This window comes from Pleuronectes platessa, chromosome 18 (assembly GCF_947347685.1).
Source record: "Pleuronectes platessa chromosome 18, fPlePla1.1, whole genome shotgun sequence".
NCBI lineage: Eukaryota > Metazoa > Chordata > Actinopteri > Pleuronectiformes > Pleuronectidae > Pleuronectes > Pleuronectes platessa.
Window position 1 is genome coordinate 13,683,312 of NC_070643.1, and position 72,089 is coordinate 13,755,400.

Consider the following 72,089-nt stretch of genomic DNA (forward strand, 5'->3'; position numbering starts at 1 on the left):
GAGGTTAGCAAGGTTGAAAACAAACTATTTGAATCCCAATGCGGCTCAAAGTCTAGAGGCTACTGAAGGCCACATTGAAGGTGAAGGGTTTCCCAGCTTTTGATTACTTGCATGAGGGGATGTTGTGAATCAATAAATTAATCTGTATACATTTGTGTTGAATAATCTTTGGTGATGATTGGATGTTAAAGGACTGGAGAAATGTTTTCATTTTAAAGAAGTTACAGTAAAAAGCTGCAAGTATCTATGTCCTCAAAAGGAGAGAAACCGGTTGTGCACCGGTTCCAGCGCTACCTGTGGCTTAGAGTCTAACTTTGAAGGAAGCAGGGCGGCGCTCTGTGTGCTCTGACATTAGAAGTCTTGACGTCGAGACCAGCAGGCTTTTTCTGCAAAGTCCTTGAACTGCAAATTTGATTCTTCCATGCTGTGCCATGCAGTCGGGGCCGTGTCATAACTGATCCGAGGGAAAGACAAGAACGAATGGAAATGAACCAATGAGGAGGCACAGCTTGTGGCGCTTCGGTCCGGTTGAAGTTGGCTCCTTCAGGATTATTATGTAGGATATAAAGGCCTCGCGGTGCTTAGCCTGGTGACCAACGTGGCATTGCCAGTTACTGATGAGAGCCTCTGATGATGGCACCAGACAGTACATCGCCACGGGGGCGATTTACAGGCTGTAGGCCGTCATGGGTGGAATGGTGATGGAGTGTTGCGGGTGCGTGTTTGCACAGAGAACAAACAAACCCTCGGGCAGGGTCAAGGTATGCTGGAATGAAATTAAGGTCTGAAGCAATTGCTTTAAAATTGCCACAGGGTGCCGTCTGATGCTTTATAAACAACGATAGCAGCAATATGTAAATAAGCCAAGGATGCGCTTCAAACTACTGCTTCCCTGTGTGTCAAAACTTTTCACTGTGTGCACTTGAGTTGTGCAACAATGATGAATAAACCTCCAGGGGCTGCTGACAACATAATACACCCAAAACACTTTCCACGAGCCAGCGTCTCTTTAAAATCAATCATCTGCCACAAATCACCCCCTCATGCTTTTCCCATCAACCTCGTGTCCAACTATTTGTCAGTCACTCATGCAGAGAACTCCCCGCCGCACAACACAACGGGCAGATACGAGCAGGAGACAGGGGGGGGGGGGGGGGGGGGGGGGCGTACGCAGGGGAGCTTGTGTGAGTAGTTTAACAGAGCCGGAGGAACAATGGCGTGGTGTCCAGGACGCTGCTCTCTGCCCTCTGCACCTTCACTGCCAAATTGAAATAGGAGTGAGAGACAATGAGAGGTTGGAGGTGTGCGCGGTTGTGTGTGTGTGTGTGTGTGTGTGTGTGTGTGTGTGTGTGTGTGTGTGTGTGTCTGTGTGTGTGTGTGTGTGTGTGTGTGTGTGTGTGTGTGTGTGTGTGTGTGTGTGTGTGTGGTGAAATGTGGCTGGAGCCCGCATCTGTGTGTGGGCAGGAGAGAAAGCAAATCTAAGTGTGTTCTGTCCTGTGAATGATGATCATGTTTTTTGTATTTGCGTGTGCTATTCCACTTATGTGCAAGAGAGTCTGTGTAACTATGCCAACATACATGTTCGTCTGCCCACGCATTTGTGTATGTTTGCAAGCGTGTGTGTGCGTGTGTGTGTATGTGTGTGCAAGCGAGCGGCCAGCAGTGTGTAGGCTCTCTGCACCAGCTGTGTGGGCCATGTGGAGGAGGATGTACCAAGAGGTCAGGAGCTGGCAGCTGGCGGGGAGGGAGGGAGTCCAGCACTGTGTCTAGAGGCTCAGGCATTAGGAGCTACTTGCTCACGCTGGCCAGTGTGTGTGTGTGTGTGTGTGTGTGTGTGTGTGTGTGTGTGTGTGTGTGTGTGTGTGTGTGTGTGTCAGAGACTACAAGAAAGCAGGAGGGAGCATGATCGTGTTGCGCAAGTGTCCTCGTCTATTAAACCAGATAAGCACATTAACACTTTAACAACGATGAAAACACACACTCCCACCTCATAAGAGTTCCTCTCCGTTAAGACCCGTCCCCCTGGCGTCGGTGCGCACACTCAGCCTCCCCACGCCGTGTTGAGTTTGAGGCTGAGCAGTCATTAACACCTCCACCCAGCGTCTGCTTTTCCTCTGACATCACTGATGGTTTTGACCCCTGGAGCGGAAAGGTCGCAGACGAGTCACATGTTTGGTTTCCAGGGGCCACGGAGCATCAACACAACATGTCTCACAGAGGACATGGCAGACCAATGCCTCCATATCCAAATATCGATGAGCTGTGACAGGATCCTGCTGTTTATTTCACCGAAGAAGGTCGAGTTAAAGAATAATCTAATGCATGAATAAATACAAGACATAAAATATCTTTTATTAAATAGTAATTCATTTTGATGTCATCACTATTAGATTTGATCAGATAGGATGATAGTGATGATGATGATGATGATGATGATGATGATTTTTATCATCATTGGTCTTGTTTAGTAAAATATTATTGTTATTTTTACGGGTAAGAAATAAAAACTGCACCTGTGAAAAAGAGACCCAGGTTGTGATGGAAAGAAATCAAACTGGTCCTTGAACGACCTGAAGTCACCAAATCATTTCACAAGCCAGCTGCTCTCAATGCACCGACTAAATATGAAACAATGTGTGAAAGTTTAAAAGATGATAAACACTTTATTTGCTGAACTATGTACTGTGTCTCTATAACAGAGGTTGTATCAGTACCAGGGATTGTTTCTCGGTGTTTCAATGTTCCTTCCCGCACCTACTAAATCTGTTATTAGCCAATAGTGAAACAAAGTCTAACAATGACTGAAAGACAGCAACTATAACCCTTAAGTGTCATTCAATATTTCTGGATTTTCTTTTAAACCACACAAACCAAAGGCCATTCCAATCAAACCACCTCTAATGATAACTGTCAGTGACTCCCTGAGGTGGATGTAATGTGTCTTGCTCCCTGATAAAGCTCCTGTGCGCTGGCAGCTCCAGAAATATGCTGTAACATCTGTGAAGCTATTCGGGGTCCTAACGTTTCACTCTGCTCCCAGCTAAAGCAAACAAGGGGAAACATATTGGGAAGGAATTAAGGGCAGATTTGAGACAGGCTGTATTGTTAAGCCTCCACCGACGACTTGTCTGTTTCAGTCAGCGTCTACAGACGGCCTGACCTGGCAACCACTTTATGGACCTGGCAACCTAAGCCAAGGTTTCTGAGGTACTGATTTGCAAAGTCTGGAGGTTTGAAATGTGCGACTATTAGCGGAGACTTCGCGGACGTGCACGAGTTTGAGACTTTTATTAACGGAGAGTTAGAAATGAAGGAAATTGAAAGACTCCAGCCTAAAGAGGAAAATTGTAGTCTGCTAAAACTTGGCTGATATCTGATGTGTACAACAGGGCACCTCACACGGTCAATCCCATCCCATGTCGGATCTATAGGGTTGTCACAACTTTGCCTCGTATCCCTGCAAACACACACACACACACGCACAAACACTCAGACACACACTCATACACAGACACACACAATTCCACACAGACCATCAGACAGACAGACACCCACTCATTTGTTCATTTTCTAGCTGAAAAGCTGAACAGATGATGGCTTCTCCTTTCGGCGCAGTGCCGGTCGTGGTGGCAGTAGCGGCTGGCGGCCCCGCGCTCATCATTCCACAAAACCCCAGCCAGATGTCCCCGAGCCTGGGAGGCAGGTGGGCCAGGGCCCCCCTCTGCCGCACCGCGACGGTGCTGGCAGCTCTTCAAACCTGCTGGGTATAACCTTTAATTCACATGCTTTTTCTGGCACGGCGGGCCGAGGGGCTGCCATCTGCCCAGCCTGTTGTGGTGTACAGAGAGTGAGAGGGAATGAGAGTGGGAGAGCGGGTGGAGATGTGTATGCTCTTGTGTGTGTCTGTGTGAGTGGTGGGGTGGCACGCTGAACAGCCACATTACCAGGAGGCCACCTCAAAGAATATTGTTCTGGTGGTCCGTCGGTTTAGCAGACGACCTACTTGCTCCGCGCATGAACAGACACACACGTCTTCAAACACACACATGCACACACAGTTTTTTCTATTGAAAAAACTGAGATTGGCAAAAAACATCTGCTGTTGGTGTCTGGTGTTCGGAAAGGTCTCCTGGGAGTTGATTATATATACTGTATATATTATATCTAAGTTTTAACACTTAACCCATAGAGCAATGGTAAAGGTGACAAATTGTAATTCAAACAAACCATATTATTTTTAGTATATTTGTTTCAATTTGTACATGTTGGGTGAAATAAGTGTAGTTGTGTTTTTTGTAAATGATTCCAATATAAATCACACATTGTGGTATTGGAGTTTCAGTCTAGGTCACATGACAAAGCCAACGATTCTTATGGTGGATCATCCAGAACCGTGCAGTTCACCAACCAGGCAGGTACATGTATCCCATCGCCCCACATCCGACCATAAAAAAAAAAACTGAAACTAAATGATCCCAGGGATCCGCTCTAAGGTCATCAGGCAGTGAGACAGCGAACATCAAGCAAAAGCTTCACAACTGTTGACAACCTGCCCCAAACACAGGCAGCAGAGAAAGCAGATGTGGGGAATCAACATCAATGGTCAGTGTCCCCGTGGTGAGACTCCAAAGGTCATGGCCCCCAGCCCCCCCGGGTGCCCACTGGGTCCCATTTGCTCCTGAGGGTGACGAACAACACTGTCTTAGATGGATACGGCACTGGCGAGATAAGATATGATCATGATGTTTCATCTTGTCTGTTCCCACATTAAAATTTAAATGTATTATGTGATAAAGAATGCAGCATCAGGAAACAAAATGGAATCGGAAAATATTCTTTAAAAGGAAGAAAAATAACAACCAGGATAAAATAAGAGAAAAAATGTTGAACAGAATGATTCCCTGAGTGAGTGAGTTTTAATTAAGAGCTAAAAACAGATTTTAAATTAGACTTTGACAAAGACCTTTGAGATTGACGCCCCCAAAAATACCACACACACACACACACACACACACACACACACACACACACACACACACACACACACACACACACACACACACACACACACACACACAGAGTCAATCTGTAGCACATACAGGTAGACCTATTGTTTAGCATCTAGTTAATATGGTTTCAAGATCATGCAGTTGAACTGAATTCTCAACAGTATCCAGACTAAAGGGGAGGAATTTCAAATATGTCCCGATAACGATTTAGCACATCAGTGCATCAAACATCAACACCTGAATGAAAACAAATGAGCGTCCAGCCCGTGCAGATGTGCAGCAGATGCAGGAGTCTCCACTTGAGTCAAACCTAAATTAGATTGTTTTACAGTTTCCCCTTTCATCTGTTAGTGAGCGGAACCTTCATTGGCTTCCAGTGCGCTCCATCACGGAGGAAGGGCAGCAGTGTGGGGTTCGGAACAGATGTCATTAATAATCCCCGGCATAATGAAACGCAGCTGATCCCTAAGTCATGATACAGTCAACAAACATGGCAACGCTCACCCTGGAGGTGAACGGCAGAACGGGGCTATGCGGGGAAACAGAAAATCATATTACCATGTTTGGAATTATTGCCAGACTGAATTAACTGATAAGATCGAGGGGAAGAGAGGAGAGACAAATTGAAAGTGTCTTATCTCTCGATGTGGGAGGAATCTAGAAGAATTGTTCTTGCACGATGTTGCCATTTTTTCTTTGTGTACATCCTCGTTGATGAAACGTTTTCAAACAATGTGAAGAGGTGGGATGTCGGCAGACTGAGAGATAATGGAGCTTTGTACAGTTGAAGCTTATTACTAAATTGTTTTAGAGTAAAGGTATTAATGACATTCACAAAAATATATTAAACGATTTAAATCACCTTAAAAATGTGTGGAACCTTTCCATATTTCTGTAATTTACTTGAGGTGTAACAAAATAAAAAACTGTCTTAAAAACACAATTAAAAAGATAATTAAAAATGACTACAGTAATACAAATAATACTTTTCTATAAATAATAATAATCAATTGTTGAATGATGACTGATGAATTGGCGTGAGCATCATAGCACACTTCCAACTCAGCTCGGTGGCGTGTTGCTGCTTGAGTATGTAAATCCAAGTCTGGGTCTGATCAGACAGTTTAAAGTCAGTCGTGTCCCATCCTCACTTTTTCCAGCTTCAGAAGAAATGGAAGATACAAAAAAAAAGAGAGTGTGTCAGAAGATCACAGAGAGAGAAAAGAGAGACAAAAGTAGACAGAGGGAAAACAGAGTGAGTAAGATCCAAGGAATTAAATAAAGAGAAGGAATGATAAAAGCAGAGAGAGAGAGAAGAGGAGGAAGAGTCAGACTGGGAGAGGAGATACATCACACATCACACATCACACGCAAGAGACAATGAATAGAAAGAAGATGCCAGAAATAGAAAGAAGGAGGTGAAAGTAGGGAAAATGAAGAGAGAGAGAGAGAGAGAGAGAGAGGGGGGGGGGGGGGGGGGGGTGCTGCGGAGAGGCAGCCATGGGCCTGCTGTGCGGTGCATGGCGGAGGCTCATCATTCAGCTAATTATGATCAGGCTTTTCCCTGCAGGCACAGCAGCGCTGGAAATGGAAAGTCTTTGTTCTCACACACCCCAATGGAGGCGATGGGGCATGGCGCCATGCAGATGAGATGTGTGTACACACACACACACACACACACACACGTACACACGTATGCAGACACACGCACACAGACACAAGCGAGTGTGAGGCCTCATTAACACTAGGTGCACACACTGCGCTTACTCCCACACACACACATTCTTGTGTACTGAAGACACACAAACACACACTCACAAAATCACCATTATCACCACACTTCTCTCTTAATGCATGTTTGCCAGCCGTTTATATATTCAGCCTTAAAAAACAACACACACCTCTCCCTCGCACCCACGCATAATCACACGGTGCCCTACACAAACACACATAGACACACACACACACACACACACACACACACACACACACACACACACACAAAAGTGAACTGCGCATCTCTACACAAACAAGCACACACACACAAGAAGTCAAAAAGAAAAATGATCAGACTCAGGTCTTCAACCAAAATAGATATGATCATTATTATGATATTATCAATTAAGTTTGCTCCCACTGAGCCAACTCATACATAAATATCATAGAACAGACATCTCCCTGAGGACCAGTGGGGTACTTGTTAGAAAAGTGAAGAAAACAAAAGATTTAATATCTTACATGGACTAATTGATTTCAAGATTCATTCAGCTTCACTGAACAGGCCTCGTTTCTCAAAGTTTGAGCAATTAAGATAAATGCGAAAACATAATATTCCTAAGTTGTTGAGGTCGATATCGAGCCACGTCATCCCTAATGGCAACGAGTACCTGTCAGGACCACACTGGGAAGTTCATGGCCACTGAGCAGAACTTATTAATTGAAATTTATGGGTATTTCAAACACTTTGTGACAAAAAAGGGAAAATGATTGCTCTATTAAAAAATAAAGCAAAAGTGAGAAAAAAAAAACGTCTGTGGACCGAAGGCACACTCCTTAATTACAAGCTTGAGGGTCTCATCAAATCTGGGGACAAATCCATTCAAGCAATATCTGAAAAGAGAAAGTTGTCATACTACGGGAATATCCTGTATTTTCAACCCAGTCTCATCAGAAAATGTTCAATGGCAACGTTGGTCCACTTGGACCGACGTTACCATCTCACAATCTGGCCTCTCAGATTGTGAGATGGTAACATTTAGTCCTCCCATTGTTTTGCATTGGCGTGTTCTCACGTCACGTGACTCTCAAGCTCCCGTCTGCGGAGAGGAAAAAATGGCGGAGATTCCTTGTTTTTTCAGATAAAAATATAATTTTGTAACTTAGTTTGGGCATAAAAATACATTCTGACACCATTTCTAGCGAGAAATGTGGTCTTTGCTTCCACAGTCTTCAGCCAGTTCGTGCTTATGATAAATATTTTAATAGTTATCACGCATGTTTTTATCGTTGCTATGATGGTTGCCATGGCACCACGGGCGCAGCGTGGTGTTTAAATCACAGTCCCTGCGTGGTGTCCTTCAGTGATCGTGAATGTTATTCATGTTATATAATAGTAATATTTTAGGCTAGATTACATCTCTAATGAGAAGGATCATGCGAGTCTGTTTATACCGAGGCCGGCCCGAGTGCGCGACCGGCCCGAGTCCGCGAGCCGAGCGGCCCGAGCGGCGCGAGCCGAGCGGCCCGAGTGCGCGAGCGGACATGACGTGTGGCTGTCGTAAAAACCCTATTTGTAAACAACCAGCCCTTTAACTCGGGGCTGCGTCATAAACACGGCGCGCTTGGAAGACCACGATGTCATCTTCCTTCTGTCAGGTAAGTAGTTTATTGTTTTTAAAGATCGTTACGATCTAGGTTTACAGTCCGAGTGCGGAGAGAGTCCGTCAATCCACACTATGGACGCTGTTCATCAGCTAATACGCCATTGTTAGCCACATGCTTCAGCCCACGGTAGCCTGTGCTACCTGGGAGGTGAATACATGGTTGTTGAAAGCAGTTCAAGACGCTTAGCTCATCATTGAGGGACGCTACAATATAAATATAAACATGAATTTGATTTATGAATGCTTTAGATTAATAAGGAGTGTATTTGTCTACCATTACTCCACAATATCAGGTCAATTTGGTTTAATGTATAGTATGCACTATGACAATAATGTTTCCATGTTATGGAGTTGCGATTCATTTTATAAAACAATTGCTATGTTCTGTTTTTTAATCAAGGAGGATCCAAGTGAAGCTACAGGAGTTTCATTAACGTCAACAACTTGGACCAAACAGTTTGTTTTGCTTGATGAAGAGCAGGAAGGGCAGCCTGGAGAGAAAGAGAAGCCGGGTTGAGCCCACTACCATCATCCACGTACCACGAGGAAGATGAGGGAGAGAAATGATCCTACCATTAAAGAGGTACTTTTAAGTTACATACCAGAAAAAACATTTTATATAATTTGCCAAATATACATTTTTATTAAATCCCCAAAGTACACTTGCTGAAATACAAGTTAATATCACACTGAAAGAATTTTGATCAATCATGCTTCCCTGCTGTGATTGTTTAACTAGGAAAACAACTTTTTCCACAGGAAGGCAAGTAAATTTAAGGAATACATGTGCAAAGTTTTCCTCTGTTATGTATAATGATGACCCCCATCAAACATAATGTTAGCAATATTTACACCTTTTAATTTATACTGTTTATTTCTGTCTACATGTGTGAATTTGCCTTCATTAGTTTCAGAAAAGAGCGATGATGTATCGGTCAGTGGGCGGCAGCACGAGACTCCGCAAACTAGTCTGTAAGCAAAGCAGACGAAGGCATCGAGGTTGCGGCCTGCCATCATTGTTATTTTGCTTAAGGGACTGAATATGTTTCATGTAGAAATATTAGCATTTCCCTTATATCTACCAAAACTGCTTGTTTCCCAGACTGCAGTTTTGTTTTGATCCGATGTGGTGTGCAAATACAACCGTATCTGCAATGGGTTGTGGGGCATTAACATTTGTAACTCTAATTTTGTTTTGACAGACTGTGAAAAGAACGTTGAGAACATCACCACTCTACAGGAAGACACAGTCCAGTAATGGGTGTCAGAAGTTCAGTAGTGAACGACAGGTACTGTGGAAAAATATGTGTCATTGTTGTACAATGTCCTTTGACTCTGTTTAAACAAGGTCAACACAAAAAGGTTTGATTGTAAACTGATATCGGTATGAATTCATGTTATTCTCCTCGTCAAAAGAAACAAACAATCCAAATTACCTGCAGAAAGCCCTTGATGGACGCTTCAGCTGCATCGTCAGACTGGTGAGACAGCAAGATGCCAACTTTAATGCCAATTTATTTGTGTAACATTCTGTGACCAAATGTATAGATAACTTTTTGTAGATTGTAAAAATAGATAACCCATTTATTACAAAAAAACTACACTAGAATTATCGCACTGCGTTGTATGACTCCGCTAACCAGAGCAGTGTCCGTCTACATATTTCTACATATTTTCTCTCATATAAATGACACTGTATCTCTTGACAACTGAAACCATAAGATGAGGTCAGTGTGGCCTTGACCTTTTTACTTTAAGACAAATACAAAGTTAGACAATCCGAAAACATGCAGTTATGCCTCCGGCGACTCGCTATTGCAGAGGCATTAAAACCGTAGTGTAGTAGATTGGATTTTATTGGTGTTACATTGGACATCTTGTATGGGTACACCAAAAAATATATTTGGTTTCACATTCTAGATGGCAATAAGCAGAGTCATCAACTCAGGAAAAATATTTCTGTAGAAAAGAAAGCCTTGTATGTGTGTATGTATACATACACACAAACGCACAATTGAGACGTTTTTGTCTTTTATCATATATTCTCAGGCAGTACTGATGCATTTACTGAGACGGGACGTGAGGGCCTACTCTGCGTGCTCAGAGTTCAAGCCCAGCAGGCTGCAGCGGGCCTGACATATTCTGGAACAGCAGCACAGTCTTTGGATGACTCCTCTGAAGATGAAAACATGGCGAGGTACTTCTCCACTGATGAAGAACTGTGAGGGCTGTGATTAGCTACACTCTCTTGCTACAAGGCTACTCATGCTACTCCCTGGCAGCCTTAGGAAGGCATTAGCTTGCTGTGTGGTAGCTGTTAGCTTCAGCATTTTTAGTTTTTAGTGGCCTGTCTGACGTTTATGTTAAAAAAAAATCAGAGGGAACCATCTTCATAATTTAACACTATGGTTTGTTTGTGTCCTTCAGTTCTTCTCAAGAGAAGCAGTACAGGTGTGCCTCAGCTCCACGGTCCCTCCTGCAGCCTCCGCTCCTGATGCTAACCTCATGTCTCCATCACACCAAGCAGCAGACCTGGATTGACAGACCTTTCTCCAGAGCTGCCCCCTCCCTCTGAAACCCCCCTCTCCAAAACACTATTTGTGTAGTTTTTAAAGTATTTTTTGCATGAGAATTGTTGATCATAACATTTCCAGCAGATGCCTTAATATAATGTTTGTGCACAATAAATGACATTGATCATAACATAATGGTATTTCCTTGCACTTCTACACCATGATATTGTCAGATAAGATGCTGATTACATTAAAGCAGTGAATGCTCTGCTTTAAGCAACATAAACACACAATGATTCAATGGATCTGAAGTAGGAGTGGCACATTACATTCTGTAGAGAATGCCTCAGTTATGGAAGTCAGAAAATAACTTTCTTTATCTGAGGTTCCAGTCATTTATAGTCACAGCAAAGCACACAGGTCTGGTTGTCTAAGTGGCGCCCATATCATATTGTTTAAGATGTGTAACATCAAGTTTGTGTTTCAGTGCAAAATTAGTCATTAGTCAAGAGTTCACCTTCTTCTTTACACTAAAATTAGGTGACCCAGATGTTTCACAATGCAATCTGATAAGGTCTTATGAGAAACATTCTTAACATTAAAGAAATCAACACAGAGGATAGCAATATCTGTTTGACTTTAATCCGTAGCTGATAATCAGCGGCCTGACTTATTCAAACACATTAATACTACAATGAATAAGGAAGGGGTTTTCCATCAGAAATCATTTCTGGGACATTAATTTAAAAGATCTCCAGTATAAGCAAATGTATTCTAAAATTGGTTTATATCCAAGTGTGAGGCTGTCCTGGCACATGGAAATAAGATATATATATATTGTTTGTATTAGCTTTCCCTCAGTTTAGTACTTGCACTTCTTGAAAAGCTCTATATAAATAAGATGTATTAATGTTTATACATTGCCCTCTAGTATATGTTTTCCTAAAAGTCACTGTAGATACAGAAATAACAGTATGGTTCAGGTGACAGTAAGTGGAAGCTGAAGGTAATTTCCATGTGCTCAAGAGAAACATAACGTGACAATATAGTTGATTTCTGATAGAAGGCCCTGCCTCATTCATTGTAGTATTAATGTGTTTGAATAAGTCAGGCTGCCGATTACCAGCTACTGATTAAAGTCAAACAGATATTGCTATCCTCTGTGTTGATTTCTTTAATGTTAAGAATGTTTCTCATAAGACCTTATCAGATTGCATTGTGAAACATCTGGGTCACCTAATTTTAGTGTAAACAAGATGGTGAACTCTTGACTAATGACTAATTTTGCACTGAAACACAAACTTGATGTTACACATCTTAAACAATGATATGGGCGCCACTTAGACAACCAGACCTGTGTGCTTTGCTGTGACTATAAATGGCTGGAACCTCAGATAAAGAAAGTTATTTTCTGACTTCCATAACTGAGGCATTCTCTACAGAATGTAATGTGCCCATTCTACTTCAGATCCATTGAATCATTGTGTGTTTATGTTGCTTAAAGCAGAGCATTCACTGCTTTAATGTAATCAGCATCTTATCTGACAATATCATGGTGTAGAAGTGCAAGGAAATACCATTATGTTATGATCAATGTCATTTATTGTGCACAAACATTATATTAAGGCATCTGCTGGAAATGTTATGATCAACAATTCTCATGCAAAAAATACTTTAAAAACTACACAAATAGTGTTTTGGAGAGGGGGGTTTCAGAGGGAGGGGGCAGCTCTGGAGAAAGGTCTGTCAATCCAGGTCTGCTGCTTGGTGTGATGGAGACATGAGGTTAGCATCAGGAGCGGAGGCTGCAGGAGGGACCGTGGAGCTGAGGCACACCTGTACTGCTTCTCTTGAGAAGAACTGAAGGACACAAACAAACCATAGTGTTAAATTATGAAGATGGTTCCCTCTGATTTTTTTTTAACATAAACGTCAGACAGGCCACTAAAAACTAAAAATGCTGAAGCTAACAGCTACCACACAGCAAGCTAATGCCTTCCTAAGGCTGCCAGGGAGTAGCATGAGTAGCATTGTAGCAAGAGAGTGTAGCTAATCACAGCCCTCACAGTTCTTCATCAGTGGAGAAGTACCTCGCCATGTTTTCATCTTCAGAGGAGTCATCCAAAGACTGTGCTGCTGTTCCAGAATATGTCAGGCCCGCTGCAGCCTGCTGGGCTTGAACTCTGAGCACGCAGAGTAGGCCCTCACGTCCCCTCTCAGTAAATGCATCAGTACTGCCTGAGAATATATGATAAAAGACAAAAACGTCTCAATTGTGCGTTTGTGTGTATGTATACATACACACATACAAGGCTTTCTTTTCTACAGAAATATTTTTCCTGAGTTGATGACTCTGCTTATTGCCATCTAGAATGTGAAACCAAATATATTTTTTGGTGTACCCATACAAGATGTCCAATGTAACACCAATAAAATCCAATCTACTACACTACGGTTTTAATGCCTCTGCAATAGCGAGTCGCCGGAGGCATAACTGCATGTTTTCGGATTGTCTAACTTTGTATTTGTCTTAAAGTAAAAAGGTCAAGGCCACACTGACCTCATCTTATGGTTTCAGTTGTCAAGAGATACAGTGTCATTTATATGAGAGAAAATATGTAGAAATATGTAGACGGACACTGCTCTGGTTAGCGGAGTCATACAACGCAGTGCGATAATTCTAGTGTAGTTTTTTTGTAATAAATGGGTTATCTATTTTTACAATCTACAAAAAGTTATCTATACATTTGGTCATAGAATGTTACACAAATAAATTGGCATTAAAGTTGGCATCTTGCTGTCTCACCAGTCTGACGATGCAGCTGAAGCGTCCATCAAGGGCTTTCTGCAGGTAATTTGGATTGTTTGTTTCTTTTGACGAGGAGAATAACATGAATTCATACCGATATCAGTTTACAATCAAACCTTTTTGTGTTGACCTTGTTTAAACAGAGTCAAAGGACATTGTACAACAATGACACATATTTTTCCACAGTACCTGTCGTTCACTACTGAACTTCTGACACCCATTACTGGACTGTGTCTTCCTGTAGAGTGGTGATGTTCTCAACGTTCTTTTCACAGTCTGTCAAAACAAAATTAGAGTTACAAATGTTAATGCCCCACAACCCATTGCAGATACGGTTGTATTTGCACACCACATCGGATCAAAACAAAACTGCAGTCTGTGAAACAAGCAGTTTTGGTAGATATAAGGGAAATGCTAATATTTCTACATGAAACATATTCAGTCCCTTAAGCAAAATAACAATGATGGCAGGCCGCAACCTCGATGCCTTCGTCTGCTTTGCTTACAGACTAGTTTGCGGAGTCTCGTGCTGCCGCCCACTGACCGATACATCATCGCTCTTTTCTGAAACTAATGAAGGCAAATTCACACATGTAGACAGAAATAAACAGTATAAATTAAAAGGTGTAAATATTGCTAACATTATGTTTGATGGGGGTCATCATTATACATAACAGAGGAAAACTTTGCACATGTATTCCTTAAATTTACTTGCCTTCCTGTGGAAAAAGTTGTTTTCCTAGTTAAACAATCACAGCAGGGAAGCATGATTGATCAAAATTCTTTCAGTGTGATATTAACTTGTATTTCAGCAAGTGTACTTTGGGGATTTAATAAAAATGTATATTTGGCAAATTATATAAAATGTTTTTTCTGGTATGTAACTTAAAAGTACCTCTTTAATGGTAGGATCATTTCTCTCCCTCATCTTCCTCGTGGTACGTGGATGATGGTAGTGGGCTCAACCCGGCTTCTCTTTCTCTCCAGGCTGCCCTTCCTGCTCTTCATCAAGCAAAACAAACTGTTTGGTCCAAGTTGTTGACGTTAATGAAACTCCTGTAGCTTCACTTGGATCCTCCTTGATTAAAAAACAGAACATAGCAATTGTTTTATAAAATGAATCGCAACTCCATAACATGGAAACATTATTGTCATAGTGCATACTATACATTAAACCAAATTGACCTGATATTGTGGAGTAATGGTAGACAAATACACTCCTTATTAATCTAAAGCATTCATAAATCAAATTCATGTTTATATTTATATTGTAGCGTCCCTCAATGATGAGCTAAGCGTCTTGAACTGCTTTCAACAACCATGTATTCACCTCCCAGGTAGCACAGGCTACCGTGGGCTGAAGCATGTGGCTAACAATGGCGCATTAGCTGATGAACAGCGTCCATAGTGTGGATTGACGGACTCTCTCCGCACTCGGACTGTAAACCTAGATCGTAACGATCTTTAAAAACAATAAACTACTTACCTGACAGAAGGAAGATGACATCGTGGTCTTCCAAGCGCGCCGTGTTTATGACGCAGCCCCGAGTTAAAGGGCTGGTTGTTTACAAATAGGGTTTTTACGACAGCCACACGTCATGTCCGCTCGCGCACTCGGGCCGCTCGGCTCGCGCCGCTCGGGCCGCTCGGCTCGCGGACTCGGGCCGGTCGCGCACTCGGGCCGGCCTCGGTATAAACAAACTCGCATGATCCTTCTCATTAGAGATGTAATCTAGCCTCAAATATTACTATTATATAACATGAATAACATTCACGATCACTGAAGGACACCACGCAGGGACTGTGATTTAAACACCAAGCTGCGCCCGTGGTGCCATGGCAACCATCATAGCAACGATAAAAACATGCGTGATAACTATTAAAATATTTATCATAAGCACGAACTGGCTGAAGACTGTGGAAGCAAAGACCACATTTCTCGCTAGAAATGGTGTCAGAATGTATTTTTATGCCCAAACTAAGTTACAAAATTATATTTTTATCTGAAAAAACAAGGAATCTCCGCCATTTTTTCCTCTCCGCAGACGGGAGCTTGAGAGTCACGTGACGTGAGAACACGCCAATGCAAAACAATGGGAGGACTAAATGTTACCATCTCACAATCTGAGAGGCCAGATTGTGAGATGGTAACGTCGGTCCAAGTGGACCAACGTTGCCATTGAACATTTTCTGATGAGACTGGGTTGGTATTTTTAATCCAGAACCTACTCGAGCAGGGGAGACTGATGGTAGAATGTAAGAAACACAGAAAGCAGGAATAAGCAACATAAAACATTATTACCATTTGGCCTGGATGACTGTGTTCATTTTACAGACTGGTTGATAGTTTCCTTGTCATTAGAAACTCCTGCATGCTGAACAAACCTCTGAGGTTGTGTTCGGCTGCTCGTGGTGAGAAGGACGGATCAAGGACCCTTTCAGACAGGAAGCACAGGTGTCAGTCTGAGATGGGGAGTGAGTCAGTGTCGACTGCTGAATAAAACACAAAGCTAAAGTGAAGCAAAGAAACATTTAGAAACACATAATGTGAGAGGACAGATATTGAGGAGAATTCAGTGGTGACTAACAGACATTTCCAGATCCTTTGGTATTGATTGTATAATGTTCGGTAAACTGAAGTTACCGAACACTGCAGTGACAGCAGAGAGATTTAACAGGAAAATAAATGTTAGTATTTGAGTTATTTGAACGTATGTATATACTATATACTGTGTATACTTTTTAGATTTCTTCTCACTCACCACACTCTGGCACCATCACACATTTTGTCTTCCACTTTTGTCTTTCTGCTGCAAAAATAATTAATGTTGTAACTGTTCTGGTTTATTTTCTAGATCAATTAAAACAGGATCACCCGAACAACAATCTCATGTGACCAGTTAGGGGGACATCTGCTAACTATTGACACTTGAATCTTAGTGCACCCTTTGAATTATAGAGTATATGAAAAACAGATAAATTATACTCAGAGATAATACTAAGTTATACATGCTTTTCATAAATTTACATACAAATGCAGAGATAAACGCAACACTTCTACTTTAATGAAATAAAGCAGAGTAAGTAATAATTGCTCCATATCTCCAGTCTTTATCTACAATGATTATTAGGACCCCACTTTTCCCAGGATTGTGATATTGTGTAGCACAATTCCGGCAGTAACCATGTCTTCTACTGTTTGTGGGTCACTCTCAGGTGATGCACACATTTAGTAAACAGCTCTGCATCTTCCTCGCCAGCAAATCCCCGGTCCCCCAACAACACTCAACAGAATCCACTTACTGTGCAGCAGGAACTATTTATTCTTTTCCGCTGACAAGTAAATTGTTATAGCTTGGAAAAAAAGATGCAATATTTTACACTGCCACTAATTAAGTGCGTTTTGTGTCTAGTACCTGTCACAGGGAAAATGAAGAGGTCAGACAAATTCTGCGGTGATGGACCGAGCCGGTGTGGCCACCGTGCCTCCTTAGTGCTGATGAAGCAACATGCATCACATTTGGTCTGAAAGGGAAAGATGACTGTGGGAAACGACGCAACAATATAGGCCAGGAGAGAAGGGAGCAGCTTGAGGCGAGATGTGATTAACTACATGGTGAACTATGGAGAGCAATAACTGGGTCTACGCTATTCATACACAGGCAGAAGGAGGACACGTGCTTTTTAAGAATGAAACCTTATTAAACTACAGCCAATAGACGCAGTATCCCAATTCTTAAAACTGTATCTGCATCCTGCTACTGTGAGAGGATGTAGGACATCAATGGTACTGTAAAGAGTGAATAAATGCTTTGGGTAGACATGTTTGAAAAGACCTTTGGAAAGATGCTTGATATATTCTTCATTGTGGCAAACTGAATACAAGCATGTGCCACTTGCAAATACTGGGAGGGAATTGCGTAAAAATAAATTGTCATACTTCCATGTAAAGCCCTGTGCCAGTCCATTGTTGCTTTGTGACGTCAAGCACTGCAGACCCCTTGGCACCCAGAGGGGATCTCTTGGCATGGCTTTGCACCGCTCTCCCTCTCCCTTCTCTTGTTCACAGCACAAACACATCTGCCTTTCACGCGTAAGTGGCTCCTCAGAGTTGTGCAACAGTAAATTATATCCCCCCCCCCCCCCCCCCCAACCCCCCAACCCCCCCTGTGCTCCCAGAAAGAAGTGTGTGTTGCAAAATGATGTCTCCAAATGCTGGAAGGACTTGGCAAAAACACACAGGTTGTTTTAATGAGCGAGTCGTCAGCGGGCGTCTGGTGTGTGTTTCCAATCGAGCCTGCGGATATGCGGGGATACAACCAAGACACCAGTAGGAGTGACTTGACTGGGATTTTATTTAAATGGTTTGATAAACATCACTCAATCAACCAAGCTACCTAGGTACATACTAATCGACCAAAGACTTATACCTACCTACCTTCTGACTGACCGACCAATCAACTGATTGACTAATCGATCGGTGCACCTATCTACTGCCTGACCTACCGATTGACTGACTGACCTACCAAGCAACTGACCAATCGATGGATCGACGTACAAACCTACCGATCGACCGACCAACCAACCGGTTGACTGGCTGACTTACCGACGGATTGAACAATGCTTTTGAAAAAGAAAAGAAGAAATCACTAAACTACCAACCTATCTAGGTACCTACCAATAGAGCAACCGACTGACTTACCTATACCTACAGACTAACCAACCCACTAATCCTTCTACCTACCAACCAATAGATATCTAGCCACTATTTCCTAAATCATTACTGATGCATTGTGGGGCAGCCTGTGACCTTTGTGAAACTTCTTGCTGCCCAGAGTCTCATTAGAGCCGAATCGATACGCCACAGAGTCTGAGAGGAATCTTGATAGAGGGACATTATCGGCCATTACCAGGCAAATGCCTATTGTGTAATTATTACGTGCCGGATGTGGTGCAAGGCCATTATATAAATGCCCCCTTCATACTGTGCATGCATATTGATGCGACTATATCTTATTAATTGACTGCAACTCAAGCTGTGGATGAAACCAAATGATCCTTCTGGTCACTGAAAGCAATCAGATAAATGTATGTTCTCTCCTTTCTAAGTTTGATTGCAGCTCATAACAGGAATGTAATGTGCACGTGTCTCTCGTCTGTCTGTCTCACCAACCGAGCTGAGCACTTTGTTGGTCTGTGTCTCGTGTGTATGACAAACACTTTAAGGGCCATTATTCTAACCTGGTTGCCAATGCCTACATGGTATCATATCTCTCTCGTCCTTCCTTCCTTCCAATTATCCATCCATCCAACCATTCATCCATCCAGCTGACATTAGACGAGTGACGTACACTGTGGACAGGTCACTGGTGTCTTGCAGGGCCCTTATATAGAGACAAACAACTACACACCTACAGACAATTTAAGAGTACCCTGAGAAATCCCCTAAAACCACGAGAATAATATGCAAAGTCCATAAACTGGAAATAGCACCGGGGACATTCTGGCTATGAGGCGAATTGCTCACAGTTCCAGTATCTTCATGGTCCAAAGACGGGCAGGTTAGGTCAATCTGTTACTGTAAACTGCCAGTAGGTGTGAATATGAGTGTGAAGGGATGTTTGTCTCAGACCTTAGACCTAAACAATTCACTATCTATATATGTTATAAACTAATGTAACTGCCTTGTCACATTGCAAACACAACTATTTTAAGTCAGTTACTCAATACAATAGCTGGACCAAAAAGCTTTAGAATTATATGTATTACATCCCTGACAAAGAGCTGCCATGTTGGAGGTTATATAACACTGGATGCAAATTATGTTTCTCTCCTTTATAAACTGATTTCCACCTCCTCCCTCTCCGTAAATAGCCTCAGTGCCTGGCAGAGACGGCCAGGTGCATGCTGAGAGCAGTGGACAGCCTAACAGTAACAACCCGACTAACCAGATAGTCAGTCAAGAAGTCGACCTCGAATCCAACCGGCCAGTTAGTAAGCCAGTGCAGCTCTCCTCCACGCTGCCAGCTCTCTGTTTCCTCCCAGTAGCTAAAATGTGGGATTGTTTACAGCTCTTTTTATAGTCCAGTGAATAAGCCCTTATTTTCTCCCAATCTACCCCTGCTGGGAGAGCCAGCCCAGACAGTGGGAAGTGGCCCTGGGAAGTCGTAATTATATTTGGCAGCGTGCAAAGCCACACACACCCACATGCACGCACATATACGCGCGCACACGCTCACACACGTGTTTAAACGGCCTCACTCGCTCTTATGCAAGGGTGCATGTGAAGGGAAGTGTGTTTACAGGTGGCCACACAGTGCGAAGGGCTTGTGTGCAGTTAATACACATCAGCACATATGGAGGACACGCACATGCATTTTTACTCTTTAAAAAAACAACACACACACACACACCGAATGCACAATGCCATACCCGCCCTCTCAGAGAGCCCAGCATGCATATCCATAGAGGACCTGAGACTCCTCCGCACACTAACAGCTTTTGCTTGAACTCGCCTCCCTCTCTGCCTGAAACATATGTTTAACAAGCACTCTGGTCCATTTGGCTGACTCCCTCCAAGACGTGAGGGGACAGCAGCGGTTCACGTGATGCATAACGATGGCGTATCTGTCGCCTGATTGGACGCGTTGTCTTTGCCTCAGCCAAACCGCCACGCAAATTACGGTGACAGCTTTGAAGGCACCGATTTTGTGAAGCTGGTTCAGTTGAATACATCAGTTCTCTTAAAATGGTACAGTATGTGTTGTCCACTTCTCTGCTTTAAGACAATGATATATTATAGCTGCAAGAGATTAACATAGTGGAAATAAACAAATGTAAAAACAAATGATAAAGCTTCATATATATATTATTGTCACAACCATAAATCTTTGCAATAGTAAGTATTCAGTATCTACGCAAAATGTTCTTATTTTTTTCTTATTCCATTATTGTGTTTTATTATTTATAATTTAGTTTAAAATTACAGGGACAATGCAATTTGTAATACCATATACATTTTTATAAATTATGACTGTATTTATAAAATTGTTACTATTTCCACCTTTATTGTTTCTTATTATTCTTATTACTTATATAACCGTCCTTTTTGGTTAATGGAGCATACCTGTCAAAGTGTTTTACCTGTTTGTATTGTACAAATATGAGAATAAACATAGAAAATCTTTCATGTTTTTTAAGCCTCTCAACTTCAATGTGGATTCTACTTCATTTAAAAATATATTTGCTTCTGAATCTTTTTTTTTTCTTTTTTAATGAGGATAAACATTGATCTACAAATTCCTCTGGGTGATTACATGTGCATTTGTATACAAGTGTTTATGGCGTCTGCTCTCCAGCAGATTCTATGTTTCTTTGGCTGCAGATTAAGCTGATTTGTAAGAAGTAATCTGTGTGTCAGGCTCCCAAGTGAGGGTCACAGTGAAATAATGGAACAGTGGGTGTAATCGTTCTGCCTTTTCCTTCAGCAGCAGTTCCAGGGGTCCTTGTAAGTGCTCTTTGTATCTCTGCAACATGTGTGAATACGCCATGATCCATTCCTTTTCAAAAATGCAATTCAGCCTTTGAGATGAATAGGCCATCAATTGCGGCACAGAAAATTTCCAGCACATGGCTCCAATTGAAAATTATACCAGACAGCAATAGGGTAGAAATTGCCTATATTCTTCTTTTCCATTTTACTATCTCTAGTTTGCATTTTGCTTTTTTAACAAAGAGCCTATGGTTATTGCTCTATTTAGTCGATGCTCTATCGGCACAATAGCCGTGGTCGAGGGAGGAATTGGATCATAGCTCTGCAAAGAAACCAATGGAACACCAGAGGAACCCCATATCTCCCTGGGTGGTGCACAGATTTAGTTACTATAGAATTTTTTTTCATCTGAAAATCGGATTGTACATGAAAAAACATGTTGATTTATTTGTTTTTAAAACTGTCAATGATTCAACCGCAGGTCGTGATGCATGATGCAAGAAACAAAAAAAACCTGATCTCTCACCAAGAAAAAAAAGGCTCAATCCTCAATGTTTTTCGATTTTCTTAATTCCATCAGTCAAAGCAAAAACATTTGTCATTTAAAAATCAACAATAATATAAAAATAGAAAAAACAGTCTCAGATCAAATTAGCACAAAATGTGTGCAGTTAATTTCGAGCAGGCAAGGTGACAGCACAAAGATGGCAAGATGAAAAATGTGTTAAATTAGTTGCAAATGCTAATTAAAATATTCCTCCATTTGTTCTGATAATATTTGCTTTCGGTTTGGCATCTCATTATCATTAATGGTAAAAAGACATGAAAGGAGCAAAATAAACATGGAAAATAACAGACATGAAAGCTTACTAGAACATTAAGAGGTTATAGTCTGTTGTGAAGACAGAAAAATGGCTAGAAGCAAAGACAGTGAAATAAAAAGAGAGAGGGACAAATAGCAGACAGACAACAAAAGCTTTTATAACCAAAATAAACCCCCAAAAAGCAAAAGTGGCAAAAAAGAAAGGAGACATTTGAAAGGGAGACAGATGAGGCAGCAGGGAGGGACAGGGTGCGTGGGAGACAGAGGAGGGGGACCTGGATGAGTTCACCCCAGTTTACGGGTGAGTCAGGGGGCAAATATGCAGGGGATGTGCCCTGATTCACCCTGGTACCGGCCTGAGATGAGGCCTGGGATCCGTCTGGCTCACCCCCTTTTCACTCTGATCAGTGATGGAGGGTGGTGGGGGGGGGGGCAGTGTCAGGGCTGCGTGTGGGTGTGTCCTCCTAGGTAGTTAGTGTTCGGCCTGAGAGCTAAAGTGGGAAGGTGGAATAGTACGCTGGGAAATATATACATTACATTTATGTGTGTGTGTGTGTGTGTGTGTGTGTGTGTGTGTGTGTGTAAGGTTAGAGAAGGAGCTAAAGCAGCAACAGACCGACAGACAAAAGAAAACACAAGCTCCTGCAATAAATCATAGGTAACAGAAGTTTACACACACAGACACACACAGACACACACATACATACACAGACACACACACACACACACACACATACATACACAGACACACACACACACACATACACACACACACACACACACGCGCACACACAGAGGCAACATGTATTTATACAACTAGTCGGCATCTGTAAATGATTTGCAGAGACCTTTAGACTCCTTGTTTCTCTCCAGTCAAGGTGATGGAATGATGAGGACATCGTGTGAGGAAGGCCAATTCTGTCATTGTTGCCGTTCTGGCTCTACAGCTTATATTTAACTTCATGTTGAATCTTAAGAAAACACTGAGCGGCGTTAGACCGAACATGGTGATTTATCAGACTGTGAGCAGCTTTGTTTATTTTCTGGGAGGCAAGTGGAGAGGTGACAATGAAGCCAAGCTGTGAGCCGGGTTGAAGAAAAACATTTTGAATGCTCTGCTTCTGGCTTCAGGCTGCTCAGCTGCGATGAAAACTAGTCGGGATAAATAATAAACAGTGTGTTTGAATATTAGCTCCAATTTATTGAATTACAGCCTGTTGTTCGTTTTGATGTGCTGGACGTTTGCAAATATCTCCCAAGGATTTAAAATAAACAAGCTCAAACCAGAAATATGCACCTTTGCAAAGAAAACAACAAATAAACTGGAGGTATTTGGATTGTAAATGTCAACCTATATTCTAAATATAGGCTTTAATCAGGTAAAATTAGAGACATGATACATTGAAGGGATAATTCACAGAATATTGAAAATTCACTCATTATCTACTCACCACTGTGCCGACGGTAAACAGTGGTGCAGCCGAATTCAATACAATTAAATTATAACACGACATCTTCTATTTAAATTTTTCGCTGAAATAGCCCTTTCAGGCCATTTTTCAACAATCACTTCACAAAATAAAATACAGCAGGAAAAAAACGGCAAAGCAGCAACATTTTCATTGAAGGAGGCAATAACGCCATGTTTGTCTTGGTCATTCCTGTTTGCTTTGTCATCTGGAACTGGTTTTCAGTATTTTCTAGGGTTTTACGACAGCGAAAAGAGATAAAGTATCTGCAATACTTTGTTGAGGGAAGTTTCGTGTCTTACACCAGATGATTTCCACAGCACAGGGGAAACTGTTCCTGGAAAAACCGCAAAAAAATCTGTCTTCAGTCTTAAAACCCGGGGCAAATGTGATTTGCAGTGAACTGTATCTTTCCTCTCTTGTCGGTCAGAAAATAAACATTTATTATCAGATCTGGAAAGATTTAATATTTATTCAAGCACAGTGTTTGATGCAGAATGTCGTGTTGGGATTCAGAAACATTCGAGGTCTGTACACACTTGTGGTGGATTTTTTTGTCCATGTGATTCATTTGCTTCTCAATATATATTTATTTCAACAGTTGTTTTTGTAATGAAATACTTGGAAAACAAGGAGGAAGAATATTACGCAATGAAAATGAATAATAAGTAGTTTTTTTTAAAACTCTTGCAACTGTCGCTAATGTACATTTTTAATAAGAAATATTTGCAGGTGAGTATTAAGTATTATCGTTCCCCCGGTGTGTGAAGGTCATGTTAAAGTAGGGCTGCTTATGATGGTGTTACCGAATACACAGGACATTTTATAAGAAAATAAATTCTCCCTCTCTGTCTCTCTCTGTCTCTTTCTCTCTCTTTCACATAAAGACATGTATCTGTCTGTCATAGTCTCACCATTAGCATCACTGGTTAAAATCCCACCATGTCAGTGGGCGTGTGTTTTCACTGTCCTCTGCAGACAGACCAGCACATGCTCTCAGATATGACCGTGCCTCCAGATGCTGTCCTCATTCATCAGACACACTTTGCAGATTTCCTCATTAATATCATCAAGTTCTCTTTCGGCGTTCAGATTCATTCTGACATGTTGACAAATAGGTGCTTTTACTTTCCGCTGTGACTCCGAGTCCTCCACCTGGTCGGTCATCTCTCGTCTCGACACGGGATGAGACTCCTTCACTCTGTAGCACCCGACTTATATTCATGACTAATGAATGCCTTCAGGGCGGCGCTACTGTTCAATCAGGACAAGAACAATGAGGTACTCCCACTCTTTTATCCCTGCAACCATCAGGTTACTAAATGATGACAAAAGTAAGGAGTAGGTGGAGAGCACACCAGTGTTGCTGGGTGTTTCCGGGGGCAGGGTGGTTGTTACTGATGGGCTGAAATGAATTGTGAGTTAAATGTGTGTGTTGGACTGCCTTTGATATATGTTTTTGTCTACCTCCTATTGCTATTTATTGTATTTATTAAGTAATCTATTATGTGAGACTGGAAACTGTGAACGAAATTGCCCATTTTGGGATAAATAAAGTTTTCTAATCTAATCTAATCTGACTTGTACTACGAGGCGTCTTTTATCATAAACAAAATATATAATAGTATAATATTAAAATTAAATAGACGAAGGGGCAAACCAGCAAGTGATGCAGTTAGCGTGTGACTGAACAGTCCTGATGCAAAGATGGACAATGTGGAGACAAACACAACTCGACAGAGAGAGAGAGAGAGAGAGAGAGAGAGAGAGAGAGAGACTGTTGCTAATGAGAAGGCCACAGGTGTGTATTTTGTAATCCAATCATTAAAAGAAGGTGTGTTACTGACACACACATGTGCACACACACAAACACACACACTCACACACTCTAGCAGTGTCCTCTGATGTGTATTAAATTCAATGGCACGTACCCACTGTGTTATAAGAGTTGTCCTTCACAAAGGTATTGGTATTAGGCTTGTCTGTGTAAATGCCACTTTAGCCCTAAGGCCTGACAGCTTGCTGTCTCCCTTCCTCACTCACAATGGGTGTGTGTGCGTGTGAGTGTGTGTGTGTGTGTGTGTGTTAGAGGAGGATATTTAGAAGTCAAATGCAAATATCACAGGAACTTTTCTTTCCCCTTTGCAGAGTGAACACCTGTGTAAACTGCCATGTCACTCACTGTGCCACTGTGTTTGTGTAGACAGCCGCCTGTCAGCTGATTCTGTGATAACTTCAAGCTCTTTATACACAACAACTTCAAGGCACACATTGATAAGCTTTGTACAGTTTAACTCTACTAGGGCCTACTTATCCCACAAGTAAGAATTCTGAATTTATGATATTTGATCATAGGTAATAGTACATGTTCTGGCTAAATGTGGCGCTGAGGGATCAATACTTTCCGAGGGGAATATTAAAGTCAGCAGATTTTGTGGTGATCCATTGAACACAAAATGATGGACTTATCAACCAAAGGACTCCACTGCAGCCCCTGCAGCCACAATCTACTTCAAAGTAAAAATGACAGTCAAAGTGCAACAGTCCCCTTAAATTAAACCAAGCTGCACCAAAGTGCACAGACTCATAAATGCCAGCTCTCCTAAAATGTAAGTTTTTTTTTTTCTATCAAGATCAATGAGAACGGTGAGAATGTTAAACACCAAAATCTAATGGAATCTTTCTTTACAAATGAATCTACAGTATTCACAAGCTGCAAGTGGCACAAAACTCAAAGTCTGTGCAGGCGCTCTAAATCCGACCATGAAGACATGTTAGCACTTGGTCGGTTGCTCACTCCTGTGTGTCAGAGGCTTTCTGGCACTAATCATCCAGAGTGACAGAGGTGCTGGGATGAGAGAGAAAAACGAGCAGCAAGAGAAAAGTTCTCTCTGAATGACTCTCTTTCTTCCCCTAATGTCCCTCTGCCTGAATGATATGTGCCCTGACCTCCGCTGACCTGCGGCTTGAGGGGACAAGGAAGACAGCGAGTGGACAGTGGTGCGCAAATAGAGAGGGCAGTGTGTGCACTTGTGGGACGCAGACAGAGAAGACGAGGCGGGAGAAAAGAAAGTGTGTGCCTGCCCTCCTTGGCCCCGGGGGTACGAGTCCTGCGGCTCGGGCTCCTTTAAATCAAAGACATTGATGACCCACTCAACCACTTTGAAAAGGGTCCAAGGAGCTGCTCTGTCCTTCCAGAGCCGCGTCTCAAGATGTAAACACCCTCCGGGGACCCAGGGAGATCAATGCCACCGAGAGTCTTCACTCAGGTACGGATTAGAGAGGACAGTAATGAGAAGGGAGGCTTGGATAGAGTCATTAACAGAAATGGACCAGTACTCGCTGAGAGACGCCAACGTACAGCTGACTGTGCACTGAAATCCTGAGCCCGCGTTCCGGCTCGTTACCCCCCCCCCCCCCCCCCCCCCCCCGTCATGTGATACCTGTTCAGGTTTGTTTCACCCGCTAAGAGGGAACAAGTGAACGAGACGGAGGGGTGAAACGGAAGGATTGATCGCCACCGTCGTCTCAGCCCATGTATCATCCGCCATTGTTGCTGTTGCCAAAACACAATGACTGCCGCTTTCAGCCCCCGTTGAAATGTCACTGCTAATGATGCAGGTTATGCTTCTAATGTAACTAATGTGTTGCTCCTGTGGGGTTTGGTTTCCTGCCCGGGTCAACCAGGCGCCCGTAAAGCGTGAAGATGGGAGGATGGCTAATTGTTCAGCACCTGCTGTTGGGGGGGGGAGAAGTAGAGAAGAAAAAGAAAGCTTGAACTGAGATTGAAATGAATTTTAACGTAAATTCCAGCTTCCAGTTGCACCAAGCGGCAAAAAATGTCAAATTAACCAAATGAAAAGCCTCATAGGAGTGTGAGGGGATGAACGAGGATGTGGCCAAAGCTTCCCTTCAAATTAATATTTAGAGTTACAGTTTTGCGTCGGCTAGATGTGTAAACAATTGTCTGGTTGCTAACAGATTAGACAAATCAACTATAAGATGTGATAACAAGTCACTTTTATCTTAATAGCTTGTTGTGCTGCCCCCAGTGGCCGACGCATAGTTCCATCTGAGGTCAAAAGGATGCAATTCAAAATGTGAGACCCTGCAGGCTGTCTTCACTTGTTTGGTGAATCTCAAATAAACTTTACTCCTCATCGTCGATACTGTATTTGTCAAGAGCTCACACACTTTACCTCTGCTAAGGAGGTAATGTTTTCAAATGTGTTTGTGGGCTTTAGTGGAGGGGGGGGGGGGGGGGCACGACTCAAGGACTAACCCATTACATCTTGGAGTGGAATCCAGACAAATCGGTTAGATCAAGGAATTAGTTTTGCCGCTGTCAGGCTGTTTTCAGTGTTGGAAAAAATCTGACATTACTACTTCAGAAACTGCACCCACCGTGTTTAAATAGTCAAATGACATACAACAAATGTTCTACAAACAATGACATGTAAGAGTTTTAAGTGACAACACCAGGAACGCACCAATTGCACCAGTGAAATGGTTAAATCACTGAACCTTCTCTAAACTGGGTGCTAATGGGAAAGCCCGATGATGGAGAAACAATCAAGCGAGCCGCTATCCTACTTGAATGCATCAGCATGCAACAGTGCTCGCCTGCTCTCTGGAACAGCGATTCACAGAGGGAGCGGGGGGGGGGGAGCTGAGATCTTCTTACGTATTCCCGGAAAAACCACAACAAACCAGAAGCACCACAGGGAAACCGGTTGGTGGCGCTCCCTCAGGTTGGCCCACGCACACCAGTGCACGGCCAAAAAAACACCAGCACAGCGAGAAACACGAAAACTCAATTTCTTGGAGGCCTCCCACTGGGCCAGCCTTTCTACCATGAAAAGCATGCAGGTACTGAATAATCCTGAACACTCACTTAAAACTGGCATGCACTTGTTTTATTTTCAGAAACCATTTGAAGACAGTTTTAAAGTTATTACAATAAAGGTCCTCGTTCCTTTTAATTTTTGTATAAAATATAGTCATGCCTGCTGCTTTTGAAAAGTCTGTTGATCAAAACAAAGCCATGGGCAAGTTTAGCTTCTGCCACTGAGGCTCATTCACTGAAAACAGGCTCAGAAAGCCGTGGGTTGCACGCTGTTGTTTTCGATGATGCACCACCTGATGATGCACCGCTCCTGAAAGTCAAAAAAACACAAATGATCGCCCAAAACAATCAGCCTCAGAGAATCCGTCAGAAGCTCCCCAGTAGTTGTTAGTTTAATGTGCTAACACACTCCTCAGTGCTTTCCCTCTCCATTTAACTGCTGTGTACTAAAGGCCTGATTCCCAGATGTGTCGGTCTCGAGTGGTTCAGAGTTGGATGGTTTACTCAAGGTGTTGAGTCTCCTGGGAACTGAAGGATAGGATGTCAGCTGCTGCTTCCTGCTTTAGCCGGTAACAGGAACTGGCTGTGTTCCAGTGTGTGTGTGTGTGTGTGTGTGTGCACTGTTAGAGGACTGGGCAACCAGCCCAGGTGCGGTAAAGCCCAGGTGTTCTTCTGTGCAGAACACAATGAGCATGTGCAAACATGGAGGGACAGACAGGCAAATGGAGAGGGACTGGTATCAGAGAGCACACCTGTTGAGCACCTGCTCGATCCGCTCGTGACACTGATTATGGATGCGGCAGTTGTAAACACACACACACACAAATGAAAAAAGCTCAAACATGCACATTCCCTTCACATCGCAGCGTAGAGACAGATCAGTGACGTCTCCACTCGCAGCCAATGAGACGAAGTTACACTTTACTATCCACAGACTCTGAGAACCTCAGATCTAAGAACTTTCCCGTCACTTCCCCCCCCCCCCCCCCCCCCCCCCCGCTCTCCCACCGAGCTCCTCAGTCTCTGTGTCATTAGGCAGCGCATCAGGGATTAAGACGCCGATGGGAGGATGTGATTCGCAGCAGAACCCACTAAGTCTGGCATTACCACACACCTCACAAAGCGCGGGGGAGCTTCTAATCTACAGCACAGCACAATCCTGCTAATGCATTCATAACAGACACAGCGGCAGCGGAGGTCGGCCCGAGAATTAAACACCAAAGTATTACTGTCAAGTTCGGCGTTGAAGTGGTCTCGGTTGTTTTTCGCATTAGATCTGCTGTTACGTGCATCTGGTTGGAGGGGACAGACGTGGAGGAAGCACATTTGTAGGTCAAAGACATTTTTTTTGTCTGAATAACAGATATTCAGACAATGGAAAAATTGCTGCATATAATCTTCAAAGAATAATCCATCCAACCACCCATCGCCTCGATGCCTCTTCCTTTGACAGTTGCCAGGGGAGTGAATGCAGGGTCCACCCTGGAGAGGTCACCAGTGTACCACAGGGTCCACACACAGAGACAGAAAACTACTCTCACTAACAGTCCGTTCAGAGTCTGCAATTAACATTAGGTGAATGTCTGTGGACTGTGGGAGGCAGCCGGAGAACAGGCACAGTCCACACAGCAAATAATAACAGAAATCTGTAGGTTATCAAATGAGCAACAGCTTCCTAATATACATTTCATCTTCTCGGTCCGCGGTCATTGTAACACTCAGACTCTTAAGTCCCCTACATGATAGAAATCTACATATTTACATTTTTAAGCAGGTACGCAGAGGCAGTGAGAAACGTGCAGTGAAGGAGCAGATCAACGAGAAGGGGAAGAAAACAAGAAGTAGTGTGTGAGACTATAGGAGCAGGAGGCCGACTGTGACAAGCATCATCAGTCCTGTCTCCTCACTACATCTCCCTAATGGGTGCACAGCAGTGTGTGTGTGTGTGTGTGTGTGAGTGTGTGAGACAGCGGGAGCCATGAGTCTCCCTGTCAGAGTGACTTGCAGCGGGACTGTGAGAGTGTGTGTGTGTGAGTGTGTGTGTGTGTGTGTGTGTGTGTGTGTGTGTGTGTGTGTGTGTGTGTGTGTGTGTGTGTGTGTGTGTGTGTGTGTGTGTGTGTGTGTGTGTGTTTGATAGAGATAGGGACTAAATGGGCTCCTGGCGGGACTGACCCTCCTCACTTCTCACCGGTCCGTCAGAGAGACTGAGCGCTCCACTGGAGCATGGCTACAGGCACGGTTCTGAATATTGAAAATACGCACACACACATACACACATACACACATACACACGTACACGCACACAGAGAAAAGTGGCTGAGAAAGCCTTCTGTGCGCTCATACACACACACGGCCCCAAAACAGAGGTAAACGCCATCTTAGAAACTAAACAGAAAATACGCCCGAGGTCAGTGAGCACTTGTGTTCACACGACGTCACGGCGCAGACACACAATGTGACAAAATGCACGTGTTTGTATATTTCAAAAGCAAACAGCATGCAAGCCAAAGCCAGCATGCTGCGAGCGCGTGGTGTCGGGTTCACCGGGAGTCATAATTATGATTCATGTCTCGGTTAACGGCCACGCATGTACCAGAATATTTCTAAGTGTGGGAAAGTGCAGGGAACATTAGAGATTTTTCAGTGTGTGTGTGTGTTTGTTGGTGCATGACCACGCTTTCGGGCTAAGTGTAATTATTCCTGGTGACACACCTCACATGACTAATGAGTGGGATTGGGCTGCGTGGCGTCGGGCTCATTTGTCACAGGACGGTGGGTGAAGCTTCAGCGCGCTCCGACTCTCGCTGAAGACTGTTGAGGTCGCGCTAAACGCTCAGAAGCTGCTGCTGCCTGATTAATCTCCTCCGTTCGACTTCCTGCAAACAGAAGTCAATTAGCAGACGTGTCACGTGGCACGTCACAAGCAGTGTGTTTTTGTCGTTGTGTGTGGATTAACTCCGGGGACACAAACCCCCCCCGTCTCCTGTAGCATCGCTCCGGGGGGGAATCCTGCGTCCACACCTCCGCTCCGACTCGTGGACGCTCCAGCAGATCTGCTCTTAATCAGGAAAGGCCGTGACACGACACGCAGCCCGGTGAAGTCAATACGATTTAATAACCCATCACTGATAGAACACGGTTGTTTATAGCCTGGAAATAAAGCCACGTAAGAGGAAATAATGGCGAGCTTTTTAGCCCATAAAAGTAAATCGACGCTTGGATTTTTTATTCATTAACTTTTAAGACTCGACGTAACGACTACACCTGCGTTTAACAGCTAAATATAAACCTTTAGGAATGAAGGAGAATAAAGCATCACCGGTAGTTAGAGTTAATGTCGAGGCGTTGTCTTAACTATGCCCGACCTGATCAGCTGGAATTCTGTTCAAATACAATCTCTTCTTACATATAATTTAATATTTGCAATCACAGTAATTCCTTTGACACACGGATGGCTTTGGATTTGTACAAGGATTTGAAAATCTGTCTGCATCAGTCATCAGTTAGAGCAGCGGTTCCCAAAGGAGGGTCGCAAGATGGGTCCCAGAAATCAAATAACATTTTTAAATCAATTCAAAATAAGCGTATTTTCACCATCATTCTTAGAAAAGATTTTAAAATATTGACTATCTTTGTCTCCATGTGATAACAAAAGCAGGAAACATTGCAACATGTGCACGTAGGTGAAGATCTCTCGTGAACTCACTGATATCCATATCTTTTGGGACAATGGGGTTTGCAAATCTTTGGCCGGGTTAATTTGAGGGTCATGATCTGCAAAGTGAAGCTCTGAGCTAAAGGAACCTGACATGATACTATTCTTTTAACACAGCCAGAAGATAACACACACACAGGTAGTTTGACAACCAACATCCCAAAACATTCATTCAAATAAATTAATCAAAGCTGAAAGGAGTTTATTTTTTATAGTTTTATTACATTATGCATGTTTCCATACAAAGAGATCCATCCTTTTGATTTAAAATCAATTTAAACAGAAGAAATACAGAAATGTAGTTGAAAAGACATCACACAGTGTCCAGTAACTGAACCAAAGCAAACTGTAGCGTGTGTATATACCATTCAAACCAATTAAAAAACAGCACTAAACCATTAAACCACTGTGAAGAATAGCTTGCATCTCATCTTGCCCAAAAATGGCTGGTGGTGCTGCGATTCCTTTTCACCGCGCTGATGTCAGAGCTCTTGTATTCGGTAACGCTGACCTTTGAGATAACAGGTGTCATGTATGAAGGTCTATTAGGACCCGGGCAGTCTATTGTTACACATGCGAGGGGTGGGGGGGGGGGGGGTGGTTGAGGATGTACCGAGGCCTGATAAAAGCCACTGGGCAAGGGTGCGGGTGCATGCTTATCATAATGGTTTCTTTGACGTGTAGTCTTTTACTAGAGGTCAGGAGGTCATGGGAGAAAATGCAGAAACTGAAAGCAGGAAATCGGTCTCATGTTTCGAGCCCCGGAACACAATCGAGACACAGACGTTAAGACTTGTTTTCTAAGAAAAGGCTCTAAGGGAAAAAAAAAAACGAAAAAAGAAGAAAAACATGTTTTCGGAATGAGAGGAGTCACAAGGCCTCTTGTGTTTTTTAGTAACGGCCTTTTATGCATTAAAAAAAAAACGTTTCCAGAATAATGCATCGATTGGCTTTTATAAAACAGCACGGATATTGCGAGTCGGGGCTGGAATGTGCTGGAAGTTTGCAGCAGAAAGAGATAATTAAATGCAAATATTGTATAATTTCAAAATGGCTTGTGGACTCAAAAGAAAGACGCTAACATAGTGAGAAGTGGAAAAAAAATTAACATTGACAAACCGTGATATCTCGTTCTATAGAGATGTATCACACTGTAAAGGGGGGGGGGAAGTCATCAAGCTGTCCCTTATGAGAAACACGCGTCAGTCACGTCTGTAAATTTCCATTCCAATGAAAGAGCAGCCCTCATGTTTGTAATGCTAATCCCGAGGACGTCTGCCTATAAGTGCTGCAGGTATGTGCTGCAGGTAAAATGCGCATCTCTGTATTCCGCACACATGTCCAATCAGGACGAGGGCTTTGTGGATTCTAATCTCACACTCTGTGATCTGCGGCTGTCCGTGGGGGGGGGGGGGGGGGTTGTGCACTGGAATGTGAGGCAAGTGTTTGTCCCGACGTGACGAGGGGTTGAGGAGATTTACATTTTTCTATTAGTGGAGAAAACAGTGGGACGTGACTCGGCGGAATACGATTAACAGAGCTCGGGCTCGGAAGACGTGCGTGAGAGGAGGATCGGTTTCTATTTTATGGATTTAAAACCAAAAAATAATGAATGTCAGGACAATAATTTCTGCAGTTTCCTTGTATGCTCCCATGCTGAAAATTAAGGGACAATAGAAAACATGTGTCAAATCTAAAAAATGGCCTCAAACTCACATTGTCTAATGGATTCCCTCCTGAAGAGGCAGTTCATTGTCAAAGTGTGTCCTCCTCACAAACTGATCAGCCTGGACACGCTTCTGTGGCTGTAAACATGGAACCAGAAAGTTCCCAGCGTGCGGTCCACCTCCTGTTAATCCTCGTCCCCGTCCAGGTTGAGCTCGGTGCTCAGGTTGAGGTAGAAGAAGGCGTAGACGCAGAGAACAAACAACGCGATCGCCGCGATGACGAGGAACGCGTCCTGGGGAGAGGAGAAACACAAGGTTCTTAAAATGAAAACACGTACACCTCCTCCATTTCCCTCCTGGAGGAGAACAGGCGAGTATTCCCACCATCTTTAGGACAGTTGTTTTTTTCAAATAAAAGACCTGGATTGACTCTTTTTGGCTTTTGTATAGTTTAATTTCAGTAATGTGCGACAGAACTTTGCATATTTGTGAAAGAGAATGAATAATAAATCAGATTCAGGTTTTCTCAGAATGCAAATACATCCACACACTACGGAGCAAAACATCCAAGAGAAAGACCTTTGAGTGACTGCTCTATAATAATCGGTTCTATCTGCAATCAGTCTCCTGACATTTCTAGAGACAAATTAAACTTTCCTCCACAAAACGGCCTATTTTCTCTCTCTCTCTCCTTTTGTGTGTGTAGATTTTCTATTGGTTAATCGTCAAACAAATTGAGGCTTTCCAGAGGAGTGGCGTTCAACTTGAAAATTGGGAATTTGGAGCGCTCGTTCATTATGTGGCGCTCGCACGATTACAATCTTCATCAGCTGGAGTTTCATTAGGGCCACTCAGAGCATTGAACAATGCCAGTTACTCTTTTATCAAGAGAACTCATTAGCAGCAAACTTTCTAATCAACACTGGAGAGCTTGGAGGGCTTTAGGAGGGCGGAGAGTACCGTCTGATTGGAGGTTATTAAAAACAAAAAAAAAAAATGGAATTGAACATTGAAATGGAAGTTTTGACATGAAAACTGGGCCACGGCAATACACGTGACATGACAAGTGAATTCAAAACACAGGATTTTGGTCCTAAACCCACTCTTCATAACGTGCAGGTTTAATTTCTGCAGATACAGAGGGGCCTTAATGTCAGAGACCCCTTTCCCATTCATTTGAATAGGGTATCTATAATTTCAATCTTCTATTAATGGCGTCTTAAAGACACTTGAGGGGGAAACTACCTGAGCAATTGAAAGAGAATCAGCCGGTAATGTCCCATTAAGCTGTGTCTTCATGTGTAATGGATGGAGGTGATGCAGGGTCACAACTGGAGGAAATGGCAAGCAGGAGAGAAGAAAACGAGACCAGAAAGAAAGAACCACGACAAATAAAAAAAAAAGAATGAACATTTCAGGAAACCTCAGTTTGGTTCGAGCAAACACAGACGACTGAAAATCCCTGCCAGTGGCGAGAGAGAAGACAGAATGAAAAACAAGAGAGGGAGAAAACACGTCGGAGATAAGGCCTGGCACAAATGAGGGGTGGTGGGGGCCTAATAATTATTCCACTCTGACGAAAGGGGGTAGCGGTGCTGGTGGTGGTGGTGCTGGTGGTGGTGGGGACGACAATTAAAAGGCGTCACGGCGTCCTCAGCTATCTGTGTACATGTTGTAGTGCCTAGTCATCAGCAGCATTGGTCTTCATTAGCCTCGGCCCACATTTATCTCCATCCCGACAGCCTCCAAACAGCTTTAAGTCCCCCGCTTAATTGGAAAACTTTTAAATTTCATGCACTTTAGTTTCATATATTAACCGCCAGGCCCACGACCGCTTGATTTACTTTTCTATTTTGCCGGGGCCTCAGAGAAAAACAGAATTGTTATCAAATCATGGCGCCTTGATTGTTTTTTCTCTCTGCTTTTATTGTGCTCCCTCGCAGCTTTGAGAAACAACGTGACAAAGGGGAGCATTTGTAATTCTGTCGAGCAGATCGCGAGAAGGAATGCTGTGCCTCTGACGTAGGTGAGCGTTCCGCTGAAACACACGGATGCACATGATTACAATCCAGTCTTTTTTTTTGGCTTCGGGTTTCAGAGATAGAGAAAGAGAGAGGGAGAGAGAGAGAGGGAGGGAGAGAGAGAGAACAGCTGGTTCCACTGACTTGTCTGTGAAAACAAGCTGGAGGAGTTTTGGTGAAAACACTCGAGTGGTGGAAAGCACCTGCACTTGATTGAGATCATTGTTTTCGAGGAGAGTGGCCCACTGTGTTGACTCTTGCCTCGTCTCGAAAAACACATTTATGTGCGCCCACACACACACACACACACACACACACAGACACACTCGAGACAAACACAGGCTCTCTGCCCACATTGTGATGGAGATCCCTGGATGGGGCCCAGGCACATCATCATCTTCAGCATGCCGCTTTCTCAGCACCGGCAGCTGCAGCACACGCGGCATGCTGGGAGCTGGGTCTCTGTCATCCTGGTGACAAGCCACAGCTCCACATCCCCTCGACTCGCCTTTTCATTCTGCTCCTGGGCTGGACTGTGTGCTGTAAGTGCATGTGTAGGTCAGTCTGTATGTGCCGACACACTGAGCTCTGTGTATTTGCAGCTGTATGTAGGTGGTCCACAGACGCAAAGCTACAAACAACTGCTGCTGCATTTGAATTGAGGACGGTAAGAATGTCTCATCTGTTCAAATAACAAGGAACAAATCATATCTCTCATTTACTGTATCTATACTGCTCATCCTTTGAGGGTCGCAGGGGGGAGCTGGAGCAAATCCCAGCTGACATTGGGCGAGAGGCGGCAACAACAGTCAAAAGCTCACATCACACCTACAGATAATTTAGAGTCTTGACCTGAACCCGGCTCTGCATGTCTGTGGAGTGTAGGAGGAGGTCGGAGCAACCCGGAGAAAAGCCACGCGGACACAGGGAGCAAATGCAAACTCCATTCAGATTCCTGCTGGGAAAGCCACAACTATACAGAGCTCAAAAGTACATCTCCAAATAACCTGTTTTATCCCAGAGAAAGAAAACACTTTTTTCATAATGTTCTGTCACCTGAATGATTAATGCACTAATCATGTCAATACAAATCTCAGTCATCATAGCTGCTGTTACCAAATGTACCTAGAAGTCAAATGTACTTTGAGTTTACATCTGATTATCTTCAGTGAAACAAATACAATTTTAGTATAATACAGTCGTGTACTTCCGAATGCTTTACAGACACTTGTAAAAGAAAACCACTGGGAACAGGAGAAGCCGTATCTATCTCAACTCTTTTCATAAAGCTCATTGTAAATCAAAAAGCATATAAGGCAATAAAAACGACAGATTCCCATGTGCTAACTGGCAACGCTGCTCACCAACTAAAATGTGTGAATGGGCCTCGTAAACCTGATGGCCGACGCAGATAATGGATCCAGGAGTCGGCTTCAGACGCACATGTTGCAGTTTGGGTCCAGGTCTTCAACACAGCACCCGTCACAGTTTATACTGAAACGTTTAACTTCTTTTAGTTTATTACTTTCACCGTGGAGATTATGTTTTCACCCCATTCCGTCCTTTTAAAATAAAACCAGCAGCTTCGTGCCAGAACAAATGGGTTATGCATATTGCCACCACAAAACTGACTGAGAAATTGCGTGATTCATAAAACAAGTAAACATGTTTATAATTCGGTTCTATATGGTATTATTTACCATATATATACACAAATAACAGCTGGTAGCCTCCATCCTCGGCTAATTCCATGACCAGTTTTTTTTCCCGAACTCGGCTCAGCGGCTAAACAAGACTGAGAGAGAACAGTGCAGAACTGAACAGAAGGCTAGTGTGCCAATTAGACAAGACAGCAGGCTCGCTTCCTGTGCTGCATGCTCGTGAGCTGGAGCGACTTCCAAGGTGCTTCCTCTTCCCTGAGCAACCTGAAGAGAGACTGGATCAAGACCCCCCCCCGCCAGGTCCTTCATCTCCGCTGGTCGTGACCTCCAGCCATCCACCACCATTCAGAAAGAGCCGCCGCTTGGCATCCAGGTAACGGACACCAGGGCAGAAAAACACCCGACTCCATTTGTGTATGAAAACATGCTCTCGTGCAACAGGTGGCTGCTTTCCTCAACTTCTCAGGTCAGTGGGTTTTTTTTTTGTGCAACCCTGACAAGATCACTGTTGCGGGGAACAGAAGTTCTCCCTTCCATGCTCGCTCTTTTCCCAGTCCTCCCATCTTATTCTCTGCCAACTTTATTCCAGACTGCCCCGCCACTGGGACAGCCCTGAGACAGCCTGCCCTGGCAGCTGCCGCATTCTCCGTGCCCGCCATGTCTGTTGGCCCTTCTGAGATGCCAGCTGCATCTGAGACCAGCATCTTAACCAGGGAAGAAGACGGAGAGCAGGGAGAATGATGAGAAGAGAAGAGGAGAGGAGAGAGGAAGAAGAAGGTTGAGGAGAGAAGAGAAGAGGAGAGGAGAGGAGAGGGGAAGACAGAAGAAAGCAACATGTCTGTATAAACCATTGTCGCCAAAAATCTTACCCAGGGAAGGAGAACAAGAAGGAGGAGGAGGATAAGGAGAGAAGAGAACCAGAGAAGAGGAAGAGAAAAGAGGAGGAGAGGAGATTTACGCATAAAGCAACATGTCTATATAAAACATGTTGCCAAAAACCAAAGGTTGACCGAATTAGAAGGAGGGTGTGTGAGTGAGTGTGAGTGAGACATCAGAGCTGTGTAAAAATCACAACTTTATAAAACACCAAAGAAGACTTGACGGCAGAGCAAGCGTGACCAACTATCCATTACATCTGGGCTGAATTTCAATCGAACTCGGGGGCCAAGAGGTCTGTGTCGGTTTAATATCCTCGTCCCGGAGGTATTTTTAATCCAACCTCTGAAAACCCCTCTCGTCTTGGGCATGAAAAAAATCCTGAATTATTCATGAGCAATATCAATATTTCAAGATATGGACTAATCTAATTGGATTAAAGACGTGCCTAATGAGGCCTTGCGTGTCTAAGAGATGCATATTTTAAAACCTGACCATTTCACCCAGTGTTTAATCCCCACTCTGATTTGCTCATCTCTGTGTACGACATACCATCCAACACTTAGAGGGGAAAAGGAAACGGGGGCCGGTTTTTGAATGTTGCATAGGAAGAGAAACTATCAAAAATAACAGCGGACACACGTGAATTATTTACTCCCAACTCTCACTCGAAAACAACTATAAAAATCACTGAGGAGTTGATTTCATTCTATTTCAGAGAAAATTCCAAAAAAACACAGACTGAAAAATTTATTTGCAGGAGCTTGCTCTGTGCAAAAAAAAGAAAAAAGAAAACAACAACCTTGGAATGCAAAAATTGTTTATTGCTGAGCCAAATGAACGAGGGAAAGCACACGCAGGCAGAGTGATAAACGTGGTGTCATCCATCTTCGCCTGCACAACCGCTCCTAATCGCTGCGCTGTGACAAAGCAACGGAGAGAGACCCATTCCTCTGCCCTGGCAACACCCTCACCTCCCTTTACTTTCACATTACTCAATTCTATCTTATCACCTTCTTATTTTCTCTTTGTCGGTTATTCCGCTCTGCTTTTTGTATTCCCCTACTTCTCCCACTTTCCCTCCCCGATGCTCTTTTAAAACTTGATCCTTCCAGGAATTTCCTGCGTGTTAAAAAGCTGTGAGTTATGTCGGCTTACTTACAGATATGTTAGAGGAGTGTAAACTTTATTCCAGGGAGATCCCACTTTTCCTCAAGTTTTCAACACTTTGCACAGATCTTCAGCAGACAGGCAGGGGCCCCCGTCATATCAGTCCAGCTGGATGTATATTGCCACATTCCCATTAGGTCTTTAGAAATAAGTTGTGAGAGAGTCGAGGATGTGAATGTGATCTAGTGAGACGCGCTCTCAAACAGGCAGACAGAGAAATGGATAGAAGATGGTTGGCAGGGAGACAGACGAGCTGATGGACCAGGACGGACAGGCAGGCAGAGAGAGAAGAGGACATGCAGATAACAGACGTCAGTAATGTGAAACAGAAAGTGAAGTCCAAGTTGAGTCTCACCCTGAATCCAGAGTTATTCTTCTTCGCGTCAGCTTTCAGCCGTGTGGCCTTTAAGACCGATTTCGTCTTTTTGTAGTCCTGCTTACCTGAGAGAGAAGAAATAGGAAGACAGAAATCAAATGACTGCAAAAATATTATTATTATTACTGTAAACTTTCTGCATTCGTATCAAAAACAAAGAGACATTTTTTTCTCACCCGTGATTAGTGGACTTCCCCCTAGACTCAACTCTCATTTGTATTTTGGGCAAACTAACCACCTAAAATGTTCTCTGGATCATTAAATAATCTATCTATCTATCTATCTATCTGGTATGTGTGTGTGTATGTGTGTGTGTGTGTGTGTGTGTCTACTTCACACAAGGCAGAGCTGGCTGACTTGGTCTAATTAGACCCAACACACTGCAGGAAAGGGAACTTTGCTAACAATGGGGTGGATAGGCAACAGCTTGGCGTGTGTGTGTGTGTGTCTTCTTATATTTCTACTTTTGAGAGAAACCATTTCAACTCAGATGGTGAGTTGATATTATATCAATATAATCGGATATTATAGATGTATACAATAGTCCCAAAAGATGATATTCTTAGAACGTCTGTTAGCGATTAACAGGATTTGATTACGATTAGGGCGAGGGCTGAGGTTAGGTATGAAACTCTGACAGAGATGTGCAGTGAATCCGTGAATAATCCTCATAAAGACTGAGGACAAACACACAAGTATGCGTGTGACAGACAGAGACCAAGCCCCTGGATCAGCTTCAAGGTTTTCTCAGTCTCTGATGCCACTTTGCCCTCCACCTAATTAAGCCTCATATGCATTGACAGAGAGAACAAGGGGAGCGAAAGGAGGTAAAAACGTCCAAATCCATCTGGCGGAGAGAAAACAGTGAATGTGAGAGATGATTTGTATGAATGTTGTGTTTCCAGACACAAAGACAGACCTGCATACCACACACACACACACACACTCTTTCTCTTCTACAACCATCTCACTCCCCCTGCTTCTATTTTTTTCGGAGATCTTGCACTCAATTGCTATCTCTCCCTCCATCCCTCCTGGTCACGGGCTCCTCCTCCACCTCCCTCTGACTCAGAGGAGGGCTAATAGAAATGGGGAACATGTTGCCAGGAGCAGACAGTGAGCTGGTGGGAATTCATTAGGAGGGCCACTGGATGTCTCCTCCACTTGTCAGAAAGTGGAGAGGTGGAAATTTGATTGGAGGGCACCTCGGGTTGCTCTCCATTCACAGAAATGTGTGGAAGGACTTTCCGACTGCAAAGTGGCTGGTTGTGATCACGTGAGGTTGAAGCTACATCAAAACATCGTGAGACCAACATTCAAAAGGAGACAATCAAGGGCCAGATACATTGTGGTGTCAAAATTAACAGAGAAATGTATGAAACTGAATATACAATACAATATATACAAATATTACCTTTTCTTGCATGTAGCATTTCAAGAATTGTTGAAATGAAATAGCCTCCAATGGCTGCAATAAAGACACATTGTAAATCCTGTGTTACTCCTACTCAACTACTATTAAAGTGCTCGGTCAATCCACAGGCACAGGGGGCTAAAAGACGTGCAAAGGGGTAATTAACTGACGGTTGCATCCTATATGTGGACATGGAGACCCTCCATATGTGCAATTATGATAATGGTAATAAAACGCTTCAAGAAACATACTTTCTCTCCATTCCTGGTATAAAAAACCCAGTTCATGGAGTATTAATTGTGAATATGGAGGGAAAATGCAGGAGAATTACATTTGACTGTGTAAGGTATTGTTATGTTGTTGTATAACTCTCTTGTGGTTATTTTTTACCGTGGGTCTGCAGCCTGCACACACACACACACACACACACACACTGACAGCCCTGATGATATTGCATTGGGATTATGAGCTCTCCTATTTGTCATCGCTGTTCCCCCTGCTGCACCGGTGCTGTCGACACTTTCTGTCACCAATTATCTGAGCGCGCCGGGCCACACGCTGTCCTCCCATCCCTCGCTGCTTGTGTCTGCCACGCTGAAAAGGCATCACTGTCCTCCCGGTACAGGGACAACAATGCCGTGTCTCAGAGGAACATTAGCCCTTGCAAGGTGGCCGAGAGAGCCTGCTGAGAGGCTTCCCTGAGAGCGCCTTTCACCGGAGCTATCGCCGCTGTCGTGTCAAGAGGACAAGAGAGAAGTGAGAGCGGCCCTCGCCTCCCACGACACGAACTGTAGATTCCCTTAAATGCGTTTCGTGTTTTTTCCTCATTGCGTCAATTAAGACTGAGGAGGGATCAGTTCTCATCTTGAGCTTTTGTTCTACGTAGAATAAAGTGGCAGGTAGGGGGTCTGGGCTAATATTAGCCACGTGTGATTGAAGGAGGGCGGAAAGGTATGTTATTTGTGTGTCACGCCATCCAGCCATTAAAAATGACACCAGAAGAGCGTTCAACACCTCAGAGAATTGCAGTTGGTCTGAATGAAAAGAAACACAGGTAGTAAATGTGCGGGCCACATACAGTGCTGTACATGGCTATAATGTAAAGTTTACATTCTCTGGAACCTAAACTGATCCAACCCATATCAGGAGATAATAAACCTTCTTTGGGAAAGGTGACCACATCTTAATAATCACCAGTGTTTAGTGAATAAGACAACTTATCTCTAAAGCCATTTGTTTGCTAGAGTGCTGTAATGTTTAAAAAGCTAGTCACAATTGATGTGAAGGCAAAACTACAGGAAACAAGCCCAAAAGGGTCGTGAAGAGGAACACACAACACGCCAGAGGAATTCAGGACACGTGTTTGTGTCTGGGGACGAGTCGTCATGCATATGCATTACATGGAGGGTGATGGTGTGATTTGGACAGACAGCCCACCATCTCTCTCTCTCTTTCCGAGAGCCCTGGGACCATTCGGGCGCTGACAGTTCGGCCGTGCTTTGCTTGTGTGTCTATCTGGCACGGCGGCCAAATCGTAGGGGTGACCACATGGCACAGATCCCTGGCGTCTGAGAGAATGCCTGGTCGTGGAACTGCGGGGTTGATGCCAGACACATGGGAGAGATGTATGCATCAAGTCAGAGGAGGAGAGGAGAGGTCAAATCAAAGCTGGTGCCACAAGCCTAGATTAAGAGGGATTAGTTGCAATCTGATAGCATTAAGCATATATAAATTACCAAATTAAGATAATGAGTTTTGAAATAAGAGAATGAAAACTATACTTTGACGACATACTATAGCCTAACTACTAGGGATGAGCGAGTACAGCATTATCTGTATCTGTATCTGTATCTGTTAACCATATCAATTATCTGTATCCGTATCCGTACTCGGAGTGGGCGGGGCCTAACCCGGAAGTGGGTGTGATTTAACCCGGAAGTGGGCCGGGTTGTCTTGAAATGGGCGGGGCTTTAACCAGTATGTTATTTTAAGCATGCAATTGATATGGGTTGATCAGAAATTGTTATATTTATTGCTGATTAGAAAACTATTACAGGACAGCATCACCATTGAGCTTCAGATCAATGATTTTGATCACAATAGCAAACGAACTATTTACAGAACAAGTTTTGTAACAATGAATACAACACATGCTGTTGCAATTATGAAGTGAAATGTAATAACAAGTGTTTTCATACTCAACATAACTTTCTTTTTTAACTTTGAATTTTTTTTTAATTTATTTCCACACCAGGTGTGTGTGTGTGTGTATGTGTGTGTGTGTGTGTGTGTGTAAGTGAGTAAGAGAGAGACAGAGAGAGAGAGGGGGAGTGTGTGTGTGTGTGTGTGTAGCTTAATTTGTAATATTTTTTATACCACTACTACCTAGAACTTGTCAGACACTCAGTGCGTGAAGTAAAATAAAACTGGTTAGAGCCAACTGACGGTTTAAAAAAAGTTTAAACCGTTAAAGTAAAAAAAAAAAAAACTGTTTAAAAAAAAAAAAAAAAAAAATCTCCGACAGGCAGAGACGCAACGCGAGTCGCTTTCTACCAGCACCACGTCTGAACGAACCCACGTTTAACAGAACTCTACTGGTTAATAAGTAAGTACAAACTGAAATAAAAACAAACTTCAAGCTGAAGAAACCCTAAACGTTAACGGAAAAGACCCGCGAACCTGAGTGACTGAGAGACAGAGAGCTGTTCTTTGAGTGAGTGAGCAGAGCGGTGTGTGAAGGGGAGGAGCGCTGTGACGCTGTGTGAGGATTTTCATTCAGTTCGAGCACAGATATTGACTCGTATTACTCGTATAATACTCGTGCTCGGCAAAAGTGCTTTATCCGTACCGGATACTCGTTTCAGCCGAGTATCCGGCTCATCTCTACTAACTACAGATGGAAGTGAAATATTTCAAAATTCATCACATTTCACTTCACTTTCTAAAAGCTAATAATTAGCTATTTGGCACTTGAAATTGTTGGTTTCTTTATCGGCACCAGAAGCAATCTTAACTTGAGCAGTGACCACTTGCACCTCCATGTAAAAACACTCAAGCTCGTTTCTCCTGAGGGCAGCTTGGCGCGGTCAATTACAACAGGCCTAATAATGGTATTTAAAGAGCCTGTCAACAGCGGCTGCTTGATGGCACCTGACATGTCGAAAGCACTCCAGCAGAGATGATGGCACAGCTCGACATCCAGCCTGGACTACTGCTGATGTGCGGTGAATAAGCCACCCTATTGCGATTTTAAATTACCATGAGTGGCCCGTTCCAGCTCTCAGAAGACCCAGCCCCATGCTCGAGCTGAAGATTTCATTTCTCTCCTCGCTGTCGTTTCCCACCTCTCAATGATTTTCCACCTCCGCTGTTAAACAGTGGTTTGGTGAAATTGCCTGATGGCCATTCTTTTGAGAAAGGAGGAAAAAGTTGTACAAATTGAGGGTTTGGAGGAAAGTGTAGGGAGAGAGAGAGGAGCAAATTGTTCTCAACACCTTCGCTGCATATTTTTTGTTATTGATGAGATGTGCTGAGAAAGAAAGAGACTGTAATGGAAGGAAGAAAATGGGAAAACAGTTGGACAACAGCTTGTTATTTCATGTTTGTCATTTGTTTGGACATGGACGAAACTAAAAAGCCCCGTCAAATAAAAGGATGGTCGCTGTCATTTTACAAAGATCCCACTAATGTTTGTTCAATTATAAGTTATAATTAAATAAAAACAAGGTGAAACATTGTTATTACTCTGGATGTTTGTGGTTAAATTCTGGATAGCAGGAGGAAGTGGAGACGCGTCGTCCATCTTTTTTTCTAGGACCAGGATAGGAATAGTTATCCGAAGGCCAAATAATCCTATTTTCTTGTCCCAATATAAAAAACGTTTGCAACCATCACAGTGGTGTTTCAGACCCTTGCTCTTAAAGGCTGGAAGATTACACATGACATTCAAAATACAGATATGCCTGAGAGAGAAAACTACTGCTATTCCGTGGACCGACACAGTAAGGAGACGTCTCCTGAGCCTTATTAACACTGAGGTAGCGCTGGGGAAATGTAAAACTTGGGAAAGTCAGAGGATGTGAATCACCAGGGGCCGACAAACAGCCGTCGACTGGAGGAAGTGGACCATAACAATGTCATGACTGACACCAGTTTCAGCAGGGTTGTGAAACTGTAGAGCAAATCAACTGCTTGCCTCACTTCCTATAAAATCCTCTCTCCTCCTCTCCACAAGCATCTCTGAGGGTCCAGGGTAGTCCTCAGGACGGAGGCCATGTCTTTTTGCTGACTGGTGAGGATGACCTGTTGTTGTTCTCTCAAACAGTCGGCCTAAGCTAAAGCATGAATTCTAAAACAAACTGGTCTGCTTATTTATAAAGTCCCTATTAAGTTACTTTGACAGCATCATAATGCAAAGTGCTTTATATCTCTGATGTGGAAGTCTACAGGGGAATGTTAAATGCACGAGGACTGTCCCTGGTGCACCTGCTCCACAGACCTCCGGAGTCACCATGGACACACTTAGTCATCCACATCCAAGGTGTCCCGTTAGACTTGTGATTGTTATTATTGCCAAGTCTATGGAGGAACCCATTCTCACTTATGAGTCCCCTTCTACAGTCCAGTGCCAGAGTTTTAGTATGACTCAGATTTTGTGCCAATACCTCCTTCCTGTTGTATCTAATAAGAACACACAGTCAGAGTCCTCGTGCACGATGTACCACTCCTGGGATGTGAAGTGAATCCTACGAGGAGAACATTGCATTTGCGTCATAGCTGTTTACAATTACCAAGCTTTGCCACTGGCGACCTTTTGGTTTTCGCTCCATAAGAGGAAAACAAAAACAACAAAAGAAAAACATGATATGAGCTGTGCTCTACAAGCAACCACAGCTGGCGTGCTGAAGGGGCCCAACTCTTTGATTGATACCTCCCATATTGCCTTAGTTAGGCCTTTGTGATTTAAAGGGAGAGATGGGGGAAACAGTAGAGCAGGATTAGGGTGGTACTATGATTTGACAAAATAGTTTCTGAAATAATATCAAAGGGGGCAGTTTTTTTTACACGTGGAATTCACTGTCCATAAATTAAATGACCTCAGATGCTGTGCATATGTCTCCAAGTGTAATTACTTCCACAGCATGTATATAATCCAGCGAGTCTGATTTGATTTTCTATTCAATTCCAATTCCAAATGTAAAAACTTCCCAGGCCTGTGCAAAGAAACCAATGCTTATTCTCACGTACTGATACATGTTGATGTCTTCAAAAAGATGGGATCTGATGGGCAGATTGAAACATGCAGGTTATGAACCACATGCATGCCTGCTTAGTGCAACACGGGACCGTGTATGATTTATTAAGAGTGACATTCGATCGTATCTATGACAGAGCGATGAGTAGAGGCCCTGTGTTGTGGTAAGGTTGCCCACATGAAGCCGGGGGGGGGGGGGGATGGTTTTGGTTGAAATGCAGAGACACAACCAGTCAAAGACAAATGTCAACCCTCAAAAAGCATCCTGAGCTGATTTACAAACCTTATTGTTTCAATACATTGATGATCAATCAACTTTTTGTTTAAACCTTCATTCATATGGTATAGAATATGCCCAGAGAAAGAAAAGACTAAGCAATCACACCATTTCATTAAATCTGTTATTATCTACTTATAATCCCATCACTGTTACATGTTTTCTTTAGAGTTGGCTAACTTAGTATTGATTAACAATTTGATTGATCAACACCAGGATGACGGGACACTCACCGATCTGCTTCCTGTACTGCTCCACTGGCACTCCGGTCGCACTGGCGTCTTTCCTCCCCATCGTTTCCCTCCTCCGCCTGAGGAGACGTGAGAAGAAAAACAACCTTCAGAAGTGCGAGGATTTCACAGCTGGGCCTCGGTGCTACACCTGATCACTTAGTTAACGCAACTGCGCCGCTCCGTTCCCGTTACTCCAGCCGGAGATAACTCATGAAATCTGCGGGAAGGATTTAAGTTAATACGCGATCATATATAGCGAAGAGGAGTCAGTTTCGATCAGACAGATGGTTTATCTTTCACATGCATCTGCTCGACGTAATTAAATTCATTCTCACCACCTTCGCTGTGTGTTGCACTCACAGTATGTGTACTTCCTATCCATCTCATTTAGTCTAACACCATTTCCCTTCACACCATGAGCTCCGTCTTTGAATGCCCTGATGGCACACGGGGGAAGACATGAGGAGAAAGAGTTTGGAATAATAGAAATTGTATCTTTAGGCCGCGCACATAACTAAGCGAGTGTGTAACTATGCTTGTGTAACAGAATAAATGCCGGGGCGTGTTTTTCTCACATCCATCCAACACTCTCGTCTCTCCCGGAGCCTTCAGACAAGCTGACTCACAGCACACTGCATCAGTAGTGCTGGTGTTTGTTTAAAATGGATTGTGGAAGAATAAAATATGAGTCAGTGGGGCGGGCCAGTGTATTCCAATGACACAGAAATCTCAAATCAGTCGAGCCGACGCTTACACAAATAATGCTAAATTTAATGATTATCGGGAAAAGCTACATTTATATGAATGAAACGTGTAAGCAGGTATGCACGGGGGGGGGGGATGAGAGGTGAATACGAAAAGGGAAAAAGTATGTATGTGCATCCAAGAAGAACAGGAGTGCTGGAGAGTCTGGAGGTGCAGCAGGGGAATAGAGGATGGAGACTAAATTAGCATGTTCAAGGAGCGTGGCTGTCTGTCTGCGCTTCTCTCGGGACACCTGAATCTTACCTCAAACCCCCAAAACACTGTTTTTCAAACTACAGTTGGTGCCGGGAGAGATAGAGGATTTTTTTTTTTTTTTGCTCAGCTATTGTTCTCTGCAGCAGCTGGAAACCAGAGTCAGCAAATCAAGGGAAGTGAGATGACGGCAAAAGGAAAAGAGGAAATTGTCCGAATGTAATGTTTGTTGTCTCAGAGTTTCCAGCATCACAACATCGTATCTAAAGTGAGGACTTGTTCGTCTCAAGCCTCCGTCGTCACATGTAGTCGTTCCTCTCTGACACCTCTACATATGCGTTAGAGTGCATTTTTAATTTGCAGCTGTGGAGTATAAATAGCAAGGAAGTGTGCTGACTATTAAAAAAATAATAATCTAAGCCTACTGGCAAGTGTATTTGCCAAACCATTGCGTCATCTCACGTGTATAGCTGACAAGAGTAATGATACTTTCTGGTCATTAACCATGTTAATAATAATCTCACTTTACTGGGGATCTAAAATAGCCCCGGCAAGTATGACATTGACTTTAATAATTGCTTTTCATGATCAATGTTCCCCTGATTAAAAGACATACGTTCCTTCCCCTGCACAGTATAACCTGCCGCTGCACCATGCAAGTTAATCTCAGGGTAAGTTTACCCACTGAGTCAAATGTGTTAAATAGCCAGAAAAGAATGTCTCCTCCATTCATCTGGCTTCAAGTGTATATATATAAAAAAAGAAATTAAAACGTTGTATTATAGAATACAAAAATGCAGAAAATATGTACATTTATATTTAAAGTCTTACTTATATTATTTGTATTTTGTTGAATTTCTTTATTTTGATTTCTTTATAATACAGTTTACGGTTATATATAGTTTTTGCTATAGAGTTTGATAGCAACATCTAAGGACTATATATATATATATATATATATATATATATCAGTATGGTTATTAGAATATAAACATCTATATCTATCTGGCTCTAAAACAGGGTGAAATAAACTCTGTTCCCACTTCATCAGATCCACCTCGTTAAAAAGTAGTCTGATGCAAGAGTCCTGCAGATAAATCATTCTGTCATAGGAGTTATCATATTCTGTTAATAAAAATAAAACTGTTTGAAAGAAGCATTTAATTGGGCTTTGTTTTAGAAGCTGGAATATGGGGAGTGATCATCTCTGACTCCAGCTTCTCCAATGTGAAGATTTTCTGCTTTTATCTATTTTACATCAGTTAAGAACTGAGCATCTTTGGGGAATGAACCATGCTCAGAAACAAAGTGAACAAAGAGACGTCACGTTCAGGCTCTAGAGATGTGGGAGAATTTTCTGAGCCCTCACACTGTGGTGATGAATGTGAATTATTCTAAATCTGTTTTTTAATGAGTGTATTGTCCTTTAACTGTTAGTATGTGGACACGTGTCCTGAGAACCACAGTTTCTTTCCAGTGTTTGTTCTACAGATGTGGCTGGAAGGACATAAATAAACTTGGAAATGATATTGACGTGTTCCTTTTAGTTTGCCGAGCCACAACAAAGCATTTCAAATACTTGTTGTAACACTTCATATACATATTCAACACTTGTCTAACCCGTCTTTTATTGAGGTGGGATTTATTGTAAGTGAGATGTGTTCGGCTGCAGCAGGTTTAGCTCAGTGAACATGACCAAATGGGAACAGAAAGGTTTTGCATGCAAATGTGACCACAAAGCTGGGGGTTGTGATTCCTAGTTGGAGGAAGAGCTCCTGATCTGTTAGCATTGTGCAGCATTGAGAAACTATTGTGTCTCTTTAGATCCACCACACACTCACAAGCACTTTATCTTATCTCTCTGAAGAGCTGAACATCAACAAGCATCACAAACGTGATTTGCAGAGGTGAAAAATTAAGACTATTGTTCAATTCAATCTAAATCCTCCCTGTGTAATGCAGAGGAGGCTCTCAAGTCCTATTCACGAAGATACTTACACTGCTGACGTTGCTCCGGTGGCTCAGTGGAAGTGTCCCAGCATAACGACACGTGTGTCCGCGGCGGGAGGACACGAGGGACGGCTTTTTATTGCACTTTGATCGAAATGTCTCCAGGATGCCAACACACCGCTTCTTCCCTCTGACACTTCCGGGTTTCCACGTCAACACAGACGACAGACAGATGTTTCCAGCCAATCAGACGCGAGTATGTGTGGAGTGGACCAATAGCAGGAGGAGGGGAGGAGACTGGAGGCGTGGACAAACAGGACTCGCACTTTTATCAATAAACAAACCTCGTGGGTCTCAATGGTTTCACAGAATAAAATATTACCTCATAATATATAATATGTATGATATATTAATGACAACTTTTATAGAAAATAGTGGTTAAATCAGTAGTTGTGAAGTTATGATTAAAGGCAGTTTTCAGGAAAATTATGACAATTAGTGACAAGAGCCATAAAGAACATAATGGAGCTCTTCTGTCTAAATGAAGCACAAAAGATCAATGGTCAGAAGAACGTTTCCTCAAGCAGCATATACTTAAGTACCTTTTATAATAATCTACAATTTCACAATAATTACAGAGGAAATGATTTAAATCTTTACTGCCCTATAATCTGACATCTGGAGTTTTATACATCAGTATTTAGTTTGTAAAATATGACATTTTCGAAGACCTGAAAAATAATCTAAAATAACTTAATCTAAAGCAAACACAACATTAAAGAATTGTTTCCATGTTTTTACATCACCCCGCTGGATGATGCAATTTTGATTAGTTCAAGAATAAAGTTATAGTTTTACGAGAAAAAAGTCGTGATGTTCTTACTTGAGAAAAAATCTAAAAACTTCGAGAAGAAAATATTCAAATAAAATTTGGAAATAAGCAGCAACAATTCTTTTTCTCTCCAAGTCTCTGTGGTTCTTTCTTCAGAATGTTTCCTGCACAATCTTTTCAAAGTCCTGATACTTGAGCTGATGAGCGAATACATTAAGTGTTTGTTATTTGTAAAAGCTGTAATACAATATAAATAAACAAGATGCTCCACATTCCTCATTTGAACACAGGTGACAGGCTGTTCTTCTGAAATCCCCCTTCTACAATGACACGTAGCCTGGGGGATTTTTTTCTTTTTAATTCATCAAGCCCTACTTTATTCAATGTAGGGCTTTTATTGTTACTCTACTCTTTTGATTAAGTAAATGATTTACATACTTCTTCCACCATTATGTGATTCTACACAACCACAAAGACCATTTGCACATCTGAACGTTACATGCAAGGATCTCTGCATCGCTTTACGATTGAAACGTACTATCATTAAAAATGACATGTTGGCCCTAAAGTCATTCTTTCCTTGTCAGAGTGCAACAAATGGTGTAGTTCTCCTCGCTGTAAACAGTAGCATTATGGTGTGACAATTAACAGAGGCAACAGCCGACCTCATCAAAGACGAGGTAATCTCACACCGCGATGTTCATTTCTCTTTCAGTCTTTTCTACATTTTCTCTTTGTTTACGGTGTCGAATTTTACTTCCCTCTAATTGCATCCAGCCTCATTGCTGCCTGGGGCTCTGTGCAGATTACGGGGAGACTTGCCACCGCTTGTAACTTATTGAAGTTTAAAATGATTTTCTGCTCTCCCATGGGCATGCCATTTGCATGCAGCACAGCAGTAACTAATAGATGTAATCTGCTTATAATGTGCCTGCATTATGCTTTACTTTACATGGAGCTGCCGCTGACAGTGAGCACTTTAACACGGCCCTTTGATGGAGGAACAAGTATTTGAATGACACGTCAATGATTATATTTTTACTGGAAGAAATATTGCCCAGGAAGCAGGAAATTGTTCCGCATATTCTCGTAAAAAGGCTTTCATGTGCGTGACACTGAAATTACACATAAGTACACTTAAAGTCAGTACTTTAAGTTTTACATACTGCCACCGTTCTCAGAACAGGATCAAAATTAAGTACAAGATGGTGCGAGCAGGGAGAGCAAGACAACAGGTTGGAGAACCCCACCACCACCTCCTGAGAGCAATGACAAAGATCGGAGACACACTATTTTGTAAAGGCTTGACAAAAATGTTTTAATTTACAGGAAATAACTTGAATATATGATGACAGAGGATTATCAAAGTAATGGGATTTGGACATCAGGAATGTAGGGTGTGCATGTGCGGACAGAGTGGTGTATGGATGTTTTGAAAACCACAGCCAGGGAAAAATTAGAATGAGGCTGCTTAACTTATCCCAAAGGTCGCAGACGAGAGATCCAACCACATAGGACATCTTTATCCGCTGAATAACCCTCACCATTGTTCTGAAGCACACAGAAGTTGTAAATAAGCATATCCAGAAACCTGAAGACACTCGACACCAGCAGAGAAACTCTACGGCCACTAGCAGTTAGGCGGTGTAATTGCTGTGTGACTCACATTCACCTACACACAATTCTGATTGTTCGGCCCCGTGCATAGGCTACATGTGTACATACAGCCTGGCTTTGACATAGAAGCATGAACTGGGCTTTAGATCGCCTGAAAGCCTGCACGACAGTTAAGTTGGAACAGTTAACAAACAGCCTCATTGAGAAGTCTGAAAATGTTGTTTTGATATGGCCTTCAAAAGCAGCATGAGTGTAGTTAATGCAGAGCTGAAATGTTCTCTTGTTCCACTAAATGCGTGTGATTAATTTCTCCTGTTGAGAGAAACAAACCAACGTGCTGTGCCTGTCAAACTGACGTCAACGGCTGATGTGAATGAAAACCTTGCAGGATGGATTTGCCCGATGAGCGGTTGTAAAGAATGAACTGGAAACATCATTGAAATGTATATATAACACTTAAAAGTAGATAAAGAGATAGAGTACCCCTTGTGAAATAAAACTAGATTTTCAGCTGTATATAACGACCAGACCTCAGAGACAGTGTAACACTGAGTCAAGCCATTTTCATTTTTCCAACATCATCATTTAGTTTTTGATCTGTGAGTGTCTGTCCTTGCATTTCTCTTTCACCCTCATTCACTCTTCCTTTTCTCTCTCTCACTTCATCTTTTTCTTTCTCCGAGGCGGTTAGACGGCCTTTAATTGCCAGACATTAAAAAGAATGCTGGAGAAGAAGGATGGCCTGGGGCCGCTGGCAGGCTAAATGGCAGCTCTGCCGCCGCCGTCGCCTCCTCCTACGAGCAGCGATGGAGACGTCTCAACATAATCTCGGGGCAATTTGCACTCATCATTAGGAGGACTGATTAATTTTCTGACTGAGAATGTCTTGCTACATTTTCAAGGATTGGTTCAAGTGTAAAGTGTAAATGCATTTGATTAAATACGGACATAAGTGACATAAATCCACCTCTTTAAGACAATTAAATGCAGATATTAGACCTGTTTTTTTAAAGGTAAGGTTTCGTTACACAGAAGAAGATATTACTGGTCATATGGTAGGCTGTGGCTCAGGGGGTAGAGCGGGTCGTCCTCTATCAAGAAGGGTTCGATCCCGGATTGCTGCAAGCCAACGTGTCCTTGGGCAAGATGCTGAACCCCAAATTGCTCCTGACGGCTCATAGAAATAAAGGGCTGCCCATAGATATATGGCCAACACTGTATGAATGAAAGGGGTAAATGGCAAAAGCTGTACTGTAAAGCACTTTGCCAAAAGAGATATGTATAAAAACAGACCATTCACCACATCATGCTTTGTTGAGTAGATCTTACAACATTTTTGTGATCCTTTTGAAATTTTTTTATTAATTCTTGTGGTATAATTTTTAGAAGAAGTAAAAATAACGTACAAGCAGAGAAACATACCTCTCATCTTTATGTCAATCCATAAATATATTTCACCTGCTGCATAATTGACATTCCATAAAACACTGCTTCACACCTCCCTCACAGTTTTCTGTCACCGTGCCACAATTCACGCTCGTATGCACGAATACACACAGTAACACACTCTGCCTCCCGAATTCTGTCACATGAATTCTTGGAGACTGAAGTTGAGTGTTTCCTTTTCATTTCCCACCTCAGGCATCTTATTGGTTTGGAGGAGAAGACACAATTCTTTCTCCCGTTTAATATTCTTATCTCGCTCTCTCCTCGCCATGCCTGCAGTGTGCGGTGAATTCTCCCCCCCCCCCCTCTATCTCCCGGCCCCAGAGCTCCCTCCCATTGACGGGGGGGGGAACTGTATCAGCGCAGATACGGAGTGAAATGAATTTGGGGGTTTATGGAACGCAGGGCTTCATATAAGAAAGAAAAAAAAAAGAAGTCCCACAGACCTCGAGAGATAAGTTATCATACAATGGATTTAGTCCCGTTTTGCTACAGTCATTATCCTGTAGTGGAGCGTAGCAGCTCCGACGGCTGGGAGTTATCCTCCAGTGTGCCGGGAGGGTTGGGATGTGTCAGGGCCGCGATGGCAGACATCCCTTTGTGATCCGCTGCAGTTGGAAAAGACACGAGTAGAATGGTGCGCAGCTAAGTTCCAGGTGGGAAACTGAGTTGAGCATTGGAATAAAATAAACTATTAGTGTGTCTGGACAGGAAAGCTTTGTAACGCCATCGCCATTAATTCAGTGGATCTAGCATCGAGTGTCCATTAACAGGGATAGTTCACCCAAAAATGGAAAATTCACTCATTAGCCCAGAGTCTTTAAAGGGATTATGTCACTTAAGCATTAGCGCTCAGCTTTATTCTTTTATTCTTCACTTTCATCCCCATTAGTTTCAACTAAGTGATGCTCAGTCTTCCAACGCACCACAGGCCGTGTGACGGATGCTCGCACCGCCGGAGCCGGGATGCTGCCTCGCCCTCCCGTGACCCCGCTCCACAGTTAGTTAAATGACAATCCCCACGCCTCTGGATACAGATGGTGCATCGGCTTTCCACAACAAACTCCAATCAGAGAGCAGCGTCTACCTCGTTCTCCTCCACACAGCGCCCGGGTCCCCAGCTGTGTGGAGCGGCTGCCCACACTTCGTTTTTTAGTGTTTGTGCAGGTGCTGCAGCTGGATCTCTTTCTCCCCCCCGCCCCCCCACCACGGACACGCCGCAGACTGGCTGGCTTGGCTGGAACATTTATTTTCTCTGTTTACTCTGGCAAGTCTACAGGCCCTGCTGAGAGCAATTCTTGGGGTGCTTAATTTTTGTCACTTTGACTCATGCAGTCATCCCAAACCAGACGCGCACTGAAACTTCCATTTTTTCCCCCATTTATCCCGAGTGTACACACACACACACACACACACCCACACACACACACACACAGACACCCGGGATAATCCTCATCCCATACACACCACTACTGTCCACATAACAACCACGCTTCACCCTGCCAACAAACTGGGTCCACCCCAGAACCTCCTCGACCGGTTGTCATGAGACAGCTGCAGAGTTCTGACATGTTCATTTCAGCCCCGAGTTGACCCCCCGCTAATTATCCTTCAACTCTGTAAACACTGGTAGCACCAGTTAACACCAATTAATGGCCACTAATCATTGCCAGATGCTGCACCTTGAGTAATTTGCCCCACTTCCTACACTTGCACTTACAATTTCACACATTTGCATTTCTGTCATCTTATTCACATGTGGTAATATGCAGATCTATACGGGGGAGATCAGTTTAAAATGTATTTTTTCAGGTGATGATCGAAGCTGAAGGTCTAAAAGTTGTCAGGATATAAGTGTGTGACTGTAGCTGTGAAAGTATTTGACTGAGTTTACGCGGGTAAACCCATTAAGACAACTGATTTACTTCTCACTTCCAGTCAAAGTATTTGCCTTCCTGTTTTTTCCCCCCGGTGACTCATGTTCCACATCTCCAACGCACAGAACACAGAGGCGCGCTCTCACCTTGCTGTGTGCCAAATTAGTGCCTTCACCCGGGTGTCACCGCTCCATCACTGACGGAGCTGGAGATGGAGTGGTCCCTGTGATGGATGTGGAGCGATCGGAGCCGAGAGAAACACGTGTCTAATGCCGAGTCCTTTGACCCGGGAGTGAATGATGTAGATACCAGTTCCCTTAATGTGTCTGATTGATAAATGATTCTCTCGGAAAACTGTGAAAATGTTGCCAAGGTCTTTAGCAATGTTAAAGAAAGAGAAAGAAAACTCTGGATCTGCCCCCTGATTTGAATATTCACTAAAATGTTCTACTTTCCTGACCGATATCACAACTTTCTCCCAAGTTTTGTGGAAATCCATTCAGGTGCTTTTGTGTAATCTTGCTTACAATCAAACAACCAACAAACAAATGCACGGGGGCAAAAACATAACTTCCTTGTGGGAGGTAATAGCCTGTGTCTAAGTTTTGAAGCCACAGAAAGACAAATATTGGATTTCCTCAAACAATGTAGAAGCAAAAACCCATGTCCGACTGTCAAATCATTGAAACGCTCACACAGAGGGAGAAAACACAAAGCGCAGTTAAGCATTTTGAAAACACCTTTTACTCGATCCCAAAACAAAATCATTTCTGAGCACCAAATAATCAAAAGCTTTATTCGCTCGCTCATTTCAGTCTGCTCCGACGTTCTTCCTGATTTGCTGCTTCATTGTTTGTATTGATTAGTCAAGTGCACACCGCTCGCAGCCTCGCCTGCCAACTGTACTGTTGCCAGGGGAAGGCATAAACAAACCTCTGCCAGCGCCTGCCTCCTTCAGCAACAGCTGGGCCACATATGCTGCCAATCAATATAAACAAACATGGCCTCCCTGCGCCAGGGATAAGGGTAGAAAGGTATGATTCATCTTCTGTGCCGCCGGTGGGAGGTGCACGTAATAATCAGCAGAAATAGATCTCTTCCCGTTGCGTTACGAGCACCGGGGTTGGTAGGGGTAGGTCGTGAGGATCATTTGTCCCCCAAGGTAACTGGCAGGGTTCCCCACATAACCCCTCGCAGTTTTTGCCGAGGATTAGAGCAGCGTGAATCCACCGGGGCTGTAATTTGCGGCGTTCGGTGCACGGAGCGAGCTGCGAAGATGAATGGGGAGCGGGCACGGATCATTGGTGTTGTGCCGGTCGCACCGCAGCTGAGCATATTCAACGCAGACAGCGGGGGAAGATCACAGTTATCCCAGTGAATCATGACACTCTGCTGTTTAATATGCACTTTGTAGGCCGCCCCATTTCAGCACATGATCGTCTCATCAAGTGAACGGTGTTTTGATGCATCTCACTCCCGGAGTAATGATGACATTTCTATGCAAGCACCATTTAAGCATTTCGATCATTGCGCTTCGGTCCTTTGTGGCCGACGTGATGGCGAGTTCGGCGGCTTGTACGTCACGTATGCTATTGTCTCAGGGGCCCGGCTGAAGACGCGGGCCACAGAGGACAATGGCTGCGCCGAGCGGGTATGACGTCCTCTTGATGAAGAGTAATGGCTTGAAACAATATTTCCCCCGAGGGGTGGAATTGAAATCTGAACACTGTGATATGGTTTCATCGCCACGCAATTTGGAGATGTCAGATCAGGTTTGCCGGGCCCGGCACTGTACGAGGGAGCGGAGCACAACCACAGGAGAACGGGTAATGAACAGATAGCCATTTTTATTGGCCGCACCAAACCAGAGACATCTCCCAGTGAAGGGTGAATAAATACACTTTCTGTGAGTAAACATAAAGTCACAAGTCAGTTGTTATCATGGATGGTTGTATTGTTTAAAAGAATTGCTTTTACACGTGTGGTATGATCCAAGGAGTCTATGGCATCGTCCATATTTGGCAAAATTAGTGGTTATTTCTCAGGTATCATAGATATTTTTTTAAATGAATTACAAATCAATTATACTTTTGTATTCAGAGAAATTTTACAATTAAATTTCTAATTCTAATACAAATTTCCTTCTCACTAAATGAATATATCAAATCTGAGTTTAGATTCTTTCCTCTGAAGAAGTGCTCAGTTTACGCAGCAATATTCAGCACATTCAATAAATCTGGTGAATATTTCTAACTCTTACAATTTTCCAAAAAGAAAGATTTAACACACAAACAGCTTAAATATGAATGTTTAGAAATCTAAAAACATTCCTTTTTTTGATGACCTTCAACAATGTGATCTCCCCTCCCTATTGCTAAGTGTTAATCAAAACAAACTTTAATGAAACTCCGAGAGTAATAAAGATACTCGTACAATCAAGATATTTTGAGACTAAATCTATCCCTGAGCTACGATTATTCAAATAATGAATAATAAAATGTCTCCAATCAGTGCCAGTGACACGGAGCTACTTAATAATCAGGGATGGTATTTAGACAGGGGTTTATTGGTGCATTTAAATCAGCCCCATTGTGCGGGTGCAGTCATTAACAAGACCATGACTCTGTTGGAAACCTCCATCACGCCGGCTGTCAGAAGTCATGACTGACACTTTGCTGCGGCAGCCTGGGTGAAGCCGAGAGAAGTCGAGGCGCAGGGGGGTTCACAGTAGCCGAGTGATTTCTCAATGAAAAAGAGAAAGTAAGGAAATTCAGTAGAGGTAGCAATGATTACAAAAAGAAAAAAGATAGGTAATACTCTTTGAAGGTATACTGCTGATTCCAAAACAAACACTGCGGCTGAGAGCATGTGGAGTCAAGGCCACAGTGGTTTTCTCCCTTTCCAGCTGCACAGCTGTGGAGATCCTTTATTTGTTTACTTTATTTACCAGTCAATTACATTTTAATGCCACAATCGCCTAATGTCCGTATTCTGTCTTCCGATGGGGCCCACGTGTAATGACTGTGATAAATAAAAGACAGTTTAATTACACGAGACCCTAATTGTCTGCATGCAAAGCCTCCATCACTTCCGCCTTAAATCCATACCATCATCGAGAGGGAGCGGGGAGACCGTGAAGTCTTTGTCTGATGCCGTATCTTGTGGCGTCCTAAGAAAAAACCTAGGGTCTGGTATCGTCTATTTCAGATACTGGTGTTAAATTTAAACATTTAAAACAGTATGGTGCCTACACGGTGCTAAATATTCAAGCTCTAAACTCGCCATCCATCGTCTCATGGAATTGTGTTGAAATATTTTTTATATAAATTAAATACAGCCACACTTACACCTTTAATCTTTGGGTATTTTATTGTCAATTTGAGTTTGAGGTAGCTAGTTTGTTGCCTGTGAGTAGGACAGCTGTTTCAGTACAATGCTCCGGCACCAAAATGAGGAACCGAAATCTGCTCTGTGATTCGCTGACGTAGATGTTGCCTCTCGGGCCACGAACAACATGGAGGATTTGTGAATTCTTAACAGTAAGTAACAAAATCTGGGGTGAGGAAATTTAACGCATAGAGGGAACGTTTGAGGAAGCTACTGAAAACACAGCAACGCAGCTTAAAGATGATGAAGACACATGTTCATTACGCTCTGTACATACCTTTCTGTTTCTCACTGACATACACAGCAGCCGCCCACACGGTTATTATTCTGCCCAGCACACAGTCACCGCAGCCAGGAGTTGTTAAGAGGAAATAGAATATTCTGGTCATTCCTTGCAGTTGCTGTGGTATATTTTAGTCCCAGTGTGATGCCATTCATTACTTCCCTGTCAGGGCTCTCACGACTCAGGGCTCAGCAACTAATTGAGATGACATTTCCAAACACACACACACACACACACACACACACACACACACACACACACACACACACACACACACTCTGCACACACCAACACTGACATAAACCCTTTATTAGAGGTTATATCAACAGAGTGGACTCCTGCTGCAGCGGCGCCTGCATTATTTTCCACTATTTTTCCTCCGCACTACAAAACATAAACGCTCTTCTTACTTTTGAAAACTTTTGGAATTTCTCTTTGATGCTCTCTCGGTCTTGTACAGAGAGAAAAAAAACCAACATGTTTGGAAATGGGATTTCAGAGACGAGGCCGGGGAATGAGGAAACAGGAGCGAAACGCAGGCGGATGATCAATTTATTTATTCCCAAAGAATTGCATCATTCTCACATAAGCCAGTGCTATACCTTAATCACTTGTAACAATCAGGTAAAAAAAATTGCTATGTGGATATTGTGCTGTTAAGATACATGCTGTGTACAATCTGCGACATCATTAGCAAGTGACGGACCTGCCAGCTACCACATCGCTAATTGTCTCTCTGAGACGTTGTGCAGGGAAAAGCTAATTATGTCCTTTGTGTGCTCACTTTAATGACAAACCTGATCAACACCATGCTTCGCAGTGAGCACAAATATGGAGGAGTCGTAACACGAGGGCGTTAAAATTAGCTTCGCAGTCTCGGCGGCAGCTTGGCGCGGCAGACAGTGTGATCACACCGCACAGTTTCCTGTCGCACCGAGGGAAAGGGACAACAACCAGGATCAGATGACGTTTTTCACCCCAAACTAAAAATACCCCTCCCAACAGGTGCATGCTAGGTCTGGCTAAATGCTATTGGCTAAAATACTGATGGCGGGACCACCAGTAATTTATATTCTTGACGCACTTCAGAAGACAAATGGCTGTCGTGCTTGTTGTACTTCGGGGAGAATCCACAGCTACAGCAATGTCTCGCAAATAAGCATTTAGTCTATTTGTCGGCTGAGGAGGTAATGTTGATTATTTTTCTACCTATTTTCTGCATTTATCTCTATTTGGGGTGGTGGGCTATTTGATTGTGTTGTTTAATAGATTCAGTCCATGAAACCCTCTCCGTGGTGTATAAATGATAAATGATCAGTCATCATTTGAATGCACACGCAAAACATACCAATGCACATACAGCCAGTAAAGATGTTCTTTAAATCAACACTTCCATCACATATCTTTATCCCTTTATAACAGTTTTTGATCTAAGAAATAAAAACGCAACGAGATGCAATATTTACGCTGAGCACATTTGAACTGAATCCCTTTCTACTTTTGTGCAAGAACAATTTTTACAAAAGTCAATCTTCTTCAGCAAAATTTCACGTAGCAATACTTTGATCGAAGTATAACTCTCTAGAACTCTTTTCACCCCTGGTTGTTTCATTATTTCATCAGCCAGTGGAAAAACATTTCCACTTCTTATTGTCTGAGGGTGCTGAATAATGATTAGTGATTAAAACACAGCCATGTACACACTCTCTCTCTCTCACTCACACACACACACACACCCACACACACACACACACACACGCACACACACACACACACTTTGTCCTCAAAACCTGGGACACATTGCACATGAAAGGTGCTCGACATCAGAGGGAGTCAAATTGGCCTTGGCTGGGAGGATTGGGCCAATCAACCTCCAACCGTATAATTAGTAATTAGATTGGGATTAGAGTCAACTCTGAGTGGAGGAGCGTGGCCAATTCAAATCAGCATATGAAATGTGATTAAATTAATAAGAGAAAAATTGAAATATTAATGTCCCCTTTCTCCCACTGGCTCTCAGTTTGATTTGTTTGAACTTTGGTTAATTATAGACTCGCATAGAATAAAAGATTGTTGGTAATTTTGAATGATATTTATTGTATTGTACTTTGTAGCAGACATACTTTATCCATGATAATACGTTTAAAAAAAGCCACAGTAGACAAAATGTTAGAACAGACGGACGTAATAAAATCCAAAACTTTATTTAACAATAAGAAAAAAATCAATGTGATTACATTATTCTCTACATTACTGTCATTCCTGATTAAGAAATTACGTTGAAGTTAAACTCTGCCTATGGGTTATCCTTATTAATTTGTTATATTTCATTAAATTTATCTTTCAACAATGTTGAAGCGGCTGCTTTGTATAATTTTACATTCTCATAAATGGCATTAATGAGATTTAATATCTTGTGAATGAGTTAATGCATATGTTTGCACAGTTTTCTATGTCCATGTATTGTTTTGTCTCCCTGTTCATGTTGGTTTATATTAAATATGATATCCTATCTAAATAAATGTCAAATAAAATGGTACCACACCAAACTCACTTATCTGCAAAGAATGTAACACTACACTGACCTGTTCAACAAACCAGCTCCAGCCCAAAACAATCCCTTTCGGACTGATTGTTTGGAGGAGGCTGAAGCTTCCGCCTCCAGCTTCTCCTCTCTGACATGTTGAAGGAAACTCTTGTTCACCTTGAACCTTCACACTTCACTTTCCAGAAGTCTGCGGAGAGTCGGGCAGGGAGGGAGGGGGGTGGGGGTGGGGGGGATCTTGGACTAATGGCCAAGGAAACAGGAGCCGGGTGCTTGCTGCCGCACAAAATAGACGCGATGATTGAGCCGCTTTTAAATTAAGCCATAGGAGCCGCAGATGATTTACAATCGGCCTCCCTTTCTCAGTTCTTCGGTAATCAATGTGTCAAACGAGTGACAATTTGTGTCAAAAGTTTCCTGCATGATTAGAGCTTAGGCATTAAAAGGATTAATTCTTAACAATATGGCTGTCATCGTGATCTGGATTTATAAAAAAAAAAAATGTGATAATTAGTACAGTGATCAAATGGGCTCTTGTGTGAAGGTGACAACCATTCCTTTAGAAAGGCCAGGTATTTCTCCCTACCTATTAAGACCTAATTTATAATTTCAGCGAACTTCACTCTTCAAGCTCAAACTGTTCAGTGAAGTCTTACAAAGAGAAAAAAAGAAAAACGTACATTGGATTGGAGACTGCTCCTCTATTTAAAATGCATCATCCCTATTCGGGGACTTTAAGGTTTAATAATTTATCACAGGACTTACGGTTTAGCTGTATTGGCATGTAGACCTGTGCGGGTTGTTATATAGAGCGTGTATGAAAAATTCAGCTGCAACAACCCATGTATGAAGAAGTTAAATATTGAAGACTACGCAGAGCTATGTTTTGTTACATGTGCTGTCGGGAATAGTGGATTTTCTTCAACAGCAGCCAGGTGTGTTTTACAGAAAGAAACAACCACAACTAATCCCTGTGATGGTGGCGTCGGCAAATCAGACGACAGAGAGAGAGAGAGAGAGAGAGAGAAATGATGGACAGGAAAGATAGAGAGCGATAACTCAGATATGTGGAAACCTGCTAATAAGTACCCGTCACATTACAATATCCTGTTTTTGTTGCCCTGAGCCGACTGACTCCCCCTCAGGTTATTTCCAGTCCAAGCAATTACTTGATTTTTTTGCTGGAACAAATGTAGAGTTTCAGACTCAACTCTATATACCCCTTACCTTGTGATGAATTACTGTCAGTAGATTTTGGCAATAACATTTACCTAATTTTACACTGTTGACATTTTCAGTGCAGGATTTGAAATTTCCGACATCTATTTAATTAAAGGATCTGAATACTAACACAAAGAACATCACATTGCATACAGGCGTTACCTCACCAGGTTTGAAGGTAGAAAGAAAAACTTTCAACACATCATCAAAGTATATTTCTCTCTGATAAAAGAGAGCATATTACTCCAATTCCAGTATATTATATATAATTTATCTTAAGACTTTATTGTTGACTGTTAAGAACTGTTCTGCACCTTTGTACATGTCAGATCTTTTGCCATCAAGCTACAGCATCTAGCTATTTTCTGATTTAGTTCTATGCAATAATAAATATGTAATGTTTTATTTTATAGGATAAAGTGTTTACTGTCAGACGTTGAGTTCTAACCCCCCGAACACAACATGTTTTCACTGATTGTTTTTATTAGAATAAAGAAAAAAGTGAAGCTTTGATCACAACACTGGATGAAGTCTGTCAGTTTCATTTACACAGAAAAGAGCTTTTTCTTCCAGCCCATTGTGCACGATACTTATTGAAAGGGAGTGATTCTTGGCAGAGGCATCCGTTATGTTTTATTAATGAAGATGCTTGTCATACAGAGGAAGGGGGGGACCACCTCACACACGATGCTCGCGGGACGCGATCGCTCAGTACATTAAAATGTATGATTCGAGGGAGTTAGCGAGACGGTTATCTACGTAGCAATAAAAAAAAAAAAAGAATAAATATTGAAACATCTTTATGAAATATTAACGCCAACACAAACAATGAAAGTAACTAAGGGATTTAGGAGTGGCCAGAAAGCCTACGGGGGATATATATATTTTCAAAGGCAGCAAAGCTGTAAACAGTCTTTTAGCCATTTTCCACTAAGGGGGGGAATAGAAGCAATTTTCTGAAGCATTTCAGATGAACCGCTTCACAGCTTGAGAAAATAAATGTCTCTGAGATCACAGGTTTTTAATGTATCACTGGGAGACAGAGGGGCGGGAAAAAAAGCTGTGTATTAAATATGATGACTCCTGAGAGGTTTGATTTAGGGTGGGAGTATCTTTGATGCAACATTTACCTGAAGGAGTGCTTGTTAGAAGATGGGATGTTTTCTTTCTGATGGACGGGTTTGTCATGTAACACTGTTATCAATGTATTCATTGTTGAACTACTCAAGTTTCCATCTGTTCCTTTGATATGCTCGTCACCCCACTGCTCACTGCTGCGGGTGAGAATGAGCATCTCATCTCCAGCTTTTCATGTCAATGCCACGCACACGATAAATATTGAGGAAGATTTGTTATATTCGTCATTCATCCTCATCATCATCATACATGCACACCGGCTCATATTCAACAGGTTTGTGCTGGTTTCCGTTTCATTGTTGTGTTTCCCTCTGTCTCAGAAAGGTTTGTAGGGGTAAGGTAGTGTAGATGTTGACTTGTTTACTGATCAGTAGTGTTGCACCGTGATATATAGAGATCCTCCTGAGAGGGCAGGACGAGCTTAGCCTCCACAGACAGACTGTAATCCAGCAGTAGGAGGAAGTGAAAGACAGTGGAGCGGTGATACATTGCAGAGCGAATCTGGGTTTGGGAAGACTTTTGAAGATACAACAGTCCATTCTGTTAACATCAGACTCAAAGTGTATAATCCTTTGCACACGTCTCAAAGTTTCTACATTGAAACCCTTTGAAAGGTATTTGAAGTTGTTTTCCTTTGGTTTCTCCACCGAGTCTTTAAGCCGTATTTCTGGGTTCATCTTAAAATGGTCTGAAAAGGTGCTATACACCTAGAAGACACCGATTAAGATGTGAAGAGAGCCACTGGTGATAAAGGCCAGTGTCTGTCTGTGATCTCCACAGCTGAATTCACAGCCCCCCCCTCATCTGAACACTCTGGAGATTTCTGTGTTGTTGTGAATGAGTCTGAGCAGAGAATCCCCCACTGTGTGGTTCATATATGTGAAAGGCAAACTCCCTTGAGAGTCCGGGCTCAATTGTGCGGACATCCTCCAGAGCTCATGTCTGAAAACATGCACATCTCTCACTCGTCCATTCACCTCATGCATCCTTTCCTTCCATCAGACACTGACATTAGAATCACAATCACCTTTGTTTAGGAGTGGGCATGTGCAGGGAATTGAACTGGTTTCCTATGTCCTCACTCACAGGTCGGCACCGATGATCCGCTCATCTGGTCAAGCCAAACCAGACACTGATGGATGTGCAGTGACTCAATAGACTGCACTGTAGAACTGGATCAGCAGCTCCTGGGGGGGGGTTGACCTTCTTCAGGTGGCACTGGCGTTTTTGCTGACCGACTTGGCGTCGACCATGTCAGGTCCTGGGAGATTGCGGTGCCGTGGTGAATGATCCCAGAAACCTGAAGGATTCCACAGCTGGCAGTGGTGACGGTGGTAAGCTCCATGTGGACGTGGCCGCAGCAAAGAGCCAGCTGTTCCACCTGTCTGTGTGAAGGGGGGGGGTTGCCAATTGTCCAGGTGCTGGATGTGGCTTTTCCTCAGCCTCGCTTGCTGCTTCCTGTCTGTCAGGAAGTTGGTGATCCACTGACGGCACATATTTTCAAGCTGGCGCCTTCGAAAATTATTCATAGTGTTGCGTCAGTTGGTTGATCTGACAAAGAGTTGTGCCAAGAATAAAAAAGAGCGGTTCAATCCACGGCTCCTCTTTCACCTCTTCACAGTGGACTAATCCCGACAAAGGGAATGTCGGATCTGTGGTTTCATTAAGTTATGAAAATGGTTGAACACAGACTTCCTCTCATCTGAATCGGAAAGCGTCCGATGATGTCATCCAGGAAGCAGCACACACCGGCCTGTTAATGCCTTTATTTGTCCTTTCCTGGTCTTTCCATTGGCCGAATGCACGAATACAAAAGGAACGCGCCTCCTGCTGTGTGGACAAATGGAACACAGCGAGTCTCCATGTTCTATTCAGTGTTAAAACAAGCATGAAGTGGCAATGCACAGTTGCAGGTGGAGGAGGATTCAGCCGTGGATCAGTGCAACATTAAAGGTCGAGCACAGAGCAATCTGTCACTGTGGCAAACAATTAAAATAAACTGTCAAGGAAGCCTGATGTGATGATGAATGACAGCCAGGTAAAGGACTGTAACTTCCCTCCGCTCTTCAGGTGCTCCTCCCTTTGACTCTGGATTTAATCGAACTTCTGACAGCATCCATCATTTTAATTGGATCAAGTGTGAGGTAAATAAGAGCATGCTGTCTTATTGAGGAGCACAGGGCCGGCTTGGTGGCACGATATCTACCCCGTCACGTTTCTGTGCACAAACACACACGTACATTGAAACTAATGCAGTTAGCCATTATCAACACAATAAAGAACATATAAAGTCGTATTACTCAATACAAATAGACAAAAGAATGAGAACACCACATCGTCCTCGTCCTCCTTTTCCTCTTCCTCCCTGCCGCCACTGTATGATATCAGCATCTTAACAATCCACCCAACCCACCTCCGCCCCACCGCCATTTAAGTGGCGGGCCCTCAGGTGGGAGCCTGAGGAACGGGAAGAAACGCGCGTGTCTCATGCGTAGGAGTCCACAGCTGCATGGCGCGTCTGCTTCCCCTGCCTGTAGACATGCTGCCATTCAACGCCTCATTACCATGGAGGAGAGGAGCCGAGGATGGGTGGAGGTAGGCTGAACAGACTGCAATCAGCTCCCTGTTGCTGTTTTTTCTTTTTTTTGTTCTTCTTCTTTCCCCGCACCGCATATCGTATTTTAGCTCCTGCATGCTCCACAGCCTCCAGCACCAAAAAGTTACCTGGAGCTGATAAGTTAAAATAAAAACACTCACTTTGACAACAGCGGAATAGAGTTGAATCGACAAGCAAGTGACACACTATAGATTTGACGCGCCGGAGTGGCTCTATTATACCGTCTCTACTGCACCGCGTCATGTTATGTGCACATAATCGTTGTCTTTTGCCGTTCTGCGTGTCATTTATTATGATTAATTACTTTTCTCTACTGACCTGCATAAAAACGTCGGTGCTATAGGTTTACTGCCAGCTTCAGAGGGAATATTGATTTTGTGGTGTTGCCTGTGCAGCCTTTATTAGCCTAAAGGTGGAGTGTCACTGTGACAGCAGCTCCCACGCAGTCCGGGTTGGACGTTGTTGTATTTAGACACGCAGGCCATTTGTGATGAACAGGAAATGGTGTGTAAGAGGAAAATGAAATGCAGGGATAACATAAAAAACAGAGATACCTCAATTCCGTGCTGTCAAAACAAGACACACAGAAGATGTGAAATCATTCTGTTTATTATATGTGCAGGATATTGTTGTAATTGCCTGAGATGGTGGGATTTCAAAGCACCCCACTCGCTAAGCAAATATTGTAACAAGATGGATTTTCATTGGCGTCTCCTGTGTTTCAGCGCTATTTAAAGTTTGGCCATAAATTAAGCAGTAATGCATTATTCATGACGCCACTTCTAAACTCTCCTGGGGGGGGGGGCTCTCTCTCTCTCTCTCTCCCTCTCACCCTCGTCTTGGAAACTGTCTACATTATCTTGCTAATGGTCGGAGTCAATGAGTGCTCTCACACTCGCACACGTCAAAGCCACAGGATCGCACAGGTTGTTGAGACAGAGAGTTAGCGGCGAATGAATGAATTGCCTCTTCAGGGTTCAAACAGGCTGAATATTATTGTGGTCTAATCACTGATGATTCGATTTAAACGCCCCACATCTTTCAACATTGCTTTTCCTGTATTATAATAACTTTGCATACGGCTGCCGGCTGTAAAACGGGCACTTTTCATTCCGACAGTGGCCTGACAAAGATAATTTTTCACATGCAAAAGACTCCTCGCTCTAATTTTCCTGCCGACTAAAGACATGAAGCAGGATCCCTGGTTCTGTGAGCGATAACCACAGAAACGAGAGACAGCGACCACAGAGGAAAACAACAACCACTCTGGCGGAGGGCGCGTGGGCCAGCCGAGGGTAGTTAATGTGGAGTGGTGAACTGTATCGTGGTGCTCCGCTCGGCGGGGGAGGGGCGGATGGTGGACAGAGCCCGGGCGACTTACCACAGCCGACCGGCACTGAAAGGAGGAGGAGGGAGGGAGGGAGGAAAGAAGAAGGAAAAAAAAGTGTTGACAGCAATTTCACCGCAGGGTAGGAGCACACACAGAGCGCCCCAGGTGCCCCGGCCCATACACAGAGGCTGATTGTAGTAAATTGTGGTGCTGTTTTTAGTACACAAACAAACCTCAGTGTGTCTGGCTGTGCAGCTCACTGAGCAGGTTTGTTGAGGACAGAGTGTGTTGTTGCATGTTGGGGTTTTTACGTCAGGTATGTCACATTTTACTTTACTTAATGAGTCTATAAATAGGTTACGTTTGATATTGTTACATAATAACGTTATTTAATCATGTAGGTGTGGTAGAAATGTTTTTTAAATCGAATTTAAGTATGATAAAAAAGAAATTGGCAGTTATTTAATAAGTGCAATATTCAAATCCATGGGAAAATGCAATATTGCAGCAAAAGAAGCCGCCCCGGTTAGTTTTGGAACCATCTCTCATGAAATCTAAACGCACTCTCTCCCAACTTCCATTTTCACAATCACACTCTGCTGTTTTTTAATATCTCATTTTATCAAACGCTCCCAACATTTAAGAGTTATTACACCGATACGCTGTATGGAAAACGATGAAGCACGGCCGTCCTAATAGGCTGTGACATCTCATCCGAGATCTCTCCCCCCCCCCCCCCCCCCCACCACCACCACCACCACCACCGCCACCGTCTCAACAGAGCACTCGGTTTCCAGAGAGAGAAAGAAATTTCCCTCCTATCTCATCCATCTCGCTTATGCAAATGAGCGTCTTAATTTGTGTAGGGGCAGAGTCAAGCGGGAGATAGGAGAGAGTACAATCTTGTTTACCTTAATGGGGGGATGTTTTCAGCCCTGTTAACCAGTACAGAGGCTGATTTCGTTTTTTTTGCTGGGCGCAGGAACGAGGAGGCTGATAGAATATGAATCTGACCACAGCATAAGAAAATGTTTGGAGAAGAAAAACACTTGCTGCCCATTGAGATACTTGGATAGTTATGATTGCAAATATATTTACCTCACACAGAGGAAGTAATGTTTGAATTGCTGTTTGTGTGTTTATAAGCCGAATTTGCAAAAACTACAAAACCAATTTTCCTGAAACTTGGTGAAAGGATGAGGTAAAGGCCAAGGAAGAAATGTTTTACATTTGGAGCTTTCTTTAACATTGAAAGACATTTTTGTGGAAGGTCATTATGAAAAACAGAGTGTACTTGTAAGCAGTCTGCAGCAAAGAGGTATCAAAGTAAATTGCCCAATCAACAAGTCCCTGTACCTGCAGCTCATTAGATCGGATTCTTTACGTATCACTTCTCACATGCACCTGAAGGTTTGAGATAAAGTGACCTCACAGTGCAGATAACCATGGAGATGTGAACAATTCCTACCGCGGAAAGTAAAAAATAATAATCTAAAATGGCCCCGAGAACAAAAGGCTGAGGCATAATAACTCGAGCTGCCACTGACCCTCCTGTGATAGCCCCGCACAGCGAGAGGGCACGAGCGGAATAATTAAAGTCAGTTTAATCAAAAGTATTTTCACAGTGAATGTCCACTCGCTGTGTGGTACCTCGCACTCTCTTCTCTTTCTTTCTTTCCACCGTGTGCAAAAATGAATTGTGTCCATTCTTCATCCTCTTTTCTTTTTCTCCAGTCGGTGAAGCAGCTGTCGGTGATGTCTCTCTCTGAAGTCCTGTAAAACGTGCAAATATCCGCACTCACCCTCCTTATAAACATGCACTCACACACACTCGGCCATGTTTGGTCTTTCCTAGTACGATGTATTAATGCGTGTGCAGCTCCTGCACTGGTAATCCCGGTGTGTACTTGCATGAATGAGGATGAATGAGGTTTCATTTAAATGAAATCTGATCAAACAACAACTAATCTAAGATTTCATATTCATTTGCGCATGCATATGAAAAATCTCCACAAGACATGCAAGTGGTGGATTTTCTCACGATCAGGATAAGAAAATATTTTGTTAATCCCATCCTAACACATTTGATATCTTGATATTGCATTCTTGTTTTTTGATTGTGAAATGTTTGTGTTGATGTTCCATAGTCTGGATATTCAGACGTGTCCAAACTGCAGTGGATTATTACTTTCTCAACTCCACAATGCAAAGTCTGAATATTTTCTCTTACTGGCCGCTGTGGATTTCAACAAAATCGTCAGAAACTGTATATTTTTACACAAACACTGAAATCCTCATGTGCTGTACAATATGACTCTAGACAGTTAAAGTTGAACTTTACATTCAACAGAGAAGAAAAGCAGACTGGAATCTAACTCTAAAATGAATGCACGTCAAATGCCACCGGGGCAGTTATCGCGCCAAAGCTTCTGCATGTGCGGCTCTAACCTTTAGCACCACCACCACCCACGACCTCTCTTTCTAGCTCTGCCTCTGCAGCAGTGTGCTCCGTCAGTGGAGCCTGAGAGGAGGGTCACACCAGCACGCTCCACTGGACCCTGTGAAAGGATGCCAGGTTAGTGTGAAAAGCAGCCCGGGGGACTGTGTGTGTGTGTGTGTGTGTTTGTCTGTGTGTGTCTGTGTGTGTTGGTGTGGGCAGGTAAGTGGACATCCAGGTTATCGCCTTGTAGCAATGCCAGTTACAGTGCATCATTACCTGTGCACTTTGATGTGTGTGACATTCACCTCGCAGTCAACCGCTCACGACACACATGCACACACAAACACACACAGACACACACACACACACACACCCCACAAACAAATATATATATATATATATATGTGTATTAGGGATGAGCGAGTACAGCATTATCTGTATCTGTATCTGTATCTGTTAACCATATCAATTATCTGTATCCGTATCCGTACTCGGAGTGGGCGGGGCCTAACCCGGAAGTGGGTGTGATTTAACCCGGAAGTGGGCCGGGTTGTCTTGAAATGGGCGGGGCTCAGAAATTGTTATATTTATTGCTGATTAGAAAACTATTACAGGACAGCATCAGCATTGAGCTTCAGATCAATGATTTTGATCACAATAGCAAACAAACTATTTACAGAACAAGTTTTGTAACAATGAATACAACACATGCTGTTGCAATTATGAAGTGAAATGTAATAACAAGTGTTTTCATACTCAACATAACTTTCTTTTTTAACTTTGAATTTTTTTTAATTTATTTCCACACCAGGTGTGTGTGTGTGTGTGTATGTGTGTGTGTGTGTGTGTGTGTAAGTGAGTAAGAGAGAGACAGAGAGAGAGAGGGGGAGTGTGTGTGTGTGTGTGTGTAGCTTAATTTGTAATATTTTTTATACCACTACTACCTAGAACTTGTCAGGCACTCAGTGCGTGAAGTAAAATAAAACTGGTTAGAGCCAACTGACGGTTTAAAAAAAGTTTAAACCGTTAAAGTAAAAAAAAAAAAACTGTTTAAAAAAAAAAAAAAAAAATCTCCGACAGGCAGAGACGCAACGCGAGTCGCTTTCTACCAGCACCACGTCTGAACGAACCCACGTTTAACAGAACTCTACTGGTTAATAAGTAAGTACAAACTGAAATAAAAACAAACTTCAAGCTTAAGAAACCCTAAACGTTAACGGAAAAGACCCGCGAACCTGAGTGACTGAGAGACAGAGAGCTGTTCTTTGAGTGAGTGAGCAGAGCGGTGTGTGAAGGGGAGGAGCGCTGTGACGCTGTGTGAGGATTTTCATTCAGTCCGAGCACAGATATTGACTCGTATTACTCGTATAATACTCGTGCTCGGCAAAAGTGCTTTATCCGTACCGGATACTCGTTTCAGCCGAGTATCCGGCTCATCTCTA

General features: G+C 43.0%; 1 protein-coding gene and 2 long non-coding RNA genes across 5 annotated transcripts; 1 reads left to right on the top strand and 2 right to left on the bottom strand.

The window, feature by feature from the left end:
- The first annotated feature begins 8,285 nt into the window (after positions 1–8,285).
- Positions 8,286–11,081, top strand: LOC128461827 (uncharacterized). Its single transcript, XR_008342299.1, has 6 exons — positions 8,286–8,384; positions 8,793–8,975; positions 9,595–9,681; positions 9,809–9,873; positions 10,442–10,589; positions 10,820–11,081. It is a non-coding gene; the product is annotated as an uncharacterized LOC128461827 (long non-coding RNA).
- Positions 11,082–12,490: 1,409 nt separating this feature from the next.
- Positions 12,491–15,302, bottom strand: LOC128461912 (uncharacterized). 2 transcript variants are annotated; one of them, XR_008342307.1, is made up of 6 exons: positions 15,201–15,302; positions 14,610–14,792; positions 13,904–13,990; positions 13,712–13,776; positions 12,996–13,143; positions 12,491–12,765 (listed from the first exon to the last, which is right to left on the bottom strand). It is a non-coding gene; the product is annotated as an uncharacterized LOC128461912 (long non-coding RNA). The 2 variants fall into 2 exon arrangements; XR_008342306.1 differs by having other exon boundaries at positions 12,996–13,990.
- A 16,942-nt stretch (positions 15,303–32,244) lies between these two features.
- On the bottom strand, positions 32,245–50,119 carry triqk (triple QxxK/R motif containing). 2 transcript variants are annotated; one of them, XM_053447338.1, is made up of 4 exons: positions 49,964–50,119; positions 47,009–47,085; positions 39,810–39,895; positions 32,245–34,019 (listed from the first exon to the last, which is right to left on the bottom strand). In XM_053447338.1, exons 2-4 carry the CDS (start codon positions 47,067–47,069, stop codon positions 33,912–33,914), a joined length of 255 nt encoding a protein of 84 aa, XP_053303313.1. In that variant the 5' UTR covers positions 47,070–47,085; positions 49,964–50,119; the 3' UTR covers positions 32,245–33,911. The 2 variants fall into 2 exon arrangements, with proteins under 2 accessions (XP_053303313.1, XP_053303314.1); XM_053447339.1 differs by having other exon boundaries at positions 47,009–47,225.
- Positions 50,120–72,089: the final 21,970 nt, after the last annotated feature.

Bases quoted from the DNA above. Each gene is read 5' to 3' on its own strand.
- triqk (XM_053447338.1), bottom strand. From the start codon at position 47,069: ATGGGGAGGAAAGACGCCAGTGCGACCGGAGTGCCAGTGGAGCAGTAC. The intron at 39,896-47,008 runs GTGAGTGTCCCG...CTTCTCTCTCAG, and splicing joins GCAGTACAGGAAGCAGATCG to GTAAGCAGGACTACAAAAAG. The intron at 34,020-39,809 runs GTGAGACTCAAC...TCCTCTCCCCAG, and splicing joins AGAATAACTCTGGATTCAGG to GACGCGTTCCTCGTCATCGC.